At 39.5% G+C, this 72,089-nt stretch overlaps 1 protein-coding gene and 1 long non-coding RNA gene across 3 annotated transcripts in view; one reads left to right on the plus strand and one right to left on the minus strand.

The window, feature by feature from the left end:
- Positions 1-33,648: 33,648 nt before the first annotated feature.
- On the minus strand, positions 33,649-41,632 carry LOC148127575 (uncharacterized). Its single transcript, XR_015740961.1, has 2 exons — positions 41,506-41,632; positions 33,649-33,863 (listed from the first exon to the last, which is right to left on the minus strand). It is a non-coding gene; the product is annotated as an uncharacterized LOC148127575 (long non-coding RNA).
- Positions 41,633-65,868: 24,236 nt separating this feature from the next.
- Positions 65,869-72,089, plus strand: part of SIX2 (SIX homeobox 2) — a 14,355-nt gene continuing 8,134 nt past the window's right edge. The window contains exon 1 of one of the 2 annotated variants that reach the window (XM_026695852.2): positions 65,869-67,136. In XM_026695852.2, the coding sequence (XP_026551637.1) occupies positions 66,577-67,136 (560 nt within the window). In that variant the 5' untranslated portion in view covers positions 65,869-66,576. Of the gene's footprint in view, positions 67,143-72,089 lie in introns of both variants that reach the window. The other variant, XM_087932326.1, reaches the window with a different exon arrangement.

Genomic DNA, 72,089 nt, shown 5'->3' on the forward strand with positions numbered 1-72,089 from the left:
CCTCTTGGCGCAGTGATTGATGTCTGTGTTAAAAAGTGTCCCTGTTATCTAAATTGAGGCCTTGAAATGCCCAGAGGCTTCTAAAGCCAATCACCCACCTCATATTTATAAACAACACTGGAGGATGAACTCCATGGTTTATAGTGAAAAGGGTCATCACTCATTTTTATCCCTCAGACTTGCTTTTAGTAACGCTATCCACAGATGCACATTTTAGGAAAGCTTAACAATTCAAGGGCTTTTAAGGCTTATTCTAAGGTACACATTTACACCACTGTATTGACACTCTATCTGCTGAAAAGGCAAGTGTGTTCAAAATTCCATTGTAAAGCTTCATGGTGGATAAGTGGAGGGGGAAGAAACCAAGAGACATCCACCTGTTTAACAACTGCAGGCTGAAATGGTAATTTCAGGGTCATCTTCATTCTATTTATTTTATTTATTTATTTATTTATTTGATTTGTCAGTTGTTTACAAGACAATAGGTATCAGTATTAACATAGTTATGAATACATGAAATGGATACATATAAGAAAAATAAAAAGAAACAATAGGACAGGGATGGTAGGCACATTGGTGCGCTTATGCACGTCCCCTACAGACCTCTTAGGAAAGGGGTGAGGTCAACAGTAGACAGTCTAAGGTTAAAGTTTTTGGGGTTTGGGGAGGAAACCACAGAGTCAGGTAGAGTATTCCAGACATTGACCACTCTGTTGCTGAAGTCGTATTTCCTGCAATCAAGTTTGGTGCGGTTAACTTTGAGTTTGTATCTATTATGAGCTCTTGTATTGTTATGGTTGAAGCTGAAGTATTCATTGACAGGTAGAACATTGCAATGTATGATTTTATATACTGTACTTAGATCGGACCGAAGGCGGCGTAGTTCTAACATCTTCATTCTGTCAGAAGTTGGCTTGTCCTTTCTTGCTCCCTACCTCTTATTGAGGGGGGACATGGAGGAAAATCAACTGTGCTAGCTTCAGGTTGATATAGGGAGACAAAATGAATTTATGAATACAGTCAGTTGGCTTATCCTTGCTGGTCTTTGAAATGCTTCTTTCCAGAGAGCATTTCCTGACTGCTCTAACAGTTAGGTTTGCAGAATTTCTGTTAGCAAAAATGGAAGCCATGGAACACATAATCACCACCCCTTTGTCACTGTCACTATTCTACGCAGTGACAGCTCTGCCCTATTTCAACTGCTGTTGAATGTCTAATAATTATAATGCTTTGCCTATGTATTTATTTACTTAATTTACCACAATCTTCATCACGTTATAAGAATAGGATCTCATGCCTTGAGAGATCTACAAAAATAAAAGATATAGAGACACAACTGAGAAGCATCTTGTGGCATTTTGTATCATATCTGTAGAAGTCCTTGTGCATATAGGTCTGGCTGACACCAAGTTTGCAACTTGGTTTTTCTAACACTGTTGCCTTTTTTTTAATGATTAATGACCATCTCTGCAGTCCGTTCATTTGTTCCAGGGTATCTCTTTTCCTAACTCTACACCACAGCAGAAAGATACAATGGGAAAAATGGAAGACAGGGTTGCTTTAATTACTGAAGCACAGTTGTGAAACTAGGTTACAAGATTGCAAAAACAGGTTGCTTTCCTAAATCTAATCAGCTGCTTAGTTGATTTGGTACTTGATAATGCTTAAATAGCTTGGATCCATTTTATTAAGACTTGTTAATCGTCTTCCTAAAGATGTAATGATACTCCTGCACATCAAAAGGGTAAAATTAAAGGCTTGGTAGTATGTTCTTTATCTCTTTTTCCTTAGGACAAAATAAAATGCTCTCCTCATTATTTTGAAATATATGGCTGCATTGCTGTTTGCAATCTTGAACAGATTATTCCAATAGAAACCCTGTCTATACAAGTGCTACATTATTCATGTCTGTGCTGTTTAAATGTGTGTATTTCCCTTGCATAAATGTATGTATTTATCATCAAATTGCTATGAATTTCTGACATGTACCTAAAAAGATTTTCTACAAAGTATCTAAATAACTTGTACATATTGCAAAAAAGAGACCCAACAGGAGTGAAGCAGTATGATTTAACGGAGAAGGGGCATTTTTAATAAGTTCATCCTTAAGAACTTTTCCCCAAACTCGCTGGCCCCATAGGATACTTCTTGTTGTGCCTGTAAAACAGAGGTTTCCAAACTTAACAACTTTAAGACTCCAGCTGGCTAGAAAATTCTGGGAGTTGAAGTCCACAAGTCTTAAAGTTGCCAAGTTTGGGGACCCCTGCTGTAAAACAAAGCCAGCAAAACTATACATGAAATTGGGCTGCTCTGTATCACCATAGTGTTGTAGCGGAAAGGAAGGGAAAGAGAAAGGACCAGAGATGGTGAGGGAACCCAGGCTTTCCTCAGGCTTCCTGCCCACTGGAAAAAAGGAAAACCTTGCTTTTTTTTCTCCCACCTCTCTAGGAAACCTCTTGATCTTCTGGAATGGATTATTGAACAAAATGAGGTGCCTTCCAAAAGGCCCAAAAGGTGCTACAGTTCTCAGAAGCCAAGTCAGAACAGTGAGTGCAGGCACATAGGAAGACCATAAGACAAGGCAAACCTAGACCTGCTTGTAGGGATCCAGGACCAGCGCCATATAAGGATTTACAGGAGATAACCAGCACTTTGAAGAGGACCTGAAAGCACATTGGTAGCCACTGAAGCAACTGAAGCTTTGATTTCACACTGCTAAAATTGCTTTCCAGTTAGTGGATGAGCAACTGCATTTTGGAGCATCTTCCAAGACAATCCAATGTAAAATGCATTGCAAGAGTGCAGGTGTGGGATAGTTCATATGAGATCGAGTCACAATTGATAGTAGGCAATAACTCAACATTTGGTGACTATTTAAATAGAAAAGGACAATTTAATTAAATTATATGTAGGGATGAAATTGACATCTCGGATAAATAATAACATCCTTTAAACAACAATACTTGTGTCCTAATCAGTGCACAGTTATAGTGTCTGTAATGAAGTCCAAGGAGCTACAATGCTGTGATTTAAATACAGTAAAGGGGTTCATGTTACTTTATACTAGATGCTATCTAATTGATATGTCATCTGTCACCTGTTCACAAAAGTGGAGATATAAAACATGGATGCTGCTTTTCCACACAAGAGTTCTCCCTTCAAAATTCAGCCAGTCAAAACAAATGATATGTCTAAAAGTTTGTTGATATGCTTGTTTAGCCTTAGTTCACCAGTCATTAACTGTGGACTACTTGAGTTTATTAAAAGACAAAATGGTATGCTACATCATATTCTTTTGGAGAATCTGAAATCCTCAGAAGAACTTTGTAAGATGGACACTAAAAAGCCTTCTTTATAAAGATTTACATTTCAAGTAATAATCTGTATGTAACCTAATTTTTAGGGGATGTGGTAGCTCAGCAGCTAAGATGCTGAGCTTGTCAGTCAGAAAAGTCAGCAGTTTGGTGATGTGAATCCCTAGCACCACATAATGGAGTGGGCTCCCGTTACTTGTCCCAGCTTCTGCCAACCTAGCAGTTCGAAAGCATGTAAAAAATACAAGTAGGAAAATAGGGACTACTTTGGTGGGAAGGTAACAACATTCCATGTGTCTTCGGCATTTAGTTAGGCTGGCCACATGACCATAATTGGATTGGAATGTTAGTGTACCTAAGGGGACTTCCCCAACTGGAGAATCTTTCAAATGTGTAGGTTTCAAATCCCTGACTTCCACTCTGGCTGGCAAATATTAATGGTCATATAGAGGGCAATTAAATCATGCATCATTTATCTAAACAGCACTGTTTGCTATATAATCCTGATTAAGATCTTTATCAAAGCTTTTTTTCAGGTGTCTGTTGCTTTCAGCAGACATATTGTAATTTGGAGTAAGACCTTCTCTTCCTACTTTTAGTTCCAACTAATGTACAATACATCTGATGGCATTACTATTATTACTATAAACGCATCAAGTGAAAGCCACTTTAATATGCACTTCAATATTTATTTAATTTAAAGATAGCATAGCATCCTAATGAGCATAATTTATTTATTTCAATTGACAACTACATTGTTTTAAATGATTACTTGATCTGTCTTAATTACCTAATTACTTAATTACTTGATCTGTCCTCTTTTAAATTATGAAAAAGCAGGATTACCAAAATACTTTAACATTATTATTTATTTAACATTATTATTATTAAATGAAGCCTTCAGAATTTAAAACATGAGGCCAAGCAGATAAAGAGAAGTGCCAAAGGTAAGGACCACATTAAATTGCCCTATCCTGGCAGTCCATAGCAGAGGAAAGATGACTATATTTCCCACGTCATAGTAGTTGTGCTTTTAAAGTTGTAGCGACGTTTCAGCAGAATCTCAAGACACACATTAAGACTGAACTATGCACCCTGACTAAGGTACTGACAGCCAACAGCTTCCACAAAAGCAAAATCACTGGCTTGATCCACAAAAACACACTGAGACATAATAAAGACCCAGAAGATGAACAGACCCATGGAACAGCTGTCCTGCCCTACATAAAAGGTACTACAGACAAAATTAGTAAGATACTGCACAGACATCACATCAAGACTGCCTTCAAAACAGACAGAAAAATAGCAGCCATCCTTAGAAACCCCAAAGATAAAATTGACCTGGAAAACCAAGGCATATACGAAGTCCCCTGTGCATCATGCCCGGCCACATACATTGGACAGACCAATAGAAGAATAAGTACCTGCCTGGATGAACACAAAAATGCAGTCAAAAAGCTGGAACACACTTCCTCACTAGTCCAACACATGGAAGCCACAGGTCATAGCATCAACTTCAATGGCACCAAAACCCTAGCCACTATAGAAAACCCCAGCCACAGAATCATCAGAGAAGCCATAGAGATTGAAAAAAGACCAGAAAGCATGAATAGAAGAGACGATTCCACCAGACTGTCAATCATTTGGAAGCCTGCACTCACAAACAAAAAAATCTCCACACCACAAGCCAGGCAAACACCTGGGCACAGACAGATCCCCCCTGATACCTCCAGCTCAAACATACCCCAACCAGGCACCCAGATGAAACCTAGCTTCCTAACTAATGATAGCCGTCCATTTACCCGGAGCCAAGCTGCACTAAAGGCCTCCAATAAAGTAACACAATGTTGCCAGCCAATCAAGAGACAAAAAGAGCCAAAAAACAGACAGGAGATATTAGAAACACCAATCAAGCAGAACACAGCGAACTCCAAGACCAATAAACACAGACCAAGACTCCCAATCAATCAGGGTGAAGAAAAAACCATTCTGGCACAGCAATAGGCTGCCCCAAATTTAAATCTGAAACCACTATAAAAGCCTGACTCACAGATGAACACTATACAGAAGCCTGATGATGGCAGATGAGATTCTGCTGAAACGTCGCTACAACTTTAAAAGCACAACTACTATGACGTGGGAAAATACCCGAACAAAGCCGAATGCCATACATGTAAGTACCCGCGAAAACTTGGCATGTTTGGGTCTTTTCCTATGTAAGATTGAGAGTATCTTGGCAACACATGTTCTTACCAAAAAGCCAGCCAATCTGCAAACATCAACTCCATCAAGCAATCAAGCAATAACAACTCAGCCAACCTCCGCACCAGTATATATAGGGAGATGGCAGCTCTGATCACACTTTGCTCGCACAAGCTCGCACAAGCACAAGTTCACACAAGCACGAAGCCAAAAGCACCAGCCTGAAGATTGCGAATGGGACCTCGTCGAAATGTTGCCAAGATACTCTCAATCTTACACGGGAAAAGACCCAAACATGCCAAGACCTGCATATATATATATAGTATTCAGCTTTGTTTGGGTATTTTCCCACATCATTATAGTTGTGCTTTTAAAGTTGTAGCAACGTTTCGGCAGAATCTCATCTGCCATCATCAGGCTTCTGTATAGTGTTCGTCGAATACTATACAGACAAACACTATACAGAAGCCTGATGATGGCAGATGAGATTCTGCCAAAACATTGCTACAACTTTAAAAGCACAACTATAATGACGTGGGAAAATACCCGAACAAAGCTGAATACCATACATATAAATACCTGCGAAAACTTAAGAAAACAAATATATATATATATATATATATATATATATATATATATATATATATATATATATATTGTATATATTGTATATATTGTATATACTGTATACAAATACAAATGTAAACAAACCCCATTAACCTGTGCTTATATTTTTCTCAGACATAAGGGAGGGCTTCATTGTGATCTAGCAGTATCATATGAATATTCTTTATAGTGTTAGGGATATTTTTACTCCGCATGCATGCATGACTGCTATCTTGACTCTTTCATACTGCCTCTGGATGCCACTAGAAGAGAATACACTTGCCAATAAATACTATTGTAATTGTTCTGTTTTAAGCCCTGAAAAGTGTTTTGATTCTGATAGCATAAAGTATATAGAGAATCCTACTGATTTTTTCTTTGCATTTTATTTTATTTGAGAGGTTAGTTCCTGATATTGGTAATTTTTGCACATATAGAAAAAAATGGTATGATATTGTCAGTCAGCAAGAAACCTGAGGGAAAAAAGACGTATTAAGATTCAGCTGTGAGAAGTGACAATAGCAGAGCAGTATTTCTTTCTTTCTTTCTTTTAAACATGATACATGGAGATGTAAGGAGCAACTCATTCTGGCTTTTAAGGAGCAATCTTTGTGTTACTGATATTCCCACAGCTACAACTCCAAAGGGCCTGGCTTTGAAAATTGACAGGCAATTTGCTAAGGAGACTTTTTCACATCAGACATAGCATTTTGGGATCATGATTTAATGTGCATTCATCTTCATAAAATTATGTATGGCTATGTAAAAGTGTCTCCATGCTTAAGTCATAGTTCACAGAACAGACATTGAAGTCAATTATACTTAGATAGGTCACAAATGTTTAAATCCACTGGTTTTAATTGATCTATTCACAGACTATTATATTTTACAAATACCATTGCAATTGTATAGATACTAATACCATTAGTAGACGTAATTGATTAAGCTTGACGTGTGTGTTAGCATCCTTTTCAACATTTGTGCAATAGCGGCAGGACATAAAATTGATGCAGGGCATTGTGAGAATTACTGTAGTGCTAATTCTCAGTGGCAGTGTTCCTCAATGTTATCAAGTGAAGGAGATGACCAGTCTGAGCCTGAGGGAGGGGTCAAACTCATCATCAGTCTCGAGTCCCTTCACTCCCACAAGAAATCGAAATCCAGCCCTCCCCCGTCACCTGAATTCCACTGACTTGAATTCAGGAATTATCAGGAACTTGAATTACAACTTGTTTTGACCGTTAGTAGTTCAGATTTTTGTAATGAGTATAAGCTTACAATAAACCTACATATTTATTTCAATTGACCAGACTCCTGATTTCCTGCACTTGACATTAAGTTTAAAATGTGTGGGCTAGTTGTGCTCCTACCTTTTCAGACTAATAGCATCAATTGAAAAAAAGGAAGTGAGCCTCAAATTAAGACACTTGCTATTTTCCCTTTACCTAAAATTAAATGTTTATATTCTCCCTTCGTCTCTGCCTGCCTCCCTTTCCCTCTCTCTATCCATGCACTATCTTTCTCAATATTTTATGATTAGGAGGTTCAGAAACCACAAGTCTAAGATTCCCTGGATTGCTGAACATAACTCCTAAGCTTATCTTCCTAAACATCTTGGAACAATATTGTAATTGATATTGTCAGGAGCAACATAGGATATGAATTGGGTTCACCAGTGAACTGAAAATGAAACTTTTGAAGGAAGAAATACCTTTTCAGTTACTACATTACATTGGGAGGTGTGGTTCGTGCTCATTACAAGATAGATTTCTAATAGCAATGTAAGGGCTGTTTGAAACATGCAGTGTTATAGGGGGTTTTTTAAAAAATAAATAATTGCCATTGGTTAGTCTGGAATACTTTTTAGTTAAAAATTAACTAAACATCAGGCTAAATCAAATAATCTAATTTATTAAGCAACTCATTTTAAATCCCAGGTTTATTCATCTCTATTTTGCTGTTGTGATTCTGTTAATTGAATATGAATGTATTTGTCTAATTAAATATATTAATCCATCCCAAGTGTAAGTATAAATAAGAAGGAATTTTAAATATATTGAAAATATTTTTTGGAAAGTGGTTAAAAAAAATAAAATAATTCTTCCTTCAGTGCTGGTCTCAAAAATGTAATCAATTTGCATTTATTTTATCATATTTATATGGCTGTCCATCTGTGATTGTGGTTGGTGTACAATAAAATCAAGGATTAAAACATTTTGAAGCCCATTAGAAAAATAAACATGGATAAAACAAGAACGTGAGAGAGAAGATGTTTATATACACCATAATAAGTATGCAGGCTCTCTATTACCAGAGAATCTTTATGCTTGTTGAAAATCGTCACATTTTGAGAGATTTCTGGAAAGACCTAAGAAAAATGATGATCCAGAGGACAGGTGGCATGGCTGAAAAATCTCGCCTCCAAAATCTCATCAGGTGGGACTCTTTTACACATGGGTACTGCAATAGGCCTCTCCTGTTGGACTTCATAGGATGGATAGATGTAACAGTAGCAGGAAAGGGTGGTCCCTCAGATAACCTAAATAAAAATATCTGGCTCAGCTGACAAAGAATATGCTATTAAAACAAAAGGAAGAACTGGCAGACCTAGTGAAAATTCAAGTCATGAATAAGATCAAGTACTTGGGGATATATTTGACAGCAAGATGTAGTACATTAAAAGAGAATAATTATATCAAACTTAAACAGCAGATAGCGCTAGATTTGGCAAAATGGGAAAAATTACATCTCTCACTAATAGGGAGAATCTCAACAATCAATATGAATATATTACCCAGAATTTTATATTTATTTCAAACAATTCCAATTAGGCTTGGAAAAGACTATTTTGAAGATTTAAATAAAATTGTGTTGAAATATATATGGCGAGGTAAGAAAACAAGAATAAAGTTAAAGATGCTAGAATTAGAGGAGGATTTGGTTTGCCTAATTGGGAATTGTACTACCAAGCTACAAATTTGATGTGGGTTAAGGAATGGATAACACTAAGAAATGCTAGATTGTTGACATTAGAAGGACATGATTTGTTGCTGGGGTGGCATGCTTTTTTATGGTATAAAGGAACTAAAACACAGGGGTATTTTAGAAGACATTATATATGGGAGTCTCTGTGGTTAAACTGGGAGAAGATTAAAAGACAATGTTATTTGAAAATTCCAGTCTGGCTATCGACTATTGAAGCATTCTCGTATCCTATAATATACAAAAAGGAACAAACAGTTAGATATGGTGAAATATTGAATGAAAAGGGTAAACTCAAATCTATACAAAAATTAGAGGAACAAGGTATAAAGATGAATTGGTTTTCAGATGCGCAAATACATTCAAGGTATGATAAAGATTCTAAAATGGAAGGTTTCTATGATAAATTGACTGATTTAGATAAGATTTTGACAGGTACTGATGAAGAGGTGATTAAAAAATTATATGGATATTTATGAGAAATTAAATTAGAAGAAGAACAAGTTAAAGAAACTATGATTGCTTGGGGGAAGAATTTTGGATATGGGATTGATTTAGAGAAATGGCAAAAATTGTGGTCTCAAAATTATAAAACGACAATGTCAACAACATATAAAGAAAATTAGTATAAGATGTTTTACAGGTGGCACTTTTCCCCGACAAGAATAGCAAGAATGTTCAAGAATAAATCCGAAAAATGTTGGAAATGTCATCAGACACCTGGCTCATTTTACCATATGTGGTGGACTTGTGCAGATGCTAAAAAATACTGGACTAAAATCCACATGTGGTTGGAAAAAATGACAAAAAAACATATAGACTTGAAACCAGAGATATTTTTATTGGGAATTTTACCTGAAATATATAGTAAAGACTTGAAATACCTGATTGTAAATGTATTAACAGCGGCTAGGATTGTATTTGCTAGAAACTGGAAACATGAGAAAATACCATCACAGGAGGAAATTATTAAGAAAATATTGGAATGTGCTGAAATGAGTAGATTGACATTTGAAATTAGAGAACAAGAGGATAAACAATTTTATAAAATTTGGAATCTATTCTATCAATGGTTAGACAACAAAGTACAGTAATGAAATATGTAGATTTTTAGAAAATAATAAATATATAAAGATGTACTTCTTTCTTATTATAACTACAAAATGATTTTAGAATAGATTTGGGATGATAATATGAACTGTTATAAAATAAATGAAGTAAATTATGGTTATCTTGTAAAACATGAATGAATAAAAGTATAGTCAAATGATTGATTAATAATGATACTAAGGTATTTAATTTTTGATTGACAATATGAGATTGTATGTAATGTAATTGTAATTGAAGACTACGAAATGGAAGCACAAAACAATTTGTAAACCAACCGGCACACTGTATGTACACCTATGGAAAATAGCTTGATGTTTTTATGTTTTGTTTGTTTATGTTTGTTTTTAAAAACCAATAAAAAAATTTAAAAAAATATCTGGCTCAGCTCAATCCAACTCACCTGACAGGGTAGTTGTTGTGAGGAAAATAGGAAGAGGAGGAGTATTATGTACATTCACTGGCCTGAGTTTCTTATAAAGTGATAAAGAAGGAACTTTTAAAAAGTCTAATAAATACACACATTTTAATGCTTATTGCGCTAATATAATATGAAAAGTTAACTGTTGATATTCCATACTGCAGAAGTGATAACTTCAATTTTGTTATTGTAATCACTTCAGAGCAGAGGTGGTATTCAGCAGGTTCTGACCAGTTCTGGAGAACCGGTAGCGGAAATTTTGAATAGTTTGGAGAACCGGCAAATACCACCTCTGATTGGAGATTTTACAGTATCCTTCCCCTGCCACGCCCACCAAGCCATGACCACAGAACTGGTAGTAAAAAATATTTGAATCCCACCACTGCTTCAGAGTGATTTTATGTATGCCCATCTGAAAATTGAATAGTGTTGTGTTTCAAGTGTATTAAAGAGGAAGAAAATTCTGAACTGATGAAGACCTACCCAAAAAGGAAGAATCAAAGAGAAAGGTTGACAAAAATCCTCTGTAACATGCTGCTTCCCCACCTTGTCAGGGTAGGGTTGAGGACTCTAGTCTTGCAAACTTCATCCTCCCAATAAAAATGTGCTTGTTTGACATAAAAAAGTACAAAAAAGGCAGGGCTGGAAAGAAAAAGTATCAGATGAATGGCTACCATTGCAAACTAATTGTCTATAAAAACAAGGGAACCAACTTGTCAAACTACAATAATTGATTTCCCCATCTTTACAGGCTATTCTCTTCCATACATACATAGACAACTCTCACATATAAATACACACACAAAATGAATTCCCCTCCCTTCTTCCAATAGATACAGCAAAGAAGGAGAAGGAGGAAGAAGGAAAAATAGGAGAGAGATAATAAAGGAATAACTACTCTGGGATCAAAAAAAGTGAGGCAAGAAAACTGGAGAAAAGGGAGGCAGGGAAACACCCTATTTAACCACTGCAAAATAATAATAAGCAGCTACTCTCAACAATCAACTAATCTATGGGCTTATCTTCAGATGCCTCCATCCTTTTCAGCAGCATTCTCTGCAGTCATCTGAAGTTCTCAACCATTTCAGGTCTTTGCTTTCAACAATTTCTTCTTTCCCAAAGGTACTTTTCAGAAAGTCAGCTGGACTTTCTTGGGTTTTTTTTCTTTTTTTGAAAATATTTTGCTTCTCATCCAAGGAGGTTCTTCAGTTCTAATAAAGTTTCATCATCATCAAGAAGCAAAACAAATTTCAAGAAAAAAAATCAAGAAACTCCAGTTGCTTTTTGGAAAAGCCCTTTTGGAACAACCATGAGCTGGATGATTGAGAATCTCCATAGACAAAGCCCTTCACTTTGCAGATTTTCCTACCAGGTGGCCATTATAATTATTTAAAGAATAAAAAATTCTTTTTAAAAAATGTTAATTATGCATGGGATATTCAGAAAGCACAAACTTTTTAAAAACTTTGTTACTTAATCATTCATGCTGAGATACTCATAGCAACTTCTATTTCACTACTACTGCCTTTAGTCCTTAGTCATAATTCTTGTAATTAAGTATCTTCCATCTGGTTTGACCTACTATTTACTCTAAATATGGTTGTGTAATGGAGCTGCAGTTTATACTCTACTTTAGAAATAATTTACCTAATAGGGTAACGGGCATGTTCCTTTTCTTGTACATTAAAAAGTCATCTGAAAAGAAACAAATCAAAATGGAAAAGGAGGGAGGAAAGAACTGTCCCAAAGTCACCCAACTGAACTTCATGGTTAAAGCAGGACTTGAACTCAGGGTCTCCTGCTTTCTAGCCTTAACTACTAAACCAAACTGGCTCTCTAAGGGATGACATAATATCCAATATGCTGTGACTTTGGGACACAAGTGCATAGGTGTGGTGTTTATGTGATGATATCACCATATGTTTCCTCAGTTTGGTGCCATCGAGATTAGCTGCCGTACTAAGAACTTACTGACTGAAGTTCAACAAGCAGAGAAAAGGGGACAATGAGAGAAGATATTGCAATGCAGTTCATAGAATATGGGGTTGTTTATAGTGCAGAATCAAAGTAATTCAATTTTAGAGTAAAAGGAAGGGTTCAAGAGGAAATGTACAGCAAGGGTGTGCAAGAATATTTTTTTTAAAGGGAACAAAAAGAGAAAACATGTCCCCACCAGCAATAAACACCCAGATGAGCATAAATTATCTCCAAGATTAACATGAGACCAACAATCAAGAAGTAAACAATGCCCCAATCAAGGAACTGCCAAACAAATAACAGTTCAACAGTAAACAGTCCAACCAAAGAACCTCCAAGATCATTCCCACCAACTCTTTTCAGGACAAGCCACTAGAATATAAACCAAGAGCAAACCCCACTCCTTACCAGCACTGATGATGTTACCTAGTTTGGGTAATGAAACATCTTCAAGAAAACAGCCAAGCTCAGAGAGCACCAAGGAGCCTTCATTTCACTCTTGAGCTACAAATATTTTCTTTTAAGAGAGGAGAATATTTGTATTCTCATGTAATAACATTTCCCTATTTTAAAATTCTATGCTTTCTTCAGTAAACTCCAGGTTATCTTTATTATTCATTAATTAAATTCACATTTTTGTTATCCATATTCATACCATATTTTAATACCAGGTATTAATATTTTAATACCAGGTATTAAAATAGGTAATTTAAAAAAATCAAGATGGCAGTCACAACCACATGATCTGTTTGTGTATGTGTGCATCTGCTTGTACAGGCACATACATCAAGTTTCTATGTCAGTTATTCTGTTATTGTTGCCTGCAGCAGGGGAAGAGGTGTTTTGTAACCTCTGAGTTCTTGACTCATCTATTGATCTGTCGTAATCCCAGTTTAAAACGATATTTCTCAGCCGTTCCCAGTCATACCTTTCAGGATGAAGGGATTTTTGGGCAATGAAGAAACCATTCGATAATGTTCTAAGTCAAGCAACCTCTTTTTTTTTTTAATGTCCCCAGCTACCTCTTTCTCAATTCATTCAGTGTGAATGGCAGATTCCTTCAGCGAGTCGAGTTTCACATCACCATAGAAACAAACGAAGAGGCAGTTTCATTAATCATTTAAAGCACAAGAAGTCTAGGTCAGTCTGATTGCTGCATATAGAGTATCATCCTAGCGCCACATGGGACTCAGTTGATTTGAATTAAAAAAGATTAAGCTGCCCCTGTGACGCCCAGCCCCATCAGTTTAAGTTCTCATGTAACAGTGGTCTCTGGAGCCACATGGATTAGGAGACTGGAGTTATGCACTTATTTTTCAGGACTCAGTGAAACATTAGAAGGGTGCAGGTGTCTGTGGGGGTGGGGAGGGAGGAAAAAGATCACATCTAGTTTTTTAGATTTGTTGCTGGCTCTTTTGAAACTGGATACAATAAGTCAATTTTATTTCACCATTGACAGTTACCACTCTTTCTGGTCATGAAATGGAACATTAATTAGGCAAGGCTTATAACTTGGCATGATTTCTTTGCGGTAAATTGGCAGGAAGGCAACCAGCATGTTGCAGGTTTGGGTGGATACTGACAATTTATGTGAGGTTATGTGTGGCGTTTCTGCTTTGGGAGAAGGTAAAGCATACATCACATCAGTACTGAGGGTGTTTGAATTTTAGTTGAAGGAAGATTTATGAACCCCAGGAAACTGACTTACAGGTAGCAACAAATCACTGTGGCTATAAACTTGTTGCATATGTACACCTCCAAATGAACATCCTCATCCTCAAACTGCTCACCTTATTTATTGGTTGCTCCAACACTTCAAAGAGCTTCATTACCTTATCCAGACTACATGATTGCTTCATTGAAATAAAATGTATCAAGGGGAAAGCTGCAGGTATATTCAGAACTTTTCTCCTGCAGGGTTTAGGGATCCCATTCTATTAATTAAACTGGAAGTTTCTGAAATTCTACATCTGTGTTTGCAAAATTGTTATATAACATTAAAAGATATCATAGATGGAGAAGTCTATTATCAGTCAACCAATTTGATCTACCATCTATCTACTATAAAAAAGTTAATAGATACTCCCAACCATGAAAGTTAACTACAAAACTGTCTATTAACAATCTATTGTTGTATTTAACTGACAGAAAGTCCACAGTATATTCTCTCAGAAACCCACAACAACCACTGTCTCTGATCCATCCAGGATCAAATACCATTTACTGATTCTTGATAAGTTTATCATCTTTGTTTTTCTTCAAGATTATGAGTGGAATCCTCCGAAGCAACTGCTTCTCAGTCTCTCAAAAAGAAAGTGTCCATTGAGAATATCTCCATAATACTTGTTGTTCAACAAATCTCCCCACAAATTGGGACCAATGTATCTTGATAGTGGTCCTGTAATTGCACATGAGATACCCATTCTGCAAACCCCATCAATTTTTCTGAAGAACTCAAGTTCATTGAGCCTCCAGTGTATGTGTTTTGTGATTGAAGTCCATGTCAGGGGATGCCAACATGCTAAAGGAATTCTGTTCAAAAATTGAAAAAATAGTTTTATTTTTCCTCAGTGCAAACACTAGCAGAATAGGAACATTCTCAGTTTTTGTGGATTCTCTTGTTTCTGTAAGAGAAATAGATGACAATGAGTTATGCTACTGGAAAAATTTGAATGTTGTTATTCAAACTTAAAAAATATTTTTATTTAAAGTACGTTGTTTTTACTTGGCTGCTACTCTAGAATTGCTTTTTTCCCAGACAACATGGAATATGAGGTTGGAAATTGTATACACATGTTATAAAATTAAAAGGAACAAAAGCTGTTCCATACATCTACTATTGAACTATTTGAGGGAACGGGTACCTCTCAAATCAGTGAAATTCCTGAATAGAAGCATACAAACTTTTTGAAGCCAAAAAATATGTTAAAGAATGTTGTGGTGAATAAGGAGCTGGACTGCAACAGGAGTGGGTTGCATGTGCCAAGATCCATGCTCCAAAAGGCAGCTGGAAACAGAACTAACATTTAAGAAATATTAATATGATGATTCCTCATATATCTAGTTATTAACTTCTTCTGTCTCATTAAAAACACTGAGAAGCACTTGCAAAGGGTTAATGGGTCAGCTGTGGCCTAGGGCCCCTTTGGCCCCTTCATATCATATTGGTCATTGAGGAGGCCACATCAAAAAAAAAAAAAAACCAGCCTGCCCAATAAAGTCTTCCACTTGTCTGACATGATCAGAAAAAGAGGGTGTTGATATATTGTCCCATAGCTTTCATCTCTGCCTTTATTACTAAATGATGATTGTGGCAATGAAAGTAAAATGGTTCTTCTCAGACTTCTGTTGTCCATAATGAGAAAAAGAGATTGCAATACTCTTTTGCAAGGCTGTCTGCTGGGGAATCAAAAAAAGTCCAGATGGCTACCATTAAACATGTAATCAAAGCTCCACTCCTTTTTTTTAAAAAAAATTATTGGTTTTTAAAAACAAACATAAACAAACAAAACATAAAAACATCAAGCCATCTTCCATATGTGTGCATACAGTTTGCAGGTTGGTTTACAAATTGTTTTGTGCTTCCATTTCGTAGTCTTCAATTACAATTACATTGCATATAATCTCATATTTTCAATCAAAAATTAAATACCTTAGTATCATTATTAATCAATCATTTGACTATACTTTTATTCATTCATGTTTTACAAGATAATCATAATTTACTTAATTTGTTTTATAACAGTTCATATTATCATCCCAAATCTATCCTAAAATCATTTTGTAGATATAATAAGAAAGAAGTACATCTTTATATATTTGTTATTTTCTAAAAATCTACATATTTAATTACTGTACTTTGTTGTCTAACCATTGATAGAATAGATCCCTAATTTTATAAAATTGTTTACCTTCTTGTTGTCTAATTTCAAATGTCAATCTACTCATTTCAGCACATTCCAATATTTTCTTAATAATTTCCTCCTGTGATGGTATTTTCTCATGTTCCCAGTTTTCAGCAAATACAATCCTAGCCGCTGTTAATACATTTACAATCAGGTATTTCAAGTCTTTACTATATATTTCAGGTAAAATTCCCAATAAAAATATCTCTGGTTTCAAGTCTATATGTTTTTTTGTCATTTTTTCCAACCACATGTGGATTTTAGTCCAGTATTTTTTAGCATCTGCACAAGTCCACCACATATGGTAAAATGAGCCAGGTGTCTGATGACATTTCCAACATTTTTCGGATTTATTCTTGAACATTCTTGCTATTCTTGTCGGGGAAAAGTGCCACCTGTAAAACATCTTATACTAATTTTCTTTATATGTTGTTGACATTGTCGTTTTATAATTTTGAGACCACAATTTTTGCCATTTCTCTAAATCAATCCCATATCCAAAATTCTTCCCCCAAGCAATCATAGTTTCTTTAACTTGTTCTTCTTCTAATTTAATTTCTCATAAATATCCATATAATTTTTTAATCACCTCTTCATCAGTACCTGTCAAAATCTTATCTAAATCAGTCAATTTATCATAGAAATCTTCCATTTTAGAATCTTTATCATACCTTGAATGTATTTGCGCATCTGAAAACCAATTCATCTTTATACCTTGTTCCTCTAATTTTTGTATAGATTTGAGTTTACCCTTTTCATTCAATATTTCACCATATCTAACTGTTTGTTCCTTTTTGTATATTATAGGATACGAGAATGCTTCAATAGTCGATAGCCAGACTGGAATTTTCAAATAACATTGTCTTTTAATCTTCTCCCAGTTTAACCACAGAGACTCCCATATATAATGTCTTCTAAAATACCCCTGTGTTTTAGTTCCTTTATACCATAAAAAAGCATGCCACCCCAGCAACAAATCATGTCCTTCTAATGTCAACAATCTAGTATTTCTTAGTGTTATACATTGTTTAACCCACATCAGATCTGTAGCTTGATAGTATAATTCCCAATTAGGCAAACCAAATCCTCCTTTAATTCTAGCATCTTGCAAAAGTTTTAAATTTATTCTCGCTTTCTTACCTTGCCATATATATTTCAACACAATTTTATTTAAATCTTCAAGGTAATCGTTTCCAAGCCTAATTGGAATTGTTTGAAACAAATATAAGATTCTGGGTAATATATTCATCTTGATTGTTGAAATTCTCCCTATTAGTGACAGTTGTAAATTTTCCCATTTCGCCAGATCTAACGCTATCTGCTGTTTAAGTTTGATATAATTATTCTCTTTTAATGTACTACATCTTGCTGTAAAATATATCCCCAAGTACTTGATCTTATTCGTGACCTGAATTTTCAATAGGTATGCCAGTTCTTCCTTTTGTATTAATAGCATATTCTTTGTCAAGATCTTTGTCTTATCTTTATTTATTTTCAAACCAGCCACCTTTCCATATACCTCCATCTTTTCTATCAATTTGGGTGCTATTTCTAGAGGGTCTTCTAAGATGAAAACCAGATCATCAGCAAATGCTTGCAGCTTAAATTCTTCCTTTTTGATTTTCATTCCTTTTATATTCTTTTCATCTTTAATATTTCTGTTTAGCACTTCCAAAGTTAACACAAACAACAAAGGTGATAGTGGGCACCCTTGTCTTGTTCCTTTTCTTACATTGATAGAATCTGTCAGTTCTCCCTCTATCATTACCTTTGCCATTTGCTTATAGTATATAGCTTCTATTGCTTGAATAAATTTTCTAGCAAAACGCATCTGTTCCAACAGTAATCACATGAATTGCCAATTCACATTATCAAATGCCTTCTGTGCATCTAGAAATATCAGAGCCATTTGTTTTTCAGGATGTGCCTCGTAGTATTCCAAGGTGTCCAAGATTACTCTCATATTGTCTTTAATTTGTCTCTTTGACAGAAATCCATTTTGATCAGGATGGATAAAATTATTTAAATATTTTTTAAGTCTTTCTGCCAATATTGAAGCAAAGATTTTATAATCTGCATTTAGTAGGGAAATAAGTCTATAGTTCTTAATTTGTAATGGATCGGCCTCCTCTTTTGGAATAAGTGTAATATAGGCTTCTGACCATGATTTAGGTATCTTCTTCTTTAACATAACTTCATTCATAACTTCTAGCAATGGAAGATTCAACAATTCTTGTAATGTTTTGTAAAATTCTGCCGGAAGTCCATCTGGGCCTGGTGCCTTTCCATTATTTTGCTTCTTGAGTGCTTCAGTTAACTCCATCATTGTTATATTGCTTTCTAACATTGTTTCAGTCTCTTTAGGTATCTGAGGTAAATTAGCATTCTGTAAGTACTGTTTAACTCTTTCCTCATCAATATTCTATTGCATATATAATTTCCATAGAAGTCTCGAATGATTTCCTTCTTCTCTTTACTACCATAGCAAACTTTGCCTTGGTCATCTATTAATTGCAATATTTTCCTTGATCCTTTCTCCTTTCTCAATTTGTATGCTAACCATCTACCTGGTTTGTTTGCGTCTTCAAAGTAGTTTTGTTTAGCACCTCTAATTTTCTGTGCTAATTCTTCTTTTTCTATTTGAACCATTTTATGTTTAACTATATCTATTTTTAGCTTGATGTCCTTTTTCTGTGGCATTTTCTGTAGCTCTTTTTCAAGTCTTTTATATTCATCCTCTAAGGCCTTAGAGGCTAATCTTTTCATAGTATTCCTTTTCCTTGTATAGTCTATTATCAAGCCTCTAACATATGCCTTCATTGTATCCCATACATTCTGAATTGATGTATCTTCTTTTTTGTTTTCTCTAAAGAAAAAAGCCAATTCTTTCTCCATCCACTGTGTGAAGTCTTTTTTTTCCTTTAAAATAGTATTGTTTAACGTCCATCTAGATCTTTTTTTTGTCCTTTCCATTTAATTGTCATTGGATTGTGATCTGCCCAAATACTTGTTTCAATATTTATTTCTTGAATATTAGTTATTAATTCTGTTGACATCCATATCGTATCTATTCTGGACCATGGTAAGTGTCTATTTGAATAGAAGGTGAATTGTTTAGTTTTAGCATTTCTTTCTCTCCATGTATCTTTTAAGTTTATTTCATCTACCATTTTAAAAAAAGATTTAGGGAGAATCTTTCTGTTTTGCTTTATTATTTTCTGTGCTGTATAATCCAATTTATTGTCTACAATTCCATTAAAATCTCCCATCATAACTATATTAGCATAGTCCAGTTCAATTATTTTCATATGTAGTTTTTTGTAGAATTCTTCTTGTTTGTCATTCGGAGCATAGATTGCAATCAGGAGTGTTTTCGTATTATTGTCCATTATTTCCACCATTAGTATTCTTCCATCATCATCGGTATAAATCAATTTTGCTGGAGTGGTCTCTTTAATATATAAAACCACTCCTCTTGTCTGGCATTGGGTCAAGGAAGTAAATATTTTCCCTAGTTTTGGCTGTATCAACAATTGTTCATATTGTTTTATAATATGTACTTCTTGTAGACTATATCAAATTTTAATTTCTCTAATTTATGAAAGGTTTTCCTTCTTTTAACAGCTGAGTTAAGTCCATTTATATTAATTGTAATTAGTTGCTTCTCTTCCATGGTTATATTTTGTAGTTAGGTTTAGCAGCTCTCGTAGATCTTGGTTCATGTTGTACTTTGGCTTCCACCTTTCCACCTACTGCACCTTCTTCTTTTTCAATTGCCATTTGGCAGTCCTCTTGGAATTCAATTAGTGAGATCTCTTTTTCTGCCTCTTCCTCTTTCCCTCCAAAAAATTCTGTATAAAATAATTCCGCTTTCTCAATTGAGTCAATTCTATGTCTCTGGTCTTGCCATGTGAACATTAAACCTTCTGGAATCAGCCATCTATAATTCACCTCTTTTTTAAAGTAGCATTTTAGTCAGGAATAAGTATTCTCTTCTCATCTCTCTCACTCTTCTGGGTATTTGTTTCAAGACCACAATCTCCTTGTCTTTATATTTCAATGTTTTCTCCTTTGCCACTTGCAATATTTGCGCTTTAATGGCTTTCTTTGTAAATCTAATGTGAACTTCTCTTGGTAAGCTATTTCTCATCGCATATCTTGTGAAAACTCAATAAACTTCATCTATTCCATCCATCATCTTCTCTTGAGTTATTTCCAAAGCTTCAGCCAGTATTTCTATCATTATCTCAGCTAAGTTTTGTCCTTTTTCTTCCTCTACGTTTTGAAATCTAAGATAGAATTCTGATCTATCCATCTCCCATCTCAACATACCACTTTTATCTTGTTCAACCACCATTAATCTATTATCAATATCTCCAATCTTCTTGTCTCTTTGTTTATCTTCTTCAATTTTTTGGAATCTCTCATCAGACTTCAACTTCATTTGTTGAATGTTCTCCACTTTTTCATCGGGTTTCCCTGTTCTTTGTTCAATGTTCTCTTTTCTTTGTTCAATGTCCTCTGTTCTTTATTCAATGTTCTCTGTTCTTTGTTCAATGTTCTCTATTCTCTTTTCAATATTCTCTGTTCTTGCTTGAATATTTTGAATTCCTTGCATAATCATCTGCAGAGTCACTTTTTCTTGTTCTTTTTCTTGCTTTAACATTGTCTGTATTGAATGTTGTCCTCCAGATGCTGGAGAGGAAGAAGTAGAAGTTGAACCAGGAACTGTAAATTTCCTACTCATTTTAAGCAATTCAAAATCTTCAGGTTCTTCTAAACCTTAATCCAATTGTAAAATAACCAATTATAGTTCAAAATAAAACTAGTATAAAAAAGAAGCCCAATAATAATGATTAAAAAAAGAAAAAAGAAAAAGGGAGGACAAAATTTCTTCAGGTTCTTGTATACCTTAATCCAATCAATACTTAGATAAAGACTTAAGAAAAGAAAAAAGAAAAAAAGGAAAAGGAAAAATTCTTCAGGTTCTTCAACACCTTAATCCAATTGAGAGGTCTCAAATAGAAAAGAGTGCATAAAGATAAACCAGAAAGGTAGATGAAAAAACAAAAATACCAGGAAAGGAGAAAAAAAGGCTATTTCCTTAAAAAAAAGAAACATTAATACTAAGGCTTTCCCTTTAAAATAAAAAGCAAGCATAGAGATTGGACTTCCAAAGAAAAAAAGAAAAACAAAGACAAACTCCAACAAAGCCAAAAACCCAAATGGTTATTTCAAGAGGAAAAAAAAGGATAAAATGAAATACAATAAAGCTGGTGAGGAGGGATAGCATAACTTAGAAAAAGTAAAAAGAGCACACTGCACTTTGTTTAATTTTCCAAGGCTCTTATTATAGCTCTCTTCTCCAAAAACTTATCACCTTTTTTTCCCCTAGATTTCAACACCAGACTCCAGCTGTTGATAGAAACCCAGAAGAGCACCTGCAATAACACTCTCCCATGCTCTTCCCTCTATCTTATCAAATAGCAATGTCCTTGAAAAAGAGTCTCAGTTCTTTCTTTCTCAGCTTTGTCTGGTCACAGGGAAATAAAATATTTTCAAGCCTCTAGTTGGCAATGTTACAAAGTTTCTTTGCTTTCACTTTCCCCCTCCTTTTCCAAGCAAGATATAATAAGAATTTATATAAAAAAAGAAAAAGATATTTAAAAAAAGAAATAACTAAAAGGGAGCCTCTAGCCTAAAATATTACAAAATCAAAAAGTAGAAAAAAATAGATGTAAAAGAAAAAACCAGTCCAGTTTCAAAATATAAGATCATGTATAGAAAATCTAGCAATGAGAAAAAAAAACATTACTTTGACATTCCTGTTTAAAATCGCCGCTTAATCACTTCTGTCAAAACTTTTACAGATTCTTTCTTTTCCTTAGGGTGTCCTTTCAGATCTTAGAATAAAGAAAAAGTTCTCACCAAACCGGCACACTCTCTCTTTCTGTTCTATTGCCGCTGGCAAGAAGAGCTTCTCCTGGATCTACCAGGGACTTTGCAGTATCCCTGGGATCGACAGGATAAGCTCTTCACTTTCACCATCTCTTCGGGACGGTTTAGATCCAATAGGACCGTCCAGGAGCAAAGATATCGGCAGTGATCTCAGACCTCCAAGATTGCATGTCATATCGTCGTGACGCCAGCTCCTCCCTCTCAAAGCTCCACTCCTTTTTACATGCATTGTAGCAGGGGCTTTGATCACATGGTTGTGGTTCCTGTCTTGATTCTTTTTTTAACTTCATCCATGAGGACATCTTTGCCCGTGTAATTGGTTTCTTGCTGTTGGGTAAGTGGATGGGCACAGCCCCAATGTTACTGGGTCTTCAGGCCTTACTTCACTCCACTCCAGCCATGACCCTTTTTAAAAACTGAAGATGTTAGCAAAGTATATATGGCTCTGGTTAGAAATGGGTTTGGGGGACTTATATTATTGGAGAGTTGGTTTCTACTCTGATTACCTTGGATTGTTCTCTGGTCTCTCAGACCAGGTGATTCTTCAACTGCAATAATATCTGGCACTATCTGGCAATGCATGCACCAAGGGATAACTAAATCACACCCCACCAACACTGGTACTACATAAACCTCACATTTACTACAAGGTACTACATAAACCTCACATTTACTAGCACAGATGATGTTAGATAATGAACTGTCCATAAACAATCAACCTTAGAGAACACTAAAGACTCCATAAATCCTTTCTGTTTTACTTTGATTATTATAACACCAGAGCTACAGTGATACTGGGAGGGGAGGGGTCTGTATTCATGTCCAAGGAGTAAATTGGGAAAGAGGGTTGAAGTCATAGGAAAGTCTCAGGAAATAGTGAAGTGGGACCAATCCCTAAAGGAAAAGGCAGGCACTGGTAAACTGGTCCATGCAGGAGCCAGCCAGTGAGGATTGTCTTCCAGAATGGATAGGAAGAACAAGAAGCAGAGAAATGAGCAATGGGTTGCTATAATTCAGACTGAGCACCAGCCCAGTCCCATTAACCCCACCCCACCCCCAAAGAGTGAACTGGAATTTCTGAAGTTATTTTGTTCCTGTTTTGCAGGAAATGTATTAAGATTACATCTTCATTCATTCTGGAATTGGAAAAGACCAACAGGACCTTTTAATGAAAACTTTGTAGATTGAACTGTACCACAAAGTCCATAGGGGAATCTATTAGTCTTGATAACTGTTGAATAAGAAACAATATATGATATCAAAGGCACTGTTGGATCATTCAGACTGAGATGAAATCCCTCCTGTTTGACTTAGGCCTCTGTTAAGTTCTTGCTAATGTGTCCTTGTACATTTTGATTTCATTGATGAGAATCCTTTAGGCAACTGTCAGAAAATATCCTGAATGAGATGAAAATGAAAGGTTCTAACTATGTTCTTACTGCTAATAAACCACCAAGAGACTTCCCCTACAAGGGGTAGGGGTGCATTTGTGGAGATTTAACACTAATAATGCAACCCTCAAAACCTCAAATTCTCTATGGTCCTACTTTGCTGTTATTATCATGAAAACACAATTTGAAACTAAATGCCCCTTACCCTGGCCCAAAAGCTCAGAAGGTTATTTTTCCATGACAAATGACTGTTCCTGTACAATGGCTGACTATTATTTGAAAATGAGAATAATAGATGATCTGGGTAACAGCCCATCTTGCTTCGGCCTAGTTTGTTTTGATTGAAGTTCCATGAGGGTTGGATAAACTCAAGAGGACTGTAGTTTGCTCAGACAACCTGTGATAATAAATCAGTTCAAGATGTTCAGGATGTTATTCTATGTTCCCTAAATATGTATGCTCTGGAAGACAGACACTTTCATTTGTTTCCTCACATTTCTCTCCTATACAATCTGCCTTTCAGCTTGAAAGACAGCCCTCAGAGGAAGGGCTCTGGGGCATGGAGGTTTAGTACCAAGGGATCTATTGTCCCTGTCATCATGTATTCTGTCATCATGTGGACACCTATTCTCCATTATTCAGTTGTCAACCATCTCTTGATGCCATTGCTGGAGCCAGTAGCATTACATTTATCACAACTTTTGAAAGCTAGCAATTCACAGGAACATTGCTTTGATGAAGAAAAAGCCATGCTATTTTCCCCTGCCTCCAATATAGTTGGTGCAATATAGTTGATCCTTATTTTAGTTATATGTTATTTTTCTTGTAAGTTCTCAGAAATTTGATCTTACACATAGCTTCTTGTTTGTCTCTTTATCCAGCAAAGCAAAGCAACACAAGTTGATTCCAGACAGCACTCTTTTCTCCTGTCCTAGTTCCTTTTTTACTGTTAATAGCTACAATATACTCAACTGGTGACCATAATGGAGCCCAGATGTTCATCATAAGTCATGATGTTCATAAGTCAAGGTATCCACCTGATCAGACAATTTTATGACTTTTTTGTATTGGTCATTAAGCAAACACCACAGTTGTTAAGCAAAAGTCATGGTCATTAAGCAAATCCATGAATTTTTATGGGCTTTTTGTTTTATGTTTCCATCCAGTTCTTTCCCTTTTTTCTTATTGAAAAATACTACCTAAGAGAAAGTTATATGCATCTATTCTATCTTTCCAAGAATTAGCTTTTACTTTTAGTTAAAGATCGGCCTTCTAAGTATCATCTATCAAACAATGTCATCTTGTGAGATGCAGGAATAATGACCTTTTGGCTGTGGCACCTATCCTCTGCAATGATATCCCCTCCAGAATTCTGTATGGTTCCCACCTTAAAGCACTCTATAGATTATTTAAAACTTACTTTTCCTCCCAAACTTTGCAGTAAAGTAGCTGTGTAGCTCCTTCTAGAAAGTTTAACTTTATTTAAGATTGGGTAGTTCTGACTCCCTGTGTTCTTCTTTTTATAGGTATTTCTTTTCCCTGTTTCAATGTGTAAGCCACTCAGATCAAGAAGTCAGGCAGCCTCAAAATTTTAATTTAATCAATAAATAAAATACTGGTTGAGTACATTCATGACAAGATGCTAGATAGTCATGGGCAATATCTGACTGTTCCACTGTGGGTCCTCTTAAATGTTGAGAATTTCAAGTATATGGATACTGAAACACCTTTGCCAGGAAATATCAATCTTGTCATGCCTCAGTTGGAATCTGATTCCAAGGGGGAGGTCAAGCAGCTGACAGGGAGTGGAAGTGTGGCTCCGGTGGCTGTGGAAGAAACTGGGGAAGGACACAGTCCAGCTGAGCCTTCAGAGGAAGACCCAGGGCCACCTCCTCTTCATCCTCGTACACGCAGGGAGGAATGGAGAAGGGAGCAACATGAGTTGCATGGGTTACAGGGGAGAAAAGGACCCTGATTCCCTTCATTAGCTGCAGCTGGAAAAACAGGATTTAAAAAGGGCATTTGCACACAGAACCTTACTGGAAGCAAAGCGTGAATTATCTTTGTTTGTCAAGTCTTACCTGGGTTCCGTGTCCTCCCAACTGTGTGTGTTTCGTTATCTTTTGAAGTCTGCAATTCCTTATCCTGCCCTGTCTTGTTAATTGCTGCAGCGTGGTTTGTGTTGGTTTTTATTTATAAACTTTATGTACTTTTGGTTCGGACTGAATTTCTTCCCTTTAAAAACTGTTCTTGGGAGAGTTTTTTTTCCAGCCATGATAACTGGACATTGGGGGCCAAGTTGGAGGTATTAAAGGGACTTTACCTACTTTTGTGACTTTGTTGCTTTTGTGCCACACCCTGGGTCATCACAAATCTTTTGTATCTTCCGAGATACATTTTCCATATCTTCTATATTTATTCACTTGTAGTCACTCATGCAGATTGGACTATTGCACTCTACCTGGGGCTGCCCTTGAAGATACCTGAAATGCAGCAGCACAATTATGTGCACTCCTAGAAAAGCAGATGTTTGACACCTCTGTTTTGCAAGCTGCACTAATTTCCAATTTGCTTCCAGGTCCAATTCAAGATGCTTGTTTTAACATTTAAAAGCCTTCATGGCATGGGACCAGATTACTTCAGGGACTGCCTGTCCCTGGTAACATTAGCCCATCCCATTAGATTTGGCAGAGAAGGTATGCTGCGGGTACCATCAGCTATGAAGCTACATTTAAGGAGTCCCAGAATATGTGGCTTCTCCCAGAGTTGAAGTGGGTGGCTATGCCCATTAATAAGTAATCAATAAATATTCCCATGGTTGAGCTTAGTTGGGCTAAAAGGCAATTTTAAAAAATTCTTCTATGCAGAAAACCCTATTTTGTAGCAAATGACAGAATAACAGATTTGGAAGAGAGCTTGGAGGTCTTCACAGGGAAATGGCTGCTTTTCCTCAATTTAGAAGTAGGTAAGCATGCTACTGTTCTGTTATATTGCAGTGAGCTATAAAACTGTCAAAGGATGGGAGAAAAAAAGAGGAAATTGGCCAAATTATGGTTTTTTCTCAATTGCTAAAAGAATTGATAATTCTTTCCACAAAAAAGTCTGTTGCAGGAGTCAGAAGCCCAAAGACGAAGAAGATGGCTGCCAAACCAAGTTGAGTTTTAGGTGAAGAAATGCCAGTTTCAGAGTGGACCAAAACCATTAAAAATCTGCATGTTCTTGGCTGTTGGAAGATTACTGAAGGTGGAGAAGAATCAGTCTTTGAGGAATCAGGTTTCTTCTACACAGAATCCTCTAGGGAAAAAGGATCTGAAGATCCATGCTCTGCTAGCCATAAGAGATTGCCAGCTATGTTTATCGGAAGCACTTGATTAACTCGAAGAGAAATTTAGTAATATATATAGTGATAGGCATACAGATAGTTCTTCCGAAGAAAGAATCCTTTGCAAGTCAGGCAAAAGTTTAATCTCTTACTGTATGTTTCCTCATACCCTTGCTATGCACTAGCCATCATACCCCATGTTAGCCCTCCACACAGAAGAGCAGTTAGAGTCACGAAATGATTTATTGATTTACTGTATAACCTATTTAAGCCAGTTAAATCAGAAAAAGAAAGGGTGAACTGAAGAGTTGTTATTTTTTCATTTGTTTTATATGAAACATGCTACCTATATGTACAAATTTTACATACATTTCTAGCTGTAAAACTCTGAAAGAAAATAAATTCTCTTGCACTGTTATAAATCATGGTTGTGGCTTTGTCAATTCAATAATGAAAACATGGATTAAGGGAGACAAGGCTGGTGAAATTCTATAGTCAAAGAGAAAAAGCAATGTCTGGCCTGAACTAGAAGGTTGGTTGAGTCAAGTCTTCCTGCCAAGAAAAAACAGACCTCACATCAACTGTGCAGCATTTCATATGAAAAAGAAACGATTTGGTTGCAATTCAAATACACTAAAGCTGAATCTGAAATAAATTGACACAGCTCCCATACAGATTTTGCTATGAGGTTACGAATTGACAGACCCAATCTGAAAGCAACATTAAGTGGGAATGCTTGAATATATTCACAATTTAAATGTTCTACAATGCCCAAAATGGAATTATTGTGGGCATCATGGCAAAATTCATTTGGCAGTTAAATGCCAAATGCCAAGCACTGTTCCAAACCTCCTGTAAAAGTGAGCAGGAGACTTACCAGAATGCAAAAGTATTCTAGCAATTTTCATTTTCTGTGGAGTGGAGAAAAGTTATTTTGGTTATTAGAAAACCACATGTAGCTCCTGAGCTGTACTCTTAAATGCTGCTCTTGCTCTTTTATCAGTCTGATGAAAAAAGGAAGAGTAGTCAGACTAATTTTATTTCATTTAGGGTGACTTTTCTGACCTTGTGGTCATAATATATCCAAACATAAGCACAGCATTTGATTTAATAGTTTGTGATTTTCAGATTAGCAGGCTAATTACAGTGTGTATGGAGATGATCCACAGCTGGCTTGAAAATCATGTTCAAAGACAGCTCATCCACAGTGCCTTATCAAACACAAATGTTTGTGCTACAGAATTTGCTGCTGAATTAATACTCATCAGTATTTTTGTTAAATACTTGGGTAAGGAAGTGGAAGGAACACTTACTGTGACACAAAGGTGAATGGAATAGTTAAACATCCAAACAGGAGTACTCAAAGTGTGAAAGCTTGGGAGCTACAACTCAGCTTTAGTAAGGCTTACAGAAAGCTAGCTGCTAATACTATGATGTTATACAGAGCACGACAATTTTGGAGGAGTTAGGGTGGAAATGAGACTGAGAGAATTTATTTGCTGATAAAATTTGGAGACTTAATCTGTGAGTGCTGTAGTGCCACATGCACTTGTGGATTAATCATCCTTGTTCTAAAACACCACAAAATTTGAAATCTTGATAGACTATGGAAAAGGGATGAAAATTTAACAAGAGACAAATATAAAATATTTTATTTAGAAAAAACAAACTCAAATATATAGGTATGGGATTAGTGGTGCTAACAGTATGTATTAAAAGGACCATCGCATCCTATTGTCACATCTGGAGTTCTATGTCAATTTCTGGATATGGCATTTTAAAATATAGAAACAACAGCAGATTTTTTAAAAAGGATAATTTCAAAATTATGTCTCATGTGAAAGATTGAGAGACCTGGGTATGCTTACCCTTAAGACAATTTAGTGGGTATAAAAGAACGTTTTCAGTTTTCTGGAAATATTTTATATAGAAAAAGTTTGTTCTCTATTACTCTAGAGTGCAGGAAACAAAAAAAAATGGCCTTAAATTATAGAAAGCTGGATTCCAGTTAAACATCAGGAAAATATTTGAAATTATAGCCAATTATAAAAATAAGATGGTACGTTCCCCTTCATGGATTGTGTACAAATCAAAATTTGATAGCCATCTGCTGGGGACAGTTAAAATGCTCCCTTCCAGCTATATGACTTTGGATGGCCCTTTCCAACTTCATACTTCGTACACATACCCTCTAAGGACATAACTGGTAATACCTGTTTAGAAAAAGGATTTTTAAGATAGGACAGTAAAATGCTTTGAATTTCTATGTGGTACCTAACTAGACTGATTTTTCAAGGACTTGGACTTAACTTAAATAATAAAAAAAAATTCCTTATACTAATCTAAAGGAAACACTTAATGGAGGTAGTAATAGGAACAGTGCAGAAAGGTTATTATGCATTTCTGGAGTTCTTAGTTTGAAAGGAAAATAAAATAGAGTGTACTCCAATATATAATATGAACTTTAAAATAGTAGATTTTGAATCAGAACAAAGGTAAATAATAATTAATGGAAAAAGGAACACAAAATGGGCCGCAGTTCCTGCAGAAGAAACTATGAAAGGCAAAATTCTAAATCAGGGGTGTCCAACCTTGGCAACTTTAAGACTTGTGGACTTCAACTCCCAGAATTCCTCAGCCAGCAAAGCTGGCTGAGGAATTCTCGGAGTTGAAGTCTACAAGTCTTAAAGTTGCCAAGGTTGGACACCCCTGTTCTAAATAGTTCCATTGAATCAAAATGGGGGATAATAAAGGAAGTCAGTATAGGTACATGAAAAGTCTACAAAGAACTGAAAACGAGAAAAGACACATATTCAAAAAAAAAAAAAAAATAGAAAAGGAGCCACAATGAAGAATACACAAAGAAAGTGTAAAACTGTAGAGCTTATTCATGAAAATGAAAGTTAAGCATATGTTAAATGTGGTACTAAGACCAAATTGACTTTTTTAGATGTATTAAAAATACAAGGAAAAGAATCTATATGGGTAGTCCTCGACTTACAATAGTTCATTTAGTGACCATTCGAAGTTACAACAGCATTGAAAAAGGTCACTCATGACTGTTTTCCACACTTATGACCATCGCAGCACGTGACCAAAATTCAGATGTTTGGCAACTGACTCATATTTATGGTGGTTGTAGCGTACCCGGGTCAAGTGATCACCTTTTGCAGCCTTCTGACAAGCAAAGTCAATGGGGAAGCCAGATTCACTTAACAACCATGTTACTAACTCAACAACTGCAGGGATTCACTTAACAACAGTGGCAAGAAAGGTTGTAAAATGAGGCAAAATTCACTTAACAACTGTCTTACTTAGCAACAGAAATTTTGGGCTCAGTTGGGGTCGTAAGTCAAGGACTACCTGTATTTCAGTTGCACTTTACAAAATGCTTATAGGTAACAAAAATATATATAGTTACTTTGGCTCGGTCTTCTCTAATAAAAATGCATGTGCTCTTGGGTCTTCTACTCTTCAATGTTTTCATTTATAATTTGGATGAAGAAATGGAGAGAATGCAAATCTGTAAATGATGAAAAATTGGGTGGGATAGCTAAGAGAAGAAGTCAGTTTGGGCAGGGATTAAAGGCACTAAATTAGAAACCAGGAAAGTATGTGTCATTGTTCTAATCCTGCGTTAGATACAAAGCCAACTGGATGGCCATGTGCCTGTCACTTCTTTTCAGCCCCAGGAGGAAAGCAATGGTAAAAAGACTGCAAAGAAGACTGCATGGATTTGTCCCATGTTGTCATGAGGAGTCAAGATTGATTTGAACACAAACAGAAAAAGGGTAATATCTTGGAAAACATTTAAAGGATAAAATTCAAATAGATTAGACTGACTGGATGAAAATGTACAAAGTTTTTAAGAAACTAAAATCAAAAAGACAGCCATAAGAAAAGAGATAAGGCTAATCTTGTTTAATAATCGTACTTGTAAAAAAGATGTTTTAACTATAATCTAAATACAAATTAATTGTAATCTGAATACAAATTAACAATATAATATGGCGCACAAGGTAAATGCATTTGAGGCTGCAAATAATAAAGAAATAATTCTTTATTCTGCTTTGTACTGTATGTACTCCTGAGCAGTATACTTACAGAGAAAATACAAGAAATTCAAAGAGTTTCAGAAAAGGACAATCAAGATACTTAGGGAATTTGACACTGTAAAGAGAAATTGAAGGATTTGGTTTTCTTTATCTTTTAGAAAATGCACCAAAGAGGAGATATAATAGCTCTCTTAAAATACCTGAAAGAGGGTTCCACAAAAGGTTAAGAACCATTCTATTTTGTTTTAGAGGGCAGGGAATACAATAATGGATTTAAACCAAAGAGGACAGGTTATAGATGAATATGAGATGAAGAGGATTTCATAAGAGTAAAAAGCAGTATGACAGTGAATCAGAGACCCTGAGTTCCTTTCAGTGGAAGGAATCAGAGATATGCAATAGTAATCTGTCATGAGTGATTTATTTGGAATCTTGCACTGGTCTAATTCTAACTCAATAATTCTAAGTAGGGAAAAACAGATATTTTTGAGGGAAGTAAGATGGTTTCAAAATGATAGGGCAGGAAAGAAAGTGGAATGGTTAGACTGGACAGAGTTTCTCAGGAAAAGGGAGAAATTGGATGCATTGGTTATATAGGCTTACCTTAAAACTTGTGAAGCAATATTCCAACTTAACTCTAAATTGTGCTCCATTCCTCACTAATTCTTCTTCTGGAACCATAATAAAATTGTTCTTGCTCCCATGAGCCTACCTGCAAATTTAGATGAGGAAGATTTCTTGCAATAAATTCTGTTATTTCCAATGGAATCAGGCACAATCTGGATTTACAGTTTTGATTATGTACAGTTATTTTTGCATTACTACTGGCTAGATTTGAAGGAACAATTTGTAATAGCTTTGTTTTATCTATAGTGCTTTGATCTCTCAGTCCAAGAGAAGTTTTAAACAAAGCCAGATCCTTTTACAACAACAACAAAAAGAAGACTAAAGATGAACTAGCATGTGTTTCTAATAGTACTTTCTTCTTGGTGTCATAACTTAAATCAACAAGATGTGAACAGCGATTCTGTTATCACGTTTCATTGGTTATCGGTCGTTAATTTTTCCTAATGAAATATCAGCAATTTATATACAATATCTCCCATTATGTATGACTTGACTCTACCACAACCAGAAAGCCTCTTTGAGGCCAGAAAGCAAAAGCAATCATTTATATCTATATTTTAACACAATCCTAAAATGTATATTTTTATCATTAAAAATAATTCTGAGCAGATTGCTTAATCAACAGAAATCTGTGTTTCATATAGTTCATTTTACCTTCTCCATGAAGTCCTAACATTATGACTTTGAGTAAACCAACATAACCTGTGACAGACTATCTGTCATATTTGTGGGCAGTCTAACGCTTCACAACCTCCCTGATTCTAGTAACATCAGCTGTTCAGTAAATTCAGATTATTACAGCAAAAAGACTGGTCACTTGTGGAACTCCCCCCCAAAAAGGAGACAAGAGAGTAAAAGAAAAGTTTACTATCCTGATTTATATGGAAAAGTAGAAAATTATAAATAACAACTAGAAATACAATATATGATTGGGTATCTGTATACTTTTGTCAATTGTCCAGTTAAAACTATAGGACTTTCTTTTCAATCTCTTTAGATTGGAGAATCATATTGTGGCACTGTTATCTTCTAGAAGATCTACTTTCAAGCTATTTTTATCTTCAAACAAGAACTATTTTAACAAAATAAGACAAATATTTTAATTAAATGCAAAATGTTTTGAGGCTACTGTACATGTTTGCAAGACTATTTGCTTTGAGAATCAGAAACTGTATGGTACTAGTTTAAAAAGTGATGCATTTAGATTTCATCATTTTCTGTGGGGCTTTTGTGTAACCAGCTGAGAATTTTACAACTGAGATGCATCAACAAGAATTGGGTATTTTCCACTTTTTTATAACTCTTGACAATCTATGAATCCCAATAAACTATCTTAATGTATGGTTGAGACCTGTCAATAGTAACCAGAAGATATTGAACCCACCATTTTCATCCTTCCCAAGTACACCTTGAGTCCCAGTGAAGTGCCCTTGTACAGGCAGATTTAGATCTCAGAAGAGATCTAAAGCAAGATGGAACAATGACATTAGTAAGTATTGTAGGCCCAAATGGCAAAGGAAAGCTCTGGACCGTATTGGTTGGAAACATGCAGAAGAAGCTTTCATCCTGCAGTGGATAGACAATGGCAATGATGATGATGATGATGGTGTTGGTGATGGTAAGAGGCAGATTATCAACAAGGTAACAGGAAGGGAAGCAAGTGAATGGGAGATGCTTATTATGTTTATCTAAATTATAGCATAAGATATATCACACACACACACTAATGTGTTTTCAACTTTGAAGGACAAGCAATATGGAAAATCTTCTTAAATCCTCACAGTTGTTTCCTCCAACGCAGCTTAGAGAGCCACCTCATTCAGTAGGAACCAAATATCCAGAATATTCTTGTAAATCAACATTCTGCATCTTGAGAAGCTCTGCTTTCCTTTTAATTTTTTTTCTAATAGTTGTCTTTTGACATTTCTGAAGCTGAAGAAGAAGCTTAACAGGTTATCCAATTATCCAGGGTCAAAAAATATGGCTGCAGGCTTCCCTGTGAATGGGAAAAAACAAATAAGAATAAATCCATCTATATCATGTTATATCTCTATGAACCTATTTTATATTTATTTTATCTGAGTGTTATATGTCTATAATTTGAAAATTCTGACATAAAGCTCATCTACTTAATTTCAAACAGTATTTGTGGCAGAATTGGAGATGATGAAGAACTCAAAGAAGAGAAAGATAATTAATACATAAAAAAGAAGCAATGGGTGGAAACTAATCAAGGAGAGAAGCAACCTAGAACTAAGAAGACATTTCCTCACAGAGCAATTAATCAGCGAAACAATTTGCCTCCAGAAGTTGTGGATGCTCCAACACTGGAAGCTTTTAAGAAGAGATTGGACAACCATTTGTCTGAAGTGGTGTAGGGTTTCCTACCTCAGCAGGGGGTTGGACAAAAAGACCTCCAAAGTCCCTTCCGACTCTGTTTATTCTATTCTATTCTATTCCATTCTATTCTATTCTATACATTAATTCAAACCTCACAATTTCTTTCGCCCTCTAAATCCTTAGCTATGCAGCTTTCTATAGTTATGAATACACATACATATGCATTCTGCTCATGCACTTCAAATTCACTTCAAATGAGCATTCTTCAAGTGTCCATTTGTGACAGAATCGCTAAGATAGGTAGACATACATCAGGCCTCCTCAGGCGATAATGTGGCTTTGTTCAATCTGGCTGCTGGGAGGTCATCCTTAGGAACAGAATTTGGGAGGACAAGAAGCTGTAATATAAAAGCTTTGTGGATTGTTTTGACTGCTAAACTAGTCCAAAAGCAAAAGTCACTTTTCAAGAAATGTGTTGAAAGAGGAATATATTTCAGTGAGGCTTCCCCCCACCCGCTTTGGGCAAAATGTAATGCCGAAGGTTTCAGTCAGCAAAGCTTTTATTCTGCAGTCCAAACCCTGAATCCACCGAAAAGCTGCAGAGAATCAGGTCAGAACTTCTCCTCCGCTTTCTCTGCCCCTTAAGGTCAAACAGATGCTACAGTGGAACCCCCAAGTAATAGAAAATATCCTTATGTTTATATTTATCATTGGGGGGAAGGGGAATGAAAGTACAATTTGCAAATTCTAAAAATAATTCCATTACTCCAAAAGCATCAGAGACAAAACTGGTATGCTAAACAGGAGAGCAAAGCAGGGAGCAATTACATATATTTTATGCTTGTGGAAAGCTACATAATACAGCAGCTTCCTATGTATTAAACTATACCTAGAAAAGTCATATTCAAATAGGTAAACTAAAAGGAGAATGAATCCTTTGGAGCATCAGGAGATTTTACACTTCAGAATGACATATCATAATGATCCCTAATGTCACTGTCTATTTACACATCTGTTTAACATTTGCCTACAATTACTTAGGGTTGTGTTATTGTTATTACTGTGCTTGTCATCATATTAATACAGCCGTACATTTAAATTGATTGTAATTGCCAAACTTCCTGAAAAAGCTTGGTTTTGTGCAAGTATTTAATTAAACCATTGCCCTGAATTAAAAATAATTATGTAACTATACTCCAGTATAATAATACACTTCTCTCTCCTTTTTCCCCTCCTCCCCCCCTCCTTTTTCTTCATCTCTCTGTGTAGGAAATAGGATTGGTTTAAAAAATCATGTGTACATTAAAGGTCAACTACTACATAATCAACCTGAGCTAAGAATTTAAATTAACATTGCATCTGAAACAGCCCTTCCTTCTGTGTTAAGCTACTTCTGTTGCCTCCATTAGATCTCTCCCCTAAATTCTGCTTTAAAATAAAATAGGGACACAGTATGCAATTTAGGGGGAGGGGCTGGGAACCACATACGAACACTGAGTTGTATGCTACAGGATGTACTCCTCAAGATAAAGAAAAAAATCCATTGGATTTAACTTGATTTTAATTAAACTAACAAATAGAACATAGTATCAATTACATAGAGATTCGGGTAATCCTCAACTTATAACTGTTCATATAACAATAGGTCAAAGTTACAGTGGCCTTGGAAAAACAGATTTGCAACCTGTCCTCGCATTTCTAATTGTTATACCAGCCCTAAATCACAAGATCGCAAACTGGGTGCTTGGCAACCGGATTGCATTTATAATTGGTAGTGATATCCTGCAGTCACATGATCACAGTATGGCACCTTCCAGCAAGCAACGTCAATTGGGGGAGCTGGATTCATTTAATGCCAGCATGATTGGCTTAAAAACCATGTGATTTGCTTAATGACCACAGTCATTCACTTAATGATTACAGTAAAAATGGTCATGGAATCAGGTCTGGTCACATGACAACTCACTTTTACAACCATACCAATGTACAATGGAAATTCCAATCTCAACTTTGATTGTAAATTGAGAACTACCTGTTGAGAAACTTTGGACATATTCACAATTAAAATTTGGCAACAGTCTGAAGGCCACATCCAAGCTTCTAAGTATGGAAATGGGGCCCTCTATAGGTTCTGAAGGTGGATTCCATTCCTCTTTGCTTGAGAATAAGCATTCTGTGCATGTTTCATCATAGCAAAGGTGAAATGAGGAGCAAATTGCCTCACACCATATTCCTGTCAGGCACAAGAAATCAGGAACCAAGACTGTTTGAATGAGTACAATGGAATTCAAGGAGGGCTGAGCTTAAATCTCTTGTGGATGCAAAGGGATTCCAAACTTATAACAGTCTTGACCCCACCCTCAGGCTCAGTCTGGTCACCTCCTACAAATCCTTATTTAAGCTTACATCAACTGTTTAGTCTAAAAGCCAAACCTATCATCAAGAATTGCTGTGGAAAGACTATTTCTTTTGATCACCTTGAACAAAAAGGCCTTAAAATGGAAAAAAAATATATGAGGGTGGGATGTCTCCAATAATTTTTAAAGTCATCTCCCTAATTAGATCCCGAAGCATATAAACAGTAGACTTTTTTTTGTATGTTCGTTTTCCTTAAAATAAATCTATAGTGCAAAATCTCTTCAAAACCTTGTTCATGTTTTCTGAAATAATTTTTATAAAAGGCTTGACATGCCATGATTTTAAAATAACACTGACTTTTCCAAACAGTTCCCACCATAAACTTTTTCCTTGTTTCAGAAAAACTCCCTGTTGAAGGCAAAAGCATCACATTGCCCATCATAAGTAATTCTTCACATTCGCCATTCCCCATTTCTTCCACTGCTTTCCAAAAATGATGGAAATATACTTAACTTGCAAGAAATAGTTGAACATTTTGCCTTTCCTTCTTAAAATAGCTTACAATTTATCCAAGAACTAAAGCTACTTTTTCTCAATTGCAAAACGCATAAGAAATGCTAGGTTTAAATATTGAAATGACTCAAAGTAGACATTCCCTTTCTTCTAGATATAAAATTTAAGTAGGGGTTCTGTATCTCTTACTGCTAATGGGGAAATGACTGCCAAATGAATGGTTTACATTGGAGTCATACTTTATTTATATATTACATCATGATATGGACCTTTCATCGCACTCTCATTCCAAGCCACAGCAAGACATTTTGACACCTTTTAGAAATTTTTCACATATGGCACGTTGCAGCAATTCAATCTATTAAGAGGCAAGAAATATAGATTAAGCAAGAGATTTTTAAACAATCAAAGGAAATACTTCAAAACTTGAGATAATATATCTTGCCTACTTAAGGATATATCCACACTAGTAGAATGTCATATTTAATTTGATTTTTTAAATCATGGGGGTGGGGGGGTGTTGTTCCATAGGCTGGATTGCAACATGATGATAGAAGTGCCACTGATAAAAGCAGTTACACATTACACTGTTCTCTCTGACACCACGAATGTCTGGCGGTATAAAAGATATCAAGATGCTCCAAAATTACTATTGCCACAAATATTCCTTTTTCATGCTTGGGAGTTCAGGGATCTTTTCCTTTTCTGGATTTTTAAACTAACTGTGTTTATTTTAGAGTTTATACTCCAGTTTTTGCACGTTTCCCAATTCCAATCATTGAATAATTATGAGGTAAATTGTAGCAATCAAGGCCCAAGGGCTACAAAAAGGAGTATTATTTGGATGTGAAAGATTTTTAAAAGTCAGATATACAAGCCACAGGCTTGCACCAGAGGTGGTATTCAGCAGGTTCTGACCGGTTCTGGAGAACTGGTAGTGGAAATTTTGAATACTTCAAAAAACCAGCAAATACCATCTCTGACTGAAGATTTTACAATATCCTTCCCCTGCCACTCTCACCAAGCCATGCCTACAGAACCAGTAGTAAAAAAAAAATTGAATCCCACCACTGGCCTGCACCCTGAAGACACAGCTGACCATGCAAAGTGGCATTCAACAATTGGAAAAGCAGACCCTGCACTTGTGGGAATATGTTAGGAAGAAGAAGAAAGATTTTTAAAAGTCCCGTGACTAGAAGTCAAGGAATGGGGCAGACATTAAATACAAGTGGCTGAGGGTAGATTGGTGTCTTGATGGATACAAACCCTAAGATAGGGTTGGGGGGTGAAGAACTTGCCTTTATTTAATGTGGTTTAATACTCTGGAAAAACAGAAACATGAAATGAGAGATGAAGTTCACTGAATGAAGTGCAAGATGGAGATCTCCTATATGTTAGTTTTCTTTTAATTTTGCAGTTTGTCTAACCCTTGAAGGCAAGTAAGGAATGTCATTTCTCATTTATACCATAATTCCATTATGTGCATTGCTAATATCCTGTTTTAAAGCTGAAGATACGTGGATGAGACATATGGCTAAGGCCACCTAGTGGACCATGAATGGATGAATGGTTTGAATGAATGGGAGAATAGGAACAGGACACTCAATTAGAGCCAGTGAAATTCAAATTTAGTTAATTAGAAAGTTGATTTCCTAATTAGTAAAAAATACTGGAATCAGATTCTGCCTTACTTAGCTTAAACCTATTGAGGTAAATAAATGTGACTTAGCCGTTTTGATGCATTAATTTCAGTAAGTCTATGTTAACAACTCATTGAGTGGATACCACTCTAAGTGAAAATGCCCACATAATTTTCATCTGCAATATCAGATGGGTGAAATCTATCCATTTTAGGAGGCAAGGAAACCCATCTCATTGTTCTCTCGTAGTGGCTTTTCAAAAATGGATCTGATCCAGCTAAGTACAGACATTGCAAATTATGGCACTAATTTTTGTCATATCCTACTTGCCCTATTTTTTCCAGTAATATTTGATTAAGGCTAATAATGTTGGCTGAATTGGGATATCTGAAATGGATAATTCCTGGGTGCAATCCAGAAACACAGAAATCAGTGGAAATGCATCTAGTGACTTTTACGGGGCACATATTCCAACTCCATATTCTTCATTCCACAATACAATTCCAGCAGTGCATTTTTCCAGACCTCAATACTGCAGTTATCCTATTCAAAAAAAACAATCAAGTCATCAACCAGTGTAATAATGTTATTGTTACATTGCTAGGCCCAATTAATGTGCAGCCAAATAAGAAAATGAAATGAGATTGCCAAATATTTAAGGAAACAAAAGAGAAGCAATGGTTCTTTCAGAGTATCATTTATCTCTTATAATAGGCTATTCTGTCCCTGTTAATTTGACATCTTGTTATTTTTCAAAAGCAGCTCCCCACCAATCAACGTCCCCACGTAAGCCTGTTTCACTGATGAAATGGAACAGCCATATCTAACAGTGACATCTGGCACATGTACAAATGAAATCAGCTCGCCTCATTCATCCGACGGCGGCTTGCCAAGCATCCTGCAATGAAAGCATGCTAAATCTACTCTCTATTTCGATGGTGAAAGATTAAGAGGGCATAATCCACTTGGAGTTTAAGATTTCATGCTCTGCTTCTAAACAATACATTTGTGTTTAGGGAGAGAGATTCACTCATTTTTTTAAAAAAAAATGGTCTGTTGCTGGGGAGTGAGTGGGGAGAGTGAAAACCAACTTTAATCTCCTTTTTAAAATTTAAAACTTGGTGGGTTTTTTACCCTAATTTTAAAAAAATACTATATATTGGCTAGTATAGTGTAGCCAATGGCTGGGTTTTGTCACTGTATTAAACCATCCAGAGATTTTGCTAATGGGTTGCTCACTCTTTACTTCCTCACCCCACCCCACCCCCCAAAAAAATTCATTTGGAAGTGCTGGGACATTTCTATTGACTAACATACTGAAATATTTGTACTCCAACTTACAGCGTTGCTGGTTTTTATCAACACACCATTCCAAATAAAATCTGGGCTAATGGGGATGCTGTTTCCAGAAAGGAATAGCTGGAGGACTCAAATGAGAAGAATTGAAATAAGTGTTTCTCAACCTTGGCAACTTTAAGCACTGTGAACTTCAACTCCCAGAATTCCTCAGCCTTCTGGGAATTGAAGTCCACAGTGCTTACAGTTGCCAAAGTTAAAAAACACAGGTTTAAATAGTTTTTTTTAAAAAAAAAACAAATCAACTGAAAAATAATTGCATTTTTCTCTTAAACCTCATACCCACAACAGTAGATTTAAAAAAACAAAGAAACCTGCATGAAAAAAATGCATATGATAGTCCTGATCTAGACAACGTAATCATATGCTTAAAATTAAAGAAGTGGGCTGAACAAATGGCAATTTGCACAATAAACAGAATCAGAAGTGAATGGGTCTGAGGTTGAGTTTACAGTACATGTTCTACATAAATGAAAGCAATGAAAACAATGATGTGCAGGGAAATGCCATTCACCTCCTAATTGATGGGACAAATTATATCTAGCAAAAAAAATACTGGTGGAGGTAGAAGAATATTATTAATAAATCTCCCTTCTGTCTTACTTTACCACAATCTTTTACTGCTTCTGTGACTGCACTTTGCAGGTAAAGTATCTTAAAACTGAGTATTATATGTGGTCTGTGAATGTTATGAACTGTGCTTTATTAACATATGATAACTGTATGATAATTCAAAAAATGATCAGCCGCTTCTGAATGGATTCCCTTGTTGCAATTCCACATTATTTCTTCTTTTCCTTGGGAATGCCTTTTGATAAATATTATGATAATTTACCTTTTAAAAAAAAATTGTAGATACACTTTCAGAAGAACAAGCCGAGAAATCTGCTGCATCAATTGCTTGCTTTCAGTATCCTTTAAACCTCCAAATGTGTTTTTAGGAATGAGAGCTCCTATATGTGAGATTCACATGGAACATTAATCCCATTTGTTTGCAGATCCGTTCCAGGGAATGATCTCCAAAAAGTAAGCAGCATTGGACTTCATTAATATTTCAATGGAAGGCTGCCAGTATTAAAGGCTAGTCTTTAAAGTTTTTTTAAAAAAACTTCAGAAGAAAGTAATGACAAACCACACTATTGCTAAGAAAACTACTGGCTGTGCCTACTAATTCATCACTGAGCTTAACTCACAAGAGAATTTGTCTTCTTTTATATCAGCTGTCAAGTATACTTCCTGAATAATATTCAAAATAATTGAAACAATTCAAATGAATTTGTTTTAACAAGCCAAAAAGTCATCATATCATGAAAACAATATGAAATAGCTAAAGAGGGGAAACCAAAGTGCTCAAGGGAAACATTCTTTGACACTGAAAATATCATCACTTAAACCGAACCTTTTGGAGGAGAAGTTTCAAAACAAAAGTACCTCCACTGAAGGTGTATTCTCTCTCATGAACACTGCTCTCACGTTTCAAGGCAGAATCAGTTTGCCACAGCAGGATTTTTTGCTACCTCATCGTCATCTTCAGCTAGGAAAAGATAGAGGCTTTTCAAGGGCCCAAGAATCAAATGGCTAAAACCAGCACTCAAATCACAGTGAATCTTGCAGAATTGTAATATGAACCTAATGCCTGTGTCTAGCATATGAGTCTGTTTGCCAGAAGCAAGGAGATTCCTGAATTAGGTCTGTATGTGACAGGCCAACATTCCAGCATATGATTAAAAGCAGGGTGGAAAGTGAGGTGGCAGGAAATTAAGCATAACCCTTGACACATCCCCTCCCATACTTTACACATGGCTAATGCTGTTGTTCCTCCTCCTCCTCCTTGCCGAAATTTATCTCCTCCTCATTCCAAAGCCATTTTGCCCTGAAAAAAAGTTGCAATTTTGAGTTTGGCCAGAGGAGAATTAAAACAGAAGCCCTGGAATAATGCTTCTTCAATTGGCCATGCACAATGTTTCTGATCATTCCTTATACAAGAGCTGTGATTTCTAACATTTTTCAGTGGAGTTTAAGTGGAATTCACGTAGGACAGAAGCCTGAACAACATGGTGATGAGCAATAATGTTGCTCTATTCAACAAAGTTCAAGCAACAATCGATAGTACCTTTTATTCAAAAAGAGGATACCAATTATAACCAAGCAAAAACAAAACACAATAAGTTAACTCTCCTGACTCCTTTAACACCTGGTTTACAAAGTTTAACATTACAGGAAGAGAAACCTTTTTGGGGATTGATATTATTTTCAGTGAAGAATTATCATCTAATAACTATATTCATAGAAATAAGATATGTGTTACATTAATGATAATAACTAAAAACAGCAAAATGTCTATAGGCAAGAAGTGATATCTTACAAGGCAATTATATTAATTTAAAAGAGATGGAATCCAATGTGTTTTCTACTCAAACTTCAAGTTCCATCCATCAGAAGATGAGAGACAATTGCTGCAAGGTTGATAGTGGAGTTAATTATCTCTTGCAACCTATAAATCATAAACTGTATCTAAAAATCCACATCAAACCCATGATCAAGGATAATAATACATATTTTCACAATTTTTCAAAATGGCCAATTAGGTGTCAAAATACTTGACCCAACAAATCTGATTAATAAACATATTTTACAAATCAAAAACTAAGAGGTTAACAAATGTACCATGCTCCCTTAATGTGGAGTTTGCAAAACAGCACCTGAAGGACTCTCAGAGTGCGATGAACAAACTCTAAGTGGGCTTTCATGTGTTTTCCACTGCGGAGAGAATTACAGAGGCTTCCATCTTGCCTCTTTGCCAAAAAGCCCAGATTGGTAGAAGGCTGCAGTGATGGTTGTCCTTCTGGAACTCTGTCCCATTTCTACACAGGATCTCTGGAACCCAGTCAGAGTGACCATCAGTTCTTGGTCACCCCTCTTACTAAGGCCCTTCTTCTCCCTCAATTGTTCAGTTTGACTGGCTGACCAGCTCTTAAAAGAGTCCTGGATGTCCCAAACTTTTTCTATTTGAGAATTATGGAGGCCATGGTACTCTTAGGAATCTAGTGCAGCAGAAATTTTATTGTAGCCTGTCCCAGATCTGTGCCTTGCAATAACCTTGTCTTTGAGCTCTAGAGGCAGCTCCTTTGACCTCATGGTTTTTGCTCTGCTTCAGTATTCATTGTCAGCCATGACACCTTCTATAGAGAGGCATGTTCCTTTCCAAATCATGTCCAATCAATTTAATTTACTACAGGTTGACTCCATTCAAGGAGTAGGAACATGTCAGCAACATTGAAAAGAAATGGAAGAAACTAGAGCTAAATTTCATGTGCTGTTGCAAAGGACCTAAATACTTATGCCAATGTGATATTTCAGTTTTTTCTTTTTAATAAATTTACAGGCATTTCTAAAATTCTGCTTTCACTCTGTCATTATGGAGTGCTGAATATAGATTAATGAGGGGGGAGAAATGAATTTCAACAACTGTAGAATCAGGCCACAGCACAACAAAATTGACAAAAGTGAAGGGGGTCTGCATACTTTCGGAATGCACTGTAAATCCCACTCTGTAGTTCTTGTCATTCCCTGCCCTCTCTAGCCTCCAAATTTTAGGAACTAAAAGACTAAAAAAGATTTACCTACCCTTGAACTAATAGAAATCAGAATGTCTTAATAACTTTCTGCAAATCAACTAAATACATTTTTACTAGCTGAACTAAATCTCTCTTCTGGTTATATATGCACCTTAGTTAAACTGACCAAATTCTCCACATCACCCTGGACTGAAACGGCATTTCAAAATGGTGATTTGAGGCAATATATATTTTTTAATCTTCAAGGCTTAATGTAGCTATTTTACTATTTTCCATACAACTTCCTCAAAACATAAAGGGCCCACATAACTGGGCCAAAATGTTTACCTCTGCAAGGAACAGAAATGGCAGCAGATTGCTATCCACATCTCCTGATGCCCTTGGAAGCAAGGAAGTAGTAAAGAATTCACCCTGATTGGAAACTGTTGCCTATCCTGGTTGGAGGACAGGCAATACTTAATTTTAAACTTAATTTTAAGGAGAGAGGTGCCATATTGCATTGTTAGTTGGTCAAAGGGCGTTTTCAATGAGAAAGGCAGAACATAAACCTCAGCGGTTTAACTAAAGTGGCAAAGTGCCTGTTCCAATACTTTTTGCCTGAATAGCACTTAGCCATAATGCATAAGCTAGCTTCCTGATGCTCTGTCAGCTACGGCTCTTCAATTCAGAAGGTTTCCCCCCTCCCAGCAGCTTCACACCCTTCACAGGAACCATCTATTTATACAACCTTGGCAGGGAAACGCCTGTCTCAGCATACTTGACCCAAATTGATCACTCTGTTATTGACACTGCTCTGGCACTTCCTGTATGCCTGGGCAAAGGAGAGTCTTAATCTCCATATGTCAAAATATAGAAATCGGCACAAAGAAAGAGAATGCCTTTATGCCCATTTTCTTTTCTCCTTTTTTCCTAAGTTGTCTCCTTTTTTCCCCATGTTTGTGTGTGAGAAACATCAGATGTATGTTGTTTGAATTATCACTTTTATTTGTCAGCTTGCTTGTTTCCTTATTATAGTTGTGTGCTGCTGAGTCATTCCAGCTCACAACAGGTTACAAGATAAAACGCAGTATAAACCTCCACTGAAAGACAATTCAAAGCAAGAACAAAAGCAACAGAGCCCTCATGATGGAATCAGAATAATAAAAAGTAAAATTGTTCTCTACAGTCTCCATAACAGAAAATTCAGGAAGTTAAAACTAGAAGCAATGATAACAATGGGGAGAAAAGAAAAAAAATAAAGATGGCAAAGGATCACATCCCAAACATCCTCTAGAAAAGTTCAGCCTTTGTTCACTTCTAAGATCATAACCAAAAGAGGCCAGTGGCACCTAAAATAGGAAGTAGTTCCCAAGGATAGCTGCCCTCCCTGAAAACAATGTTTTCTAGCCTCAGAGTCATTCATCTAACAAAGATGGTTTTTGGTCTTGTGCTTTTTTTTCCTTCAAACCTATACAGATAGTCTTACTACAAACATCTCTCTTAAGGTGATCTAGTAGGACCAAGAAGAAGGGTCTTATTGTGACGGCTACCACCTTGTGGAACATCATCCCCATAGAGATAAGATTTTCCCTCATAGTTTTGCCAGTGAGCTGAGGACCCCATGGTGGTACAGAGACCATTAAGTGTTTTGTTTGATTGTTGTTGCCAGGTGGGGTAGACATTTATTGTGTCTTGTATTTGAGGTTTTGCTTCTGTAAGCCATCCACAGTTACCATGAATGAATCAGGTGGCCGCATGAATTTTCTTAATAAATAAAAAATAAATCTTCTTTTAGCATTCTGTGTTAAAACTATGGTGTAAAGCTGTAGTGTGGTCAACTGAAGCTTTGCGGGTGAAGAGACTGGACTATGGAAACCAGATCAGAATTGATTCGCAGAGAGAATGACTAAATTTCAATGCACAACACTAAATTTTCTTATGTGCCCATAAGAAAAAGGCAGAGCCTTGCTTGCACCAATGTAGGTGCCATTTTCATTTTTTAATCCTAACCCAAGGAACCTGCTGTATTGTTCCCAGATTAGTTAGCAACGATCCTTTTCAATTCATATGTGGCTTCAGTTTATCCCATCTGGGAGAAGTTTGGGTAAAGGTTTGCCATTGTACTGCATTCATTTTAGCTGTACAAGTGCAGCTTCAGGGGAGGAAATGAGCAGACCAAATCTACCATGTCTTATCTTCCATATGCTAGAATAATGGCATGCTGCATTTCAGGAGACGGTTATTAGTTGTGAAGTGAGATTTATGATTTTGCTGTCCCCGAGGACAGCTAGAAACCATCACAATTAAAATGTAAACTAGCCTGCTGAGAATGCCCTGGCTGGAGCTGTGGGCAAAATTGTTTGTGAAACTGGTCAGGAACAATTCATCTGCGTGAAAATATTAGTCCTGCAACTTCCACCAAGATGGGGGGGCCTGGGCAGGGATTGTATGCCATGCCTTCTGCAAACTGCTGAGATGAAAGATGCCTTAAGGGAAGTTTTGACTCAAATGCTATCCCAAAGATTTAAATCTTACATTTATATAGGCATAAGTTCATTCCACCACCCATGTGGCTTTACGCCAAACCTCTAGTGGCAGTTTTCTTCCCCTATATCTCTTCTCTTAGATTTGGCATCTGCAGCCAATTCCAGCTTCCCTGGGGGTCCGATTCAACTTCATTAGAGCCATTGGCCTTCCTAGGCTTCGTCCATAATACACTTAATTTAATTACTTGATTAACCAATTTTCTGGTTTTGCACTATATAGTGAGCCATAAACTAATCAAGCTGGGCTGGTACAGCATCCTATTGTCCCCCCTCCACCACTAAAATCCCTAATCAAGCTTAGCATCTTGTGAAAATGTAGCCACTAGATTTTTAATGGAGCTAGTATTTTGTGGAACAGCATATAAATCTCATTACTGGAGGAAAGACATTAAGAATCTGCTATACCTACCAATAAAAAGAAATTGTCATACTTAATTCTGATTCAAAAAGTGTTAAATTCCAAAAGCTATTTCTCCATCTTCAGAACAGCCTTAGCTGCCATAGTCAGGAGTTTGTGGAAGGATATAAATATAGTCAATTAATCAGTTGGTTTTGTTGTTGTTGTTGCCTTCAGGTAAGCCAGTGTGACCCCGGGCAATTGCCTGGATTTATCCCTGCAATTTTCTTGGTAAGATTTCAGAAGTGGTTTGCCATCCTTCCAAGTTCTGAGAGAGAGTGGGATTGGCCCAAGGTCACCCAGAAAGAAAGGAAGGAAGGAAGGAAGGAAGGAAGGAAGGAAGGAAGGAAGGAAGGAAGGAAGGAAGGAAGGAAGGAAGGAAGGAAGGAAGGAAGGAAAAGGAGGGAGGGAGGGAAGGAAGGAAGGAAGAGGAAGGAAGGAAGGAAGGAAGGAAGGAAGGAAGGAAGGAAGGAAGGAAGGAAGGAAGGGGAAGGGACCCCCAAATTGCTTTTCTCATTACAGGGGTGGGCTAGGGTCATCAAACAGAAATTCCTAACCTTACCCACTTTCTATTTCTGCTTCACCCAAGGTAGCCTTCCCCTCAATAAACAAACAAACAAACAAACAAACAAACTCCCTCTGGTTTTTAAGCTTTCCTGCAAAGCTGGAGGCCAAGCCCTTTGCTGAGAAGTTAAAGGCTTGTAGATGAGGAACTATCTTGTACACGCTTCATAAAGGGATCTTTTGCACTCTCATTTAAAGACTGTTCCCCGATGAGGATGAGTAAAGTAGCCACTAAAATCATTCCATTTTGTGTGTGGAGAAACAGAGAATTTTCAATATCATCTCAATATGATTTATAAGATTAGATAAACAAGAGGTAGTAAAGAATCAGTGATGCCAAGTTAATGTAAACAGATCATTTTTATATTTATTTTTTCATTTATTGAAGAACTATCTTAAGATAAATAATAATCTACAAAGTAAGGCATCCTAGAAAAATAATGACTGATGCTATCATGGTTACATTCTACTAAGAGGACTCCTTGTTGCTCTCTGAGCTTTGTTGTTTGCTTGCAGATGTCTTATTACCCAACTAGGTAACATCATCCTCAACCAACACCCAGGTAAAAACATCAGACATACAAATAGAGGAGTTTATATTTAGCTCAGTCCTTGGTGCTTTCTGATCGTTTGCAGACATTTCATTACATGAGTAGGTAATATATTCAGTGCTAGCGAGTGTGAGTTTATTCCGTGTTTATCTACAGTTGCTTGCCCTGCCAATGTTGGTGGGGATGTGGTTTTTCTTCTTGATTAGAGTGCTGTTTTCTGCTTGTTTGTTTGCCTAGTGCTAATCCTTGTTTATCTGGGTGTTGGCTGTTGGAGAAGACACGTTCTTGTCTTTTTTTCCCCTCAAACTTTTGTTGTTGTTTTGAAGGGTATGTAAATGTGCTTTATCTCCATATTACCTAGTTGGGTAATAAAACATCTGCAAGCAAATAAGAAAGCTCAGAGAGCACCAAGGATTCCCCAGTTCAACCCTGGGCTACATACATGTATTCTCTTCTTTTGCATTCTACAAAGAGCTGAATAATATCAGTTGCGTATTTCAGAATGAGGTCCTCCACAGAAGGCCATAGTAATTAACTTTACTGATGTAGCACTGATTTTTCCATGTCTGCCTGCCTGTCTGTCTGTCTGTCTATCATCTCAAACTGCCCAAGGAGCTGCTGATTCAATCCACAGAGGAATTATTGAGTCTATCATTTGCACCTCTATAACTGTCTGGTTTGGTTCTGCAACCCAACAGAGACACAGAGACACAGACTTCAGAGGATAATTAGGACTTCAGAAAAAACAATTGCTATCAACCTGCCTTCAGTGGAGGACCTTTACTGCACAAGTCAAAAAGAGGGCTGTGAAAATATTTATAGACCCCTCACATCCCGGACATAAACTGTTTCAACTCCTACCCTCAAAACAACACTATAGATCACTGCACACCAGAAAAACTAGACACAAGAACAGTTTTTTCCCAAATGCCCTCACTCTGCTAAACAAATAATTCTCTCAATGCTGTTCAACTATTACAAGTCTGCACTACCATTACTATTAATCTTCTCATCACTCATTATCACCCATCCATCCCCTCCCACTTGTGACTGTATGACTGTAACTTTATCACTTGTATCCTTACGATTTATATGGACCGTTTCCTAGCATGATTTGATTGCTTATTGTACCCTATGACTATCATTAAGTGATGATTCTTGACTCTTTGGAATGTATCTTTTCTTTTATGTACGCTGTGAGCATTTGCACCAAGACAAATTCCTTGTGTGTCCAATCACACTTGGCCAATAAAGAATTCTATTCTATTTTATTCTATTCTATCTATCTATCATCTATCTATCTAATCTATTTGTCTATCTGTCTATCATCTATGGCTTACAGAATACAGGTAGTCTTCAACTTACAATGATAACTGAGCCCAAAATTTCCATTCCTAAGCATGACAATTGTTAAGTGAGTTTTGCCCCATTTTATGACCTTTCCTGCCACAGTTGTTAAGTGAATTACTGAAGTTGTTAAATTAATAACACAGTAGTTAAATGGATCTGGCTTTCCCATGACTTGGCTTGTCCAAAGGTCGCAAAAGGTGACCTTCAGCCAGCAATCATCATAAATACATGCCAGTTGCCAAACACCCAACTTTTGATCATGTGAAAACTTATGACTGTTGTAGCAATTTTAATGCTACAACGGTCATAAGTGTTAAAAACAATCATCACTTTTTCAGTGCTGCTGTAACTTTAAAGAGTCACTAAACAAACGGTTGTAGTTAAAGACTACCTATATACAACCCAACCTCTGTTAAAAATGTGATAACATTTCTAGAAATAACTCCTGCATTTGAATTATCGTGTTAGAATCCTAGACTATAGCTAAACCTTAACTCTTGCCTAGTTATTGCCAGTATATTTATGAACTCTCACTTACTTCTTGTTGTCTGGACTGATGCCATTATCAGAATATTTACATGCATTTCAACTTGCCATAATAGCACAGAACCAGTAAACTTGGCAATGTATAAACAAAGTGGGAAGGCCACATGGACTAAATCTGAAGGAAATTGTTATTTGTCAGATGGGTTGAAACCTGGGATGCTTAGGAAGAAATATATTCAGAAGCAAAGGGGATGAAGAAATAAGAATATTGTAAGCCAGGCACCCTGATATTACATTGGTGGATTGTTCTGAAGAAGCCCCATCATATTTTTACTGGAAATTCACTTCAAATTTGCAAATAAATGAGCTATTTTTATTTCTAACGAACATCAAAAAGTTCATTACTTATTTATTTATTTGATTTGTCAATCACTTGCAAGATAATAGGTATAAGGATAAACATAGTTATAAATACAAGAAATGAGTACATATAAGAAAAATAAAAGAAACAATAGGACAGGGACAGCAGGCACTTTGGTGCGTTTATGCACGGTCTTTCTTTCTTTCTTTCTGCATCTTGTCTTCTTCCAAGCTTATAAATACCGGATTAAATAGTCTTCAGGATTCTGGAATTTACCTCAGGAGAACTCACCTCACCAGAACTGGGAACACCGTTACCACGCAAGTTTCCCACCATGCATTTTGATCATCATCATTGGGAGGTGTTTTCAAGATTCTTTACCTTGATATTATAATATTCTGGGCTGTTTCTGGCATCATGAAGAAATAAAACTGAAAATGAAATGAAAATAAAATGAAAGCTGGTCAGTGACACAACTGAGAAATACTAAACTTTATGAGGGGAGGTTTCAAAGTACTTTCACTTTACTACTTTTCTTACCATTGCAATTCATAAACAGAAGATGACCTGGATGTCTTAGCATCTAAACACATTCTGGACTAAATGGAATGAGTGGGACATAAATATCCTATTTATAAGGAATGCCAAGCATGTCCTCCGTTACTTCAGCTCCACTTGAGAAGTGACATGAAATGAATGAGATATTCTCTATGTACCTTAGGCATTTTCCCAGCCATCAGTTACATAGGTAGAGGATAGAGATTAATGGAGTAAAGAAGCATGAAACAAAGTTCTGACTTTAAAATAAAATAAAATAAAACTTAGCTAATAAAGGAGAAATGCATATCATTCAGCAAGTCAAACATCAGGTCAGTTATATTTGTTTTTATTCTTTTATCTAATGTTTTTAACATATACAATTAATAGAACAATCTTTAAAGTTAAGGAAAAAATAAAATATTGAAAAAGAGGCAATCCCAGACAAACTCAAAATACAAACTATGAAAGAAAAGAAAAAGAGAAAAAAATTCTCTTACACTGATCAATAGTCACTGATTTACTAATATGGTAGATACACTAGCAGCTAGAAAGTCTTCATAATTCTAGCAGATCTGGAGTGCATTAAACTGATAAAGACAACAACAGAACAAATTGAGCACATATACATGTTTATAAACAATTTTATTTTTATATACAGTTGTATTTGTATTTTGCACTTTTAGCAATATTCCATTATTAATTAGAAAGTTGATGATTTTGTCTGTTTGTGCAGGTATAAAAATTTAATTCATTGTTAAATTATAATTCTATTCAATTTTGGACATTATAGCCATATCCATATACCCATTAATTTCAGATACCAGACTTTCTCATAGTGGCCAACCAGATACAAGCAGAAAGTTGAGACATACCTCCCCCGCCACCATAGTTTCCTCCAGCTGCAATTTGGAAGTAAAATTGCACCTTCAGAACTAAAACCATACATTAATAAATGGGTCCCCCACTTATTTGTCTAACACCCTTTCAAAGCCATTGAAGTTTGTGACCCCCATCATGTCTTGTGGCAATGAATTCCATAGGTTAATTATGCACAATTCAGAGAATCACCCTCTCTGGTCTGCTCTAAATTTCCCTAAAGTCCTAGAGTTTTGAAAAAGGGAGGAAAAGTTCTCTCTGTATCTTCATACTATGCCTTATCTCATGCACTTCAGCCATGTCCATCCTTGGTATGGTTTTCTTCCCTCCAAGCCAATGAATCCCAAATTATGCAGCATTTTTTTCATATGGAAGATTTGAGCATCCTGATCACCCAACTATTTACTAAGACTGCATTACTATTACCATTAATCTTCTCACTGTTCCTATCACCCATCCCCTCCCACCTGTGACTGTAGGACTGTAACTTTGTCGCTTATATCCTAACGATTTATATTGACTGTTTCCTAGTATGATTGGATTGCTTATGACTATCATTAAATGCCATGACTATCATTAAATGTTATACCTTATGATTCTTGACTCTTGACGAATATATCTTTTCTTTTTATGTACACTGAGAGCACATGGACCAAGCCAAATTCCTTGTGTGCCCAATCACACTTGGCCAATAAAGAATTCATTCATTCATTCATTCATTCGATTGTATTCCTCTACCTTTTTTTTCCCCAATCTAATCCACAGCTTTTTCCAACGTGTCAACTAGAACTGCACACAGGACTCCCAGATTTGGAAGCACCGGAGGTTTGTGTAAAGGCATTGAGATCTTGGCGATTTTATTCCTAAGGATGGTAGGTTTCCTGTGGTGGAAAAGGTGAACAGTCCAGAACCTTTAAACGGAATTCTTGTCCTGAACAGGAATTCCACCACCCCCATCCCTCCCCAACCACCCAAATGACCCTGGGAGTTGCCCGGTTTCCCGCCTGAGTACTTCTTTCTTTCCCCCCCGCCTCCCCCACACACCGCACCCATCCCCAAAACGACAGCCTTGCTCTCCCGGGGGCTCCTCCCGGGTAAGGAGCTGGATCGAGCCCAGGTGAGGCCTGGAGAAGAGGGACAGTGTGAGCGAGCGCCGGGGAGCTGCCGCTCAACGCGCGCCTCTCCTCCTCCTCCTCCTCCTCCTCCAGCTGTAAGCCGATCCCTCCTCGGGCTGCCCGAGCCTGGGAGGACGCCGCTGGTAATAAGACAACTGCTCTGAATCAGCAGCGGGCCCGGGCCGCCGCGGCCTCCAGTGCCCCCCCGTCTCCGCTCCCCACCCCCGTCATCTTGCAATCATCAACGGCATTAACCCGGGTCGAGGAAACAGGCTCTCGGGTTAGTGGTGGGAGGCTGTGAAAACAGGGGGGCGGCCAGTCGAGGAAACCCGATCGCTATTCATCAAGCTCGGGAGGCGAGCAGGGAGAGGAGGAGGAGGAGGAGGAGGAGGCAGAAGGAAAGGGAAAGGGCCCCCCTGAGCTGCTGGCTCCCGGCGACCCGGGCCGAGGCAGTTCAAGCAGGCTGCCTGGCGGAGTTATCTGGAGGGCTGAGGAGACACACGCCCACCCCTCCCCGCAAGTCGCTGGCCCGCACACGGACTCACTCTCTCCCCCCCTCACCCAACCAACCCTACTCGGGTTTTCTAGCCCCGCCTGAGCTCTGGTACGCGCTGTGCCAATCCCCCGAGGCAAAGCGCTCTCGCGTCTTGGTCCAACCATCTGTTTCTCTTTAGCCTTGTTGTTGTTTGTTCTTGTTGTCTTGTCTGAAGCTTGGAGTTTTGCAGGGGCTCGGACGGGGCGTGGGGGAGAGCGGGACTCTCTTGGTCCCCCCCGCCGGGGGCCAACGGCGCGACCTTGCGCCAAAGCCGCTCGGAAATAAAAGTGCGGAGAAACGTATTAAGCGGTTGATGTGCATGTGGGGGAAAGAGGCGTGGGGGTGGGGGTTGATTGGTGTGTTTTTTTAAGCATTTGTTTGCTTGTTGATGTAATTGAAGACACTGTTAAACCGAGATTTACAAACAACGCATTTTAGTTGCTTAACCGCTCAAAGACAGGAAAGCCATGCAGCCTTGGCTGTAAAAGTCCTTGTTCAAATTTAAAAAGAAAAAGAAAAAGCAACCCTAGCGGCCGGCAGTATTTCTGCAGCTCTAATTCAAGAGCTGTCTTCTCTTTAAATCTCAAAACAAATGTTGGGCGTTTCCATGGAGATTTACATGCAAGTAAACTCTGCACTGTATATTTTGCGCTTGGCAGGAGCTCTTTTTTCAAACTGGAGAGACTGTAGGTGCGCAGCCCTGCGTGAGCGTCCTACCTGACAGATGGACTTAGTTACTTACCGTATCTATTTACATGTATAGCTGCCTTTCCGTTAAAATGTGCTGAAACGACTGATTAAGATGCAGCTCTTTTGGTTTCGGAGAAATGTATTAGGCTAGGAACCAAGAAACTGTTTATTAGGCAAAGGAACTTACTCGGAAGAATCAATGTCGTGACTTTAGCCAGACTGACTTCTAGATAAGTGACAGAAGTAGTATTCCAGTGTAAACTGTACATATCCTTCCTCCATTTGGAAGTTTGGAAGCAACTGGACACAAAGAGAGAGAGAAGGAGGGGAGGAAACGTCAGGAAAAGATGGATATACGTTATAGTTTAATTTAGCATATTTAGAATTCAATTATTCACAAGATTAAAGAAACCGTAGTTTAGCACGCGCTGTGAAATCATCCATTGCTTTTAATAAGAACGTCACTGGACTATTTTTTTTCCCCCAAAGTTGAGGTGGTCCAGCAGTAATTCTCCATCCCTTTGAATAAGGTAACATCCGCAGGCAAAAGCACATGCGGACTTTCCCCTCATCATAAAAGTTCAATGAAATCGCAAATAGGCTGTCCGTGCTGGGATCCGAAACACGTGTCTGTGGGTGAGACTCCCCCACTTCAAGCCTCTAGATGAGGGCGACAGCCTTCCCTTTTCCGGGATTGTGAACCGACCTGGCTGTGCCGGTTCAGCTTCTCCGGGGAAAAGGAGAGAGGGGAGCGGCAGTGGGAGAAAGGGGGATGGGAGAATCCCAGGCCAGAGTTCAAGTCCACCTTGAGCAGCCAGCCTCTTTTCATCAGACCAGTCTATTTGATCGGATTGTTGGGCGGGGGGCTTTAAATGAAGGGAGATTCCTCCTGAAGGAGAAGCCGCGTATAAATCTAACTAAAAAACGATTTATATTGCTCTTACCTACTTCTTAACCTGTACCCAAATGAACCCTCCGCTTTTTTTTTTTTTAAGGCGGTTCTGTCAAAAAAAAGAAAAAAAAGGAAGCTGCCTCTTGGTCATTTAATTAGGAAGGCCAGCAATCCAGGAATCTGCCGCGGGAGGGGTCCAGGGCAGCAACTTTGTCCCTGCACTTTCCTTCTTCCTCGGATACTGTTTCTTCCGCTAACCGCCCCCCCGACCTGCGCTGTCCACTTTCATTGGGCTTTTTTCAAGTGACGGCGCCCAGAAATAAATCCCCTTTATATACAACTGGAGCCTCTGCGGTATAGGGCAAAAAAGTCAAGATGGGGATCACGACTGTAGGATCAACACAACCTCCTGTCGCATTTTTGGATAGTTCAACCACATCGGCCTCCATCTTGACTCTTTTGACACACATTCTTGTTTGACGGAGCTTAGCCCCAGCGTTCAACCTTCTGCCGTAGATGAAGTGGAAGGCCAGTGGCGACGCTTACTGAGGCTCCTTTTATTGTTATACAATGTAAAGAGATCATGGGTCTCTATATTTTATGAATTAAGTGTCAGGAATAGAATTCTTTCTGGAGGAAAAAAAGATCAGTGTCCGTCCTCCCCCGACCAAGTGATATCCCAATGACTGCTATTCCCATCGACTGATAGGAAATGGGAGACGTAGTCCGACCAGCCTTATAGGTTTGGCCAGGGGAAGACCAGGAATATAAGCAGGAAACCCAATTCAGCTGACAGGATAAACGTATCCAGTTAATCTGTTTTTTTTTGGGGGCGTAAACCCGAGTGGCTAATGGTCACTTAGGGCTTGGTCCAATATGAGTGGAACCCCGACTGGCTAGAAACATCTGGATGGGAAGAGAGTAGAACTGGTGCCCGAAGGCAAAGTCTGGAGCATGGGCATGATTGGCACCAGAGGCAGCGATTCCGCTTCTTGCCCTTGGCTGCTCATAATTCCAGTCCCCCTGATTTCAAGAGTCCCATCTGGGTCCATCTAAAGAGGGAACCCAGGAGACCAGGGCCAAAACTGATCTAATTGCATATTGGATTTCCTGTGAGCTAGTTAATGTCTAGGAATATCAACCGTTGCCTCCAGGAATGTAACAGATACTAGCAGCGAATCCGCATCTGCTGTTTTTGATAGCCGCAAAAGAGCTATCCGTCCATCACTCCCGGGGAAACCGGGCGAGTACATGCCGGTGGACCAGAATTGTAACCTTTACATTCCTTTTGAAGCCCCGCCGTGCTGCCCTGCCCGCTTTAGGTTTAGACGTAAATGCTGGATAAGCGAAAGGTTCCTGCTCCCTCTTCTCTCGTTAGTTTCGTTCTCAATGGGAGAGGCTGGGTCGGGTTTTACTCAATCTAATGAGACGCCTCTGTCTGGCCCTCGTTTTTCTCTCCTTAGGCCTCGACTCGGCTTTTCTTTCCATTTGCTCGCTCTCCTGGAAGAGTCCAGATCAGTCACCGATCACCCCTCGCTCTGGGTTTCAGAGAGGGCAAGGCAGTCAAGGGCGACCCATTAAACCGGAGACAACCGGGTTGTTGGGCGGCTACGAGCCCAGACGAGGACGGGAATCCTTACCTGTGCCTCCTGTGGAAAGTAGAAAGGGCACATTCTGCTCGCTGACTTGGCCCGCGATTTGATCTGGCTGTTTTTCTCACCTTAACCTTCCACCCCGGCACCCACTTCTCCGTAGTAAGCCCCGGGCAGCGCTTGCACTTCCCGCGGCCAAATTCTTAAGAGGCTGAATTAGAACTTGGTCTCTCGGGTTCCGCTTCAAGACTAAGCCGGCTTCGAGTTCCCATCCCGGAAAAAAACATCCGATGCACTGGATATAGTGTATACTGTCAAGTCAAGGCACATATTGTGAATGGGGGGTGCAGCCCTGAACTGGGATCATAAGGGAGACTCTCAAATCATCTCTGATCTTGGTTTGTTTTTCCAGAAGCAAACTCAGGAGCTTCCTCAGAGACAAATGCTCATTTCATTGGAGAAATGTACCCAAGGGAACGCAATCCCTTATGAGAAACCTAGGGCTGGGATTCTAGTCACGTGAATTCAGTGGGGAAAAGGTAACAAGGGCACTTTCAGCGATTCTCCAGACGAATGGAAAGATGCAGGTGTCCCGTTGATTTTTACTGGGAGAATAAGAAACCCTCCGTGGACTTGGAAGTCACTGCCCTGATATGCTCCCAGACAAAACCAGTGCAATATTTCAGAGGTGGGGAACGACGGCCCCTTGATGATTTGTTGACTTCAACTCCCAGCATTCCTGAGCCAGCTACGTTGAAGTCCACAAGTCATCAAGGGGCCACCGTTCCCCCACCTCTGAAATATCGGGCCATTTAAACTCAGGAAAGTAGTCTCAGACCCGAAACCATCGCCAGTTGTCCATAAAAAAGATTAATAAACAAAGCTCATTAAAGCCAACTTCTGTATTCTCAGGCATGACTAGGATATTTCTTCCCTGATGGCGCCAAAGAAGGCCAGCTTGAAATGCGCTGTTCCCTTCACCACAATCCCTACCCGGCCTTTATTGCATCTGTTCTGGCTCGCGGCCAGGGACGCAGAAAATCCTGAGGGGAATTGAACTTCTCATTACGCAAACCGACGGAAGTATTTTTCTCTGGGCTTGGCTACCACCTTCTGCAGGATGTCTCAAGCTGGAATGGGGGGCGGGGGTAATTTATCGGTGGAGACGATCTGGTGACATGAAGACTTCCCTGGGGCTTCTTTGGACTGAGTTGTCTGCTGGTGCTGGTGCTTCTCTGGGGAGCATCTCCAGAATTTGAATGTGGTACAATAAAAGCAACCTACGAGGCGGAAAGAGAGAGGAGAGAAAGGCAAATTTTCCTTCAGTCGAATGAAATAACTCGGTTTGAGGAGGTGGGTGCCGATCAATCCTGGTCTCTTTCTTATGGAGTGGAGAGAACTGGTTGAACCTCGAGGCTTCCTTGCCAGGGAAATTGGCAAACAAGCCAGCCAAAGCTTCAACGCCTCTTCTTTTTTTGTGTGTGAGATGCAGCTATGAGGAAAAGCGGGATTTTTTTTTTTAACATTCTAAATCGGGGTGTCCAACCTTGGCAACTTTAAGACTTGTGGACTTCAACTCCCAGAATTCCTCAGCCAGCAAAGTTGGCTGAGGAATTCTGGGAGTCGAAGTCCACAAGTCTTAAAGTTGCCAAGGTTGGACGCCCCTGTTCTAAATAAAGCTTAGAATTCCCTTAAAGGGGAAATGGTGCGGGAACGACACCCCGTCTTTTCCCCCAAATACAATTGTGTCCCTCTGCTCTGCTCTTTCCTCCTTTATCTTGATGACACCATAGAGAGAAAGGTGTCAAAAATGGAATTGGGGACCCATGGATAAGGAAAGAACTCAAACAGCAAGGAGCCCCAGAGTTAGGCTGATGAGCAAGAGGGAAAGGTGAGCCCGCGTTTCTCGACACTCCCGAGACGCTCCTCCAATCCCACCACAAGTCACCTGATTTCACCGACAAGGGAACGCATGGTAAGCAGGACAGGCTTGAACCATCTTCAAGCTGGTGGCATGAAGGGAAAGGCTGCTCTGAACCCAACCATTTCTCCATGGCCGGAGCCTGCAGTTGAGATGAGGGCACCATTGTGTGACCGAGGCAGCGCAGCGTGACTGCTCCTTGCGTGCGTGTCCATAACTCTCAATTGGGGTGTGTGTGTGTTACCTTTCTGCTGGACCTGGCTCCAGTTTGAAAAACACACCGCAGTTTTTCCCCCTCATGTGACTTGTGGTTATGCCAAAGAGATTGTATAGGATCGCGTTGTCAAAGCTACTCACCACCTGCCCTCCTCCTCCTACGTCTAAAGATGGTAGATTTGGTTCCCCGGGGGTTACTGAAAGGTGGGGGACCCTCCCAGAGGTTCAAAGCTGAGGAGCACTACTCCCAGGTAACTTAGTATATTGCTGCTTAGTATTGTAATAATCCGAGGGTTTTCAAACTTGGCAAGTTTAAGACTTGGGGACTTCCATTCCCAGAATTCCTGAGCTACCATGACTGGAGGAGGAATTCTGGGAGTTGAAGTCCCCAAGTCTTAAAGCTATCAAGTTTGAAGAGCCCTGTAATAATCTATCCAACTTGACCCGCTTCTAAATGTTCAGCCATATCCTGGCAGTTGACAGCGCCGAAGGAGAACGTACTCCGTCTACCCGTTAAATAGCCACACACATAAGAATCTGCACAAACACACTGAAGGCAGAGGAGAGGGGAGGGGGAGCCAACTTCTCCTGCCGCAACCCTCCCTGCCTCTGGGGCTCGACCCCGTTTCAAATCCCGGCTCCATCGTAACGATACCTAGCACACTGTTTCTTTCTTTCAGGTCGAGTTTTTTTTTTTAGCATAATTGAGTTAGTCACAACATTATCTGAAAATCTCATCCCGCGCAGCTCTCGGGTTCTCTTTAAAAAGAGTCACCCAACTAGGCGTGCAAAACTGGGCAGGGTTCTTCCCGCAAAGTGCCTCCTCCCCTGCCACCACTCAGCCGAGGCCTCACCGAAGGTGGCTTTGGGTATTTAGCCGACCAGGGAACTGTCTCCAAGCTGCACCCCAAGAAGATTCGCGTCAGACCGAGGCGTTTCGTGAACAGCATGCCACCCGGAAAAGCGTCCTCCCTCCCCACTATCACCACCGCTGAATTGGAAAACTGCTTAAAAATGAAAAGTAGTTTTGAAGCTGGCCCCCTTCTTTATTTGAAAAGGGGTACCGGCTGGCTTGCCCGGATTCCTTTCCTTTGTTATTTTTCTTATACTTAAAAAAATGGTAGGGGTTTTTGGCTTTGTTGAGGGGTTTGCAATCCTTGAAAGTCCCTTGGAATTCCAGGAGTTTTGTGCCGATATTATTGATCTATAAGAGGCATGGCACTAGAAGAATTGCAGCGCAACTGGTAATATTGGCTATTGAAAAATAGCTGTTCAGTTTCGATCACAAAAATGACTCCACCGCTGTGCCTAGAAAAGGACCTGTGTGGTCCTAGAATTTACAACACCGTCAAACATGCTAATAATCTTCACGGTCAACATCTTTGCTACTGAGTACATTAGTTTAACCGTTGCTATAAAAATTGTTTTAACTGTTGAAATTTAGCAGGATCCAGAACAAAGGGTGCCTTTAATTCCTATAGGTTCTATACACAAAGCAAGAGACTCGGGGATTCTGCTAGACTAATTTTTTTGAAAATTGTTCCCTGACCAGCTTAAACTTTTTACATTTTGCTGGGTTATTATTTTCTCTCTCTCTCTCTCTCTCCCCCTCCTTCCCTCCCTCCCCGTCTCTCCCTCTGTCTCTCTCTCTCTCTGTCTCTCCTTCAGTGCACATGCACATTCTTGTTTTTTATCTTCTCAGCCACCCTATGAGGTAGGCTGTGCTCAAGAATTCCAAAGGTTCTCAAGATACTTCATTGAAACTACACGACTGAGCGAGCATTCTGCCCTTTCCTCCAATGGCTATTCTAGCGCTGCAAAGAAAGATTAGGTTTACCAGCGTGGAAATGTTATCACACATCTAAGAGTTGTAACTATTAGCCATGTGGATTTGAAAAAGAAGCTACCAATGTAAGTGGTTTTAAAGGATAACATGGAATTACTGTTCTCAAAAGAAGAGTTTTGATGATTAGAGGTTATCCTGATGCTCTTTCATTTGAGAGACAAAAATATCCGTTTTATTCTTCCGAAAGCAAATCAGCACAAGATCAAGAACAAAAAACATGTAGAGATGTTTCAGTTACATCCAGCCTGGAATCCTGTTAGCAATTTACAATCCGCAAAACTGCTCGCAGGGATATCTGTAGACCCAGCCCGGTTTACAACCCGGTGCACAACCCAGTTTAGCAGTGGCCACTCTTGACTTTTTAAGTGAAAATACCGTAGACTTCTGCTAGGAGCCAAGAGGTTTCTCTGTAGGGAACTTAGCTAGTATGTTTGTCCAATACTGCCTTGATTTCCCTAAAGGAAAGGCGGAATAAAAGCAAGCACATTCTTTGAAACAAATTTAGAAATCGGATGATTTACTGGCCGTTGGGTTTATTTAAAAGTTTACTGATTTTTATTGGGTAGATTAAAGGCCAGAAATTAAAATGCCAATGTTTAGGATTTCGTTTTTGGCTGCAATTCGTCAAACACTGAATAGTTCCTATGCAGCACCTGCTCAATATACAGGAGTATCTAGAATAATGTAAGCCGAGTGAATAAGATTTATTTCCCCCGCCCCCCCAAAAAACCCAGTTTTTTGGTTTACTTTTTATAGAAACAAGTTCTCTTGAACATCTAGGAAGTTTTTGTCGAGTCCAAATGCAAAGAAACTGTAGTATTGGTGCTGCAAAGCTCCAGGCGACCACAAGGAGGAAGCAAAGAGCAATCTTTACTTCACTAGTGGTGGCCCGAAATTTGACAGTTCAGATGAAGTAGACCTTAGTGCAGACTTGTCGATGCTTTCCCCTGAAATGGCTATTTTCGTTCGGACTAATGGGAAGGAGACCCAAAAGCCTCAGACTTTGATCCCTTCTGCGGATCGCCATTTGACCTGAGAAGCCTCCCCCTCTCCCCGCACTTCAGATGAAAATTCATTCCCCGAAATGCTGGGGAGAGCAGTTTGACGAAAAGGTCCTAATCGGGACATTGACTGGTGACCCATTGACTGGGTTTCTGGCTCGAGCAGCCGAACAGAATTGAAAAAACGTAAAGGTGAAAAATGTGAATAAACTTTACTCCGTCAACAACCCCCCCTCTGGCTGATCCCAATCCCAGCTGAGCCTCGTCTTGCTTTGCTTCTTCGGAAGGCGAAGTCAGCGCCGGCTCCATCTGTACATTCAAAAGAGGTGGATCGGTCCCAGGGCTTTGGGACCTCCGCTCTTTTCCCTTCTGACTTTTCCCAAGTTTTCCCCCCCCCCTAAATGTTCTGCCCTTCTCAAAGGACGGGGTTGGGTGAAGTCGGTACGCTTTGCGCGATCAATGAGTTCCCTAATCTGCTTCTGCTTGAGTCGACGTCCAGGATTTGATGAGACATCCCCCCCCACCCCAGTTCAAAAGTGGCTAATAATACCGGGCTCGAGAGACCAAGGAATCCACGCCGTTTTTCCCATAGGACGGGGAGGGGAGAGGAGGGGAGGGGGGCTTTTCCCATGGTGATGCAGAGCAGGAGGGTATCTTCAATCAGCCCCCAAGAGAGAAACTGACGTCTCTTCCGGCGAAGGAGAACAGCTGCTGGTCTCTTATCGCTCCCGCCCCTTCCCAATTCCGACTCCCTCGTCCTTCTCAGCTGCCCTGGATCGGAGCAAGTGAACTCATTTTGCGTCAAAGAAACCCTTAGGAGCAGAAAGGGGGGTGGGGGGCTGCCGCTCTACATCTCTGCTTCCTTTCCAGTTTCGCAAAGACCTGTTGTGTGTTCCCGGGACACTCTGGATCTGTGGCGTTTCAATCTAAGGGGGATATTGGGCTTCCAAGTGGTTGGAGGGCTTCGTTCATACATTCACTACGTAGTTCTTGCAAACCCGTACAGGACACGAGCTGCTGTTGTATTTAACCACAGGTGGGAAATGGGGTTGCGAGCGAAGGGCTTGCCGGTGGCCCACCTAAATATTCACTTCAGGGGTGACCCTGGAACTTAGAGCTCCCAGAATGACATTTGGTGTCTAACGCAAGCTAATGGCAACTCGCTGTCCCACCATATTCAGCCTAAATATTTGTAGCGCCGTTTCTGCTAGCTAACATAACACCTTTAGCACTCAAGCTATATTTTGGTTTTGTTGAGGTTTGGAGCCTTAAAACTAAAGAGATTCCCGTTTGTTCGGGTCTCCTTTGTCTGCCTTTTATTGTTCCTGGACAAGCAACTTAGTAACTTCGGATTAATTGGACTCCACAGCCTAATTAATTTCAGCGATTCGATCTCGTACGGGAGCTCTTCTGACGATTTCAGTGGCAAAAGCCGTTTCCTTATCTTCTGCCTGTCTGCTTGGTGGGATTTAGGTACTGCAGGCAACAGTTAAGAAGATTGGACTATATATAATAAGCCTTTCTTTCCTAGGACAGAGGGGCTCCCCTGTCCCAAAACGGTCCTCACAGAATGGGAGATAAATCTTACGGACTTCCATCTTCTGTGCGGTGCAGTCTGGAAGTGCAGCCGAGATGAAGTCGGCGGGAAAAGCTTCGTCTCCCGATAACGCTCTTCGTTCCTTCGTGCCTGTTTGTTTGCTGCGATTTGGAAGCAGTTACGGCCCTGAGAGATGTAACCGCTTGGGATCGAGAGCCCCTTTCGACTCGACCGCCAGGCTCCCAAAGCCAAGTTACAGGCAAGGAAAGTGGAGGCAGCACCTCCTTTAAAAACTACCTCCAGCAGCCGGAGAAAGAAACGCGGATGATATGCAGCGCATCAAAGAGTGAAGTTGTTAGAACAACCCAAAAGGCTCCGGGGTGGACGTACCCCGCGTCCGGAACCGAGGAGTTTCCCCTTTTTTTCCCCAAATCACGACTTTTCAGAGTGCTAGAAAAAGTATTTCCAACAAGATCTAAACTTTTCTCTTAAGCAAAAAAAAAAAAAAAAAGGTTGTACTCAATTTCGGAGCGAAAAAGCCGTTCTTGACACGAATGGAGGTGTCAGTGAAGCCTCTTGCTCTTCAAAAGGAAGTTCCGTTCACTTATCACACAAACCCTGGAGAGCGGCCTTTGGACCCGGTGTCCTGGGCTGTTTTTCCGGTCCCATCAGGGTTTTCGGGTCTTTAGGTGATTACCATGGGACATAGCTGAGTTTGCTAGTCTCTCCACACCCCCGCCCCATTTGTCCGAGTTCTGGAGGTTTCTGCGCGTCCCCGGGCTCTCGCCTGGCTCTATCTTCCAGAGATCCATGAAAGCGGCTGCGGGAGCCATCCTCCTGACATCCCGTCGCTCAGGCAGCAGGGCTTCTTCTCGGTTTTCTTCCTTGCCCCTCTGTCAATGGGCTGAGAAAGGCAACAGACCAGGGGTCCCCAAACTTGGCAAGTTTAAGACTTGTGGACTTCAACTCCCAGAATTCTCCAGCCAAGTGGAGAATTGGCTGGAGAATTCTGGGAGTTGAAGTCCACAAGTCTTAAACTTGCCAAGTTTGGAGACCTCTGCAATAGACTTAAACGCGCTTGTCCTATGATTCAGTTTCCCCGGGAATTAATTCTCGGGGCTTTAGGGTGAGTTCCTCCCCTCTTATCTTATCGCGAGCAACCCCAGAATTGGGGGCTTGGTATTTAACGAAATACTAACTGAACATAGACGGAATGCTTTTCCTCATTCCATTTATTATAACCAGCTATGAGAGATAAAATCAGGGAGTAAGAATTTGGGAGATCAATCCGTTGGTCAGCTTGGAGTCCGGGAACATTTTCGACCGCTAAACTCTCTAGATCAACCGCCAAGCTCTGCAGGAAAGGAAAGGAAAGGTCGATCCCCGTAATTAACTGTGGACTTGTGTATTTTTTTCAGGACTTAAGTAGCCAAGGGACAAGAAGCGACCAATGGAAAAACTTTGAGGGAGTCAGCAATGTCTAGTGAGACTGGGAACGCAGCTTGCGATCTTCAATTATCCTGCCAGAACTGAATTTTCACCCACTTGTTGCTCCAAATTGCCTTTGACATTCATTTGCAGATGTCTGTCGGCTTTTTTCTTTCATTTGATCTCCTTCTATCACTTTTACCCCACTTTCTATGTAGAAGGAAGAGGTGAAATTAAAAAGAGGTGGAAAATAAAACTAGGAAAAGCGCACAGGTATCTCTTATTTCTATCGCAATGAAACGATTCCTAGATTATAGCGGGTTAGTGGATGGATAGATTGATAGATGGATAGGGCATTCTCTGCTGAAAGGGTGGACCGGGCTTCGCGCTTTCTCACCTGCAACTCAGGTGTGTGTTTTTTGAACAATGAGAGAAAGAGCGAGGGAGAGGGAAAGAGAGATGAAAAAAAGCGTTCTTTGTCAAGAAAAGCTGAGAGAAGTTTCTAACGAAGCAATAACGAGCCACTGTATTCTCTATTTGTCTTTCAAAAGTCGTTTCCCCACTGTCCGAGGCCCACAAGTAAATCATTTTAGGATGGACTGGCGCCTATGTCTTTAATGTTTGGCTTGATTTTCTGTATGGTTACTTTAAAAACCACTACTGAATTCAGTGGACTTACTTCTGAGTAGTTGTTCTAAGGGTTACTTAAGCTGCAGTCCTAACCTTACCTTTTTGGAAACATTTCTTACTGCTTATCTTTAGATCAATGAATGCATTTAAATAAATAATATACGCATTTGGAAAAAAAAACTCTTTGTTTTTACAGCTTTTTGCAGCTTTCAAGGAATGGTGATGGTGGGGGCAACAGTTTATCTGCAAACAATACTTTAATATCGCTCTTCCTTTTCATTTCAGGGTTGCAACTGAGTTTGAAAGCAGAATGGTTTTAGAAAGCTGGGGCTGGCGAGCAGAAAGGCTACAGCTTGAAATGATAAGATTCCACTTAATGACTCTCCAAATTGTCTTGAGATAGGCAGCCCAAACTGTAAACAAAGGGAAAGTACATTATTTGAAAGGGGGGAAAAAACACCGTGGTTTCACCTTTTTAAAAAAGTGAAGGGGCTAGCCATGTATATTTTTTTAAAAAAAAGATTCATTTTCTAAGTTAATGGGCAGTAAGAAATTCAACGTTTCCACCAGAGCTTCCACCAAAATCTTCAGCAATTCTGAGCTGCTCCCAGGCTTCCTACACTTCGCCCACCCCACCCCAAGTTGGGAGTTCTGAAATCGTGAAAAGCCCTCCAACTAGGGGGTCTCTTGCCGTCTGGGGAACAGGGGGTTACTGCCGTTGTTCTAGCGCCCCCGCTGTCAGTCTGCAACCAGCCCTGGGTGGATCTCGAGGAACCCTTTCCCTTTTCTGTGTTTTGCAGTGTCAATCACGGGCACATATTGCTTTCCCCTCCCTCACCTCCTTCGTTCCCCCCACTCCCCAACTACCATTTAGTAACATCCCAGCTCTGAGAGTCCGCCTCTGAGTGGCTCGCAGCAATCTGTCAACTGAGCCGGGCAGCCACCTCACAACAGATCCGGTTACTTTTGATTGACAGCGTCACCATGGCAAATAATTTGATTAAAACTATTGTCTTCTCCCCCTTGGCAGTCCCCGAGTCAGATAACCGGACCAATCACTGCGCGGCTAATCACTTTTTCATGCCAGTTTAGAACAACATTTGGAAGGAGAGAGAGAGGCAAGGAAGAGCAAAAAGGAAAGGGGAGGGGAGGACGGGCGGGGGGAGGGGAAAGAAGACAAGAATCGGCAACGAAAAGAAAAGAGAAAGGGAAGAGAGGAGAGGAGGAGGAGGAGGAGAAAAAGAAGGAAAGGGGAAGCCGGGATTTAAAGGACTTGATTCCATGTAAGCGATCCTATGGCAGAAAGGAGGGGAAGAGAGAGAGGGAGCGAGGAGCGAGCGAGCGAAAGAGGAACTTGCGAGCCGGGCCAGGGGGTGGGGAGTGGGAAAGTTCCACTCTTGCAAGCGCCCCTTCCCTCGCACAATAGAGGCGCCAAGTTTGACGGTCGGAACTCGGGGACTTACAAACCAACCCGGAGCCCCAGAGGCCGGGCGTCGGCGCGGGCGCTGCGCGGGAGCCTCCCTCGCCCGCGAAGCTTCTCCGGCTCCATGGGCGCCCCGGCCGGGACAGGAGCAGCCGCGCTGACCTAGCCCCAGGGCTTTGCGCTCGCGGAAGGCAGCCGCTCGGGCGCGCCGTGGTTGGCTGCTCTCTCGCGGAGCCCTTGCCTCATTGGCGCCGGGCGTCGCTGGCTCGCGGCCCCCCACCCCCTCCACGACCGCCTCTCCCTCCCCCTCGGCGTTTCTCCCCCCACCCCGCCACCCCAGGCGGTGCCTGCGGGGCGCTGGGTCCGGACGGGTGCCCCCTTTCGGCCAGGGCAGATGCGATAAGAGAGCCGGCGGCGACGGCAGGAGGGCCTTCCCGGGCGCGCCACCATGTCCATGCTGCCCACTTTTGGCTTCACCCAGGAGCAAGTGGCCTGCGTGTGTGAGGTGCTCCAGCAAGGGGGTAACATCGAGAGGCTGGGCCGCTTCCTCTGGTCGCTGCCGGCTTGCGAGCACCTCCACAAGAACGAGAGCGTCCTGAAGGCCAAGGCCGTGGTGGCTTTCCACCGAGGCAACTTCCGCGAGCTCTACAAGATCCTGGAGAGCCACCAGTTCTCGGCGCACAACCACCCCAAGCTGCAGCAGCTCTGGCTCAAGGCGCACTACATCGAGGCCGAGAAGCTGCGGGGGCGACCCCTAGGGGCAGTCGGCAAGTACCGGGTCCGCCGCAAGTTCCCCTTGCCCCGCTCGATCTGGGATGGCGAGGAGACCAGCTACTGCTTCAAGGAGAAGAGCCGGAGCGTCCTGCGGGAATGGTACGCCCACAACCCTTATCCGTCCCCCAGGGAGAAGCGGGAACTGGCCGAGGCCACCGGGCTCACCACCACCCAAGTCAGCAACTGGTTCAAAAACCGGAGGCAGCGGGACCGGGCGGCGGAGGCCAAAGAAAGGTACGAGTAAGTAGAGCCGTTGCTCCCTTCCGCTACTCTGCAAGGGGAAAATGCTCTGCTTCGGGGACGGTCGGGAAGGCTTAGCCCGAAGGGCGCTGCAGTGGCCCGGGGGGAGGGGTAAAGCTCTCTTCCCTTCCGAGCTAACCCTCGGGGGCTCGGGGCTGCGATTAAGAAAGGCACCCGCAACCTGGGAACGCTGCAAAGGAAGGGAACTGCAGGGCTTCTCTCTCCGCGCTGAAACTTTTTCTTTTCTTTCCTTTTTTTAAAAAAAAAAGTTTTGGAAAAGTTCGCTTAGGGAGGGGGATGTCTAAGGGAATCGGTTACCGCAGGGACCAGTTTGTTTTATTCTAGAGCAAAATCGGGCTGGGGCCAAGATAAATAGTTCTGATTCGACTTGGATTTCAAGCCACGTCTTCGGAAAAGTTAGCCTATACTAGATACAGAAGTTAAGTTTTCAATGAACGGGAGTGGAGAATTAGAAAGAACTTTCTTGAAGGGAAGCCAACTGGCATCGTTCCTTTTATCCGTGTCTCTCATTTCCTAGTCTAACATCACAAAAGACAAGAACACAAAAGACAAGAACTGTCAAATTTGCCAGTTGAGGCTATTTTTGCCAGCTCAGAAGTAAAACCCATACAGATCAAAAGTAGCCTTTCGAATTTCATTTTAATTGTAACAGCGGGTTTAGTAAGAGCAATGCCCCCAAATCTATAACTGAGAAATAAATGGATCACCATCATCCAAGATGTCGCAAGCGCTGATTTGTATGGGGGGAAAAAGACTTATTTAGCCAATTGTCAATAAGCACAAAAATAGGTGTTTTAATATCTTTTTATCTGTATCTAAATAGTACTGAATGTCATTTCACTGTCGGTGTATGCATCCTGCTTTTCAAATGAGGCAAAGAGGCCTCCAGCACTGGATGGGATACTGTATTCTTCCCAGGAGGTGCTTGTGAGTTGAATAGTGTCTAGGGTTCACTCCTAAATCTCCAACTGGCTTTTTTTTTCAACTGCCTTGAGTTTTTCTTAGATGTCTGTTTAGTGGGCTGTGAGGTGTATATTTGAATAAGTGGTCTCTAGACTTTGTGGGTTTTTTTGTTTTTTGTTTTAATCTAACTCCATTCTTTAAAAACACACCCGCTTGCACACATTTTCTCGAAAATAAATCCCAGGAGTTTCAGTACCGTTTAAAGCTTGACCCTATAGCTGCTTATCTATCCGGATGCAAGTTCCCTTTCACTTCATGAAGACTAGCTTCCGTGTCAATAGGAAGGTTGGTGGAGCTTCTAGACATTAGATCAAGGGATAGTGCGCCGAGAGCCCCCAAACTTCCATACTATCAACACAAACAAGTTATATTTATTTCTAAGAAACAATGCAGATATTCAAGTTCTATAGGAAAACCGTGTATTTCTTCTCTCTTCCCGCACGCCTTTTTCTCCCCCTATTTCTGTTCCTTTTTGCTGAACTTGCCCTTCTAAAGCAAGGGCCTGGGATCTTCCCACTGACAGGAACCCTGCCTGGACCGATTGCTTTTAAGATTTTAAGTCTGCTACCAGAATCACCGGTGGCTAGGTCCTGGGCCTTCCTTTTGGGTCCTTCGGGAATTTCAGTGTGCGCCTAGATGGTCCCAGACCAAAATTATCTTCTGGGAGATGATTTTGTCCAAAATCATCCCTGGATTCTTGGTTTGATAGATTTGTTTTTTTTTCCTCCAAGATCTAATGTCTGGGACTCTGAGATTCTGGCAGAAAGAGAGAAAGACACCCCAGGCCCCCCAAGACGAAGACAGTAAACCAGAGGCCCTCTCCATAAATATTGCAGAACAAGGAGAGTTTTATGCTGGAAAAAAAAAAGAAAAAAGCAGGGGGATAAAGTCACTTAGCGACCCAACTGGATTAAGGAACTGTTGTGTTAAGGAAGTCTGAATTATTCCAAAACATCCAGCGGGTCAAGCAGAAGAGTTCCCAGACAAGGCGGCTGGCTATTCTGCAGATTTCCAAAGCCTCTTCCATGTGAACCCGCTTGTGTCCTGGATGCCCTTCTTATTGAAAAGCGATGAGAAGGATTTCTCTGACGTTCATTTCGGGCCCGTGTTTCAGAAATAGCTTCTTTCATCTAGGTTAGACTTCTACAGTAAGAGCTGTACCAGAAAGGAAGTAAGTAAGGAAAGTTTCCAGAGTTGTGCCAGATCATTTTGGGAGAGCAGCCTCTACTTCTTTGAATCTTGTAGTTCTTGCAGCTGTTTTCCCAGGGATTGCCTTGAGGACTACTGTTTTGATAAAGTCTCTCTCTCTCTCTCTCCTTCTCTCCCCATTCTCTCTCTCTCCCCACTTTATAGCTGAAATTGATATGAAAGTCTTGTAAAAACTGAATTAGAAAACCAGGTGCAGGCAGGAAGAGAAAACTTTGCATAATACCATCAGACTACATTAACTGCTCCGCAGCCCAAAAAAAGTGCATCTAAATAATAGGAGTTTGGAGGGTTGCCGTTTGATTTTCAGGAGGCCCAGTGCAATTAAGAAAGCCCTTCAAACACGCAGAGAGGGCAAATGTCAGTTCTTCTACAATAACCTACCTGAAAAGAGATGAATTTGACACAAAGTTATCCAGGTCCCTGGCTACTTTCATTGTTGGCACCCTCCTATCCAGTAAATAAAGGCAAAGATACTTTCCTAATGAGGCAAATATTGGTCGAAAATCAAATGCAAAGTACCAGCTCCCACCAACACCTTGGGTTAATAAAAATATATATATTATCTGCTTGGTTTATTAGACCTAATCTCTGTACTGCAATCCACAGTTCGGTAGGGGTAGGGTTTTTCCTGAGAAATCTCGGTAGGGTTTTTCCTGAGAAAGTTGACTGCAGTGCTGGGTTGGACAAATAAGCAAAAGTCGATTACACCAGGGGGGTAGCAATCACTCATCTAAATAAATAGCCCCACATTCCCAGAAAAGAGGCATGGCTTTGGGAAGTGAGACTGGTAGAATAGGGTCCTAACTACCCTAAGAAACCACCATTTAACACCTGCCGATCCTGCACATTTTAGAAAAGAGGGTTGTAAAACTTTAGATGCAGTTGCTGAAATACACCAGCAAACTACCAGGTCGACTTTCACTACTGCTGATGGACTTGGCATCCCAAATGGGTTAGAATGGCAAAACTTTGTGGGCCTCTGCTTCTTGAGAAGACTTTACACACAAGAATACAGACCGAGTCCTTCACTGAGTGGCCAAATATGGAACACCATAGTGCTGGGGGAAGGAATTGCAGGTGGCTATCGAGATTCAGACAAGGAAGGTTTCTGTTTACGAGCAACAAGGCTGGTTCACCTCCAACCTCTGCAGATTTGAACCCAATGTCTCTTCCTGCACGTACCCAGGCAGGGCACCTTCCCACCCTATAAATAACTTGACCAGTTGCGGAACTTTCAGGCCGGGATTCCTATCCACTGAGATCCAGGAGAGCAGAAGCTTCTTCTGGGCAACCATTTCCTAGCCACCTTGGTTTACGTGGGTGTAGCCTTCCGTTGAGAAGGTTATGGAAAACGAAGGCCTGTAAACGTGTCGCGTATTTCTCCCGGATTGTTAATAAACAGACTTGAAATTAGAGATCTTGAAAACTGGAAACACGGGGAGTGGGCTGGGCTAGAGGGGAGGAATGGCATTGCTTTTAGTTCATGGCTCTGGCAATCGATCCAGGGGATCCCCAGGTGTGTGCCGTTGGGTTCCCTTTCCCAAATCTGGAACCTTGAAAGGAGATTGAGCTGGGTAGCGTTTAACACGAGCATAAAGAGCCTCTTGATCCGAAAGCCAATTGTAAAGCACTGGATCGGATTCAAGGCATTAGGATCGAATTCATGCCAAGCATTTCCCTAGATGGACTTGAGCTACTTTTTTTTTTTTTTTTTTTTTGGTAGTGGAAGAGGAGAAGGGCTGCCCAGGCTGACTTGGTTTTTTTGAGACATCATCTTTAATTCCTACAAGCACCAACCGGAAGGCAGTAATGCGGGCGCACAGGTTGGCTAACGAAAAAGCAGAGCAAAATGTCTCCCTCCCCCAGTAGGAGCCAATTCATTGCCGGGTCCTCAAAGCAGGATTAACAAAAGTGATTTCGGGTTTTGAGAAGGTCGCAGGCATCGACCCAGCTGCCCAGCTGCCTTCACTTGACCAGAGGTTCCTTTCGTCTGAGCAAGGACGGCAGAGAAGCGTCCTTACTCAGAACTTACTTGCAGGGTAGTTCATAAGAGTCTTAGCCAATTGCTAAGACTACAGTGATATTGGTCTGACTCTAACTAGTCAGAAGACCACTAGTCAGAAGACCATATCAGAAAAGTGGTCACGAAAAGTGGCACTTAGACCGCAACCCCGACTTTTTTTTAAAAAAAAAAAAGAACTAGGGCATAAACCAGGATGCAAATTTATTTACATTTAATTAAAATGAAAAATAGTTGGTAGGCTTCCTCTCTGGTCTGTAATTTTTCTTACGGTGTACGACCTCCCTCGTTTCTGTTACATAAGAATTAACTTTGGTAACACGACCTTTGAAGGTCAGGAGTGGGGAGGAAGAGATGCACCCGAGGCTTCCTGGGGTCTTCCTGGGATAGAAAATGGGGGTACAGTATTAGAAGGCGCATTTAATGGGAATTTCCCGTTTAATTGGAGAATTTGACTTTTCGACCCTGTTTGAAACACTGCCTGAAACTCCAATGAATTGCACCTGGCCTTTCTAAGCTCATCAGAAAGCTCCCTTTGGTGCATATGATTAACATGAAAGACTCTTGAGGACAGTCTTATAATAAATACAAAACGTAATAATAATACTTATTATTTATGTGTTGTCTGACATTCAGCGACTATTCGCTTAAAGGGAAGCTCTCCTGAAAGTGTTGCCGTTTACTTTTGAGTAAAGATACCAGATCCGCATCCGCATTACCACCACAGCTTTTTC

Source organism: Pseudonaja textilis, chromosome 1 (genome assembly GCF_049901715.1).
Source record: "Pseudonaja textilis isolate UNSWEBS1 chromosome 1, rPseTex1.2, whole genome shotgun sequence".
NCBI lineage: Eukaryota > Metazoa > Chordata > Lepidosauria > Squamata > Elapidae > Pseudonaja > Pseudonaja textilis.